This window comes from Nelumbo nucifera, chromosome 8 (assembly GCF_055504915.1).
Source record: "Nelumbo nucifera cultivar China Antique chromosome 8, China Antique-T2T, whole genome shotgun sequence".
Lineage (NCBI taxonomy): Eukaryota > Viridiplantae > Streptophyta > Magnoliopsida > Proteales > Nelumbonaceae > Nelumbo > Nelumbo nucifera.
In genome coordinates this window covers 15,116,507-15,175,623 of record NC_142656.1, presented here as the reverse complement: position 1 = coordinate 15,175,623, position 59,117 = coordinate 15,116,507, and the positions used below count along the sequence as shown (strand labels likewise).

Sequence of the window (59,117 nt, the reverse complement as noted above, 5' to 3'; positions counted from 1 at the left end):
TCGCCACTAGGCAGTTCGCCACCAGGGAGTTCGCCACCAGGCAATTCGCCACCAGGAAGCTCGCCACCAGGCAGTTCGCCACCAGACAGCTCACCACCAGGCAATTCGCCACCAGGGAGCTCGCCACCAGGCAGTTCACCACCAGGGAGGTCACCACCAAGCAGTTCTCCACCAGGGAGTTCGCTACCAAGTAGCTCATCACCAAGAAACGTCACCATCGGGTCAAATAACGATGTATTTAGCCAAAAAAATTTATACATCACAAAAAAAAATGATACGTGACCAAAAACGATTACATCAAGTAACATTCTATAGTAAGTTAACATTAGATTTAAATAATCAAATCTTTGTATTTTTAATTTTTCTTGGTTCATTGTTCTTAGATATAATTTATGATTTCAATTTTTTATGGGCAAAGTACATTATATACTAATTTCAGTTTGCCATTCATGAGAGATCCCCTCCTCATGGCTCAATCAATATAATTATGAAGCAGGTTTCCTTTCACACCTAGAGAACAAAAGTTGGGTATGCCTTTTCCTGTATATTTTTTATGGGCAAATTACAAATTACCCAGAAAAGTAATTTAGATGACCCCATAGTCTTTCATGTCATAGATTAGATACACTGTTGCCTATAAAACCTAAAAAATATTAAAAAGATAAGAGATAATGGGAGCACAAATGACATTTATTATTTAAAATTTCTATTCTAATGATGATTTGACCAATATCTGTTCCCTGGTGTGAAGTATAATCAGAAGGCTCAGACTGTTGGAGCCTGGAGGAGTTTGGGTTAGGTAGCAAAGGCTTGGGTTATTCAGGTGTAAGATTCTCTGTTTCTGCAGCCTTCAAGGCTCAAGCACATCTATAATTTACCCCAAAATGAAAACCGAGAAGAATGGTGAATATGCAAGCTTTTCCTTCCCCCACTTGGACGGACGCCTTTTTAATGTTATAACTGCTGCAACACTGTGTAATCTCAAGTGGGTCCCACATTTCAATGTCGGACTTGGAGATGCATGGTGCAAGCCCACCAAGACTGCAATTAAGATAATTTGTGAGGCATTTAAGTAAAAAAATAAAAAAAAACAAGGGAATTTTGCATGCTTAAGCAAATTTTAGAAGAAAAGATAAGAGAAAGGACAATGAAACACTAGTCTGGAGAGGTTGTCTTGTGTCTTGGGCTACAGGACGTGACGTAAAGTTTCAGCTTTGGGGTTCCACAACTTTGTCAGGTGTCATTTTCTAGGACCCACCAACACCATTGAATCTGTCCCACTTTAGGCTTTCCAGTGCTTGTGAAAATATCAATTCATCACAATCAACCATGAACTGGAGCTTTTATTTCAGCCATTCTTTCTCCCCCCCAACAGCTCCAAAGCTTTTGCATTATGGTTCAAACATGTGCACAGTAAAAACAGATTCTTTTGTTCACAGTTAAAAACCAAGTTTCAATAAGGTGGAATTTGGTCAAATTAATCCATTGGGTTCCCAGCATTTGGCTGGTGTAGAACCCAACAAATGAGACACTTGGCAAACCATGAGATGGAAGACATTTGTGTGACCTAAGCTTTTGGCAACAGAAAAAAAAAATGCTTGACCAACTCTCAAACCAGTTTGTGCCATTGAATATGAAGCTGTTGGATTCAAGGGAGAATGTTGCAAAAAAGCTTGACAGCTCTCAAAAACATTTGTGCAATAGGAGTACTGAACTGTTAAAAGATTCCAAGGGAACACTGACGTTGAATATTAAGATGGAAGTAGGATAAAAAGGGTGGCAAAAGAGCTCGACTGTGTGGAGAGGAGAGCGAGCCCATGTGTTGAAATATGGAATGGAATTCCCTGAGCCTGAGACCCTTTAAAAGAAAACAAAGGCCACTGGGGTTTGGTAGGGCGTCCATCCCCATGACCCCATTCCATCCATGCTTATCCAGTACTACTGTGAACTGTGGTTTGTTTGAAGGGATTAGAATCCAATGGCTGAGCTCTTGACTGCAAGCCTCTGAGTGCACGGTGACACCTTTTGCAGACTGATGAGAGATTAAAATCATGATATCTCCACAGGAAACAATTGAGGTTGGGGTTGGTTAGGCGCTACCGACAGTGACAATGTGATCAAACCCCGATCAAAAAAGCCCCAACCCCCCCCTTCCCTCTCCAAATTTATTAATGGTTTTGGTCTCTGGAGACCAGATTTTTAGAGAGGGAGAGGGACTGAGGGAGAGAGGGAGAGAGAATGAGAGAAAGGAGGAGGGGGGGGGAGAAGGGAAAGATGTAATACCCGTTGGGGGGCAGGCATGTGGATGTGTGGGGGACACCACCCACCCGCATTGGTAAGCCCGTTAAATTATTGAGCGAAGGACAGGAAAAAAAAAATAAAGGAGAGAAGGGAAAAGCAAAGACTCGGCAGCATAACCCCTCTCACCCCTCCCCACCCAATCCTTCTCTGTCCCTCGCTCTTGCTGTTTCAAGTCTGGTATTCTGGGTTGCTCAGAATAAAGGGTGCTCTCGCAAGTGGGGATTGCAGAGGGGAAACCCGGCAAGAGCAGAAGCAACAAGAACTGAACAAGTCCTCTGTTTGGAATTTGTTTTCCGCCACGCAACGGAATTAGTCTCGTATTACCTCTTTCCTGCAATTGGATTTCAGTTGTTAGCGACGATGCCAAGGCCAGGCCCTAGGCCGTATGAATGTGTGAGGAGAGCCTGGCACAGCGATAGGCACCAACCCATGAGAGGATCTCTCATTCAAGAGATTTTCAGGTTTGTTTCCTGTCCCGTCTCCCCCACCGCACCTCAAAAATTGAAAACCCCCTTATCCTTGTTGTTGTTGTTTTCTTATGTTCTGCCATATGTTTGATTAGGGTCGTCAATGAGATCCATAACGCTGCAACTAAGAAGAACAAGGAATGGCAGGAGAAACTCCCTATTGTTGTCTTGAGAGCAGAGGAAATCATGTACTCCAAAGCGAATTCTGAGGTTCTTACATTTACTTCACTTAACCTTGGCTGGGTTTCGCTTACGGTTTTTCGATTCTCTAGTTTTCTTTTTCTCGTCTTATAGGTTTTTCTTTACTTAGGCGGAGTACATGGATCTCAAGACGCTTTGGGAGCGGTTGAACGATGCCATTAACACGATTATTCGCAGGGATGAGAGCACTGAAACAGGAGAAGGAAACCTTCTTCAGCCTTGTATTGAAGGTGCACCTCTTTTTTCCTTTACGCCTTCTTCTTCTTGTCCGATCCAACCCACAATTGCGCAGTTGGGTTGTTGTCATTTTTTGCCAGTTTGAAAAGGAGATACATTGTGTAATTCGTTTCTGTTTTGCTTTCCCCCTATTTTTGTTCAGCCGCGCTTCATCTAGGATGCATTCCAAGAAGAGCATCGCGGAGCCAGCGTCACAGTAACCCGAGGTGTTACCTGAACCCCAGCGCGCAAGAACCCACCTCTGTCCCTCCGAGAGTTCCCGACAGCACAACCCATAGAGGTCCCCCTCATTTACTGCCACTCCGGTCCGGAGATCGAACAACCTCCCCGCGGTTCTTTCCGTATTATTCGACTTCGACCTTCACAAGACCGACAACTATGCACTCCCCTCGTTTAGGCTCGGAATGCAGCACTCCTGTCACCCGAGACAACAATCCCGCCACATCAACATCTCGTGAGTTCCGTTTTCCCGCCGGCAGTTTCCGTCCGTCTGGCGGTAACCAATCCTTCAGAGCAGAAACTTACCCCCAATCGAACTTGGGTTGCGTTTATCCATTGTATTATGGCACAGTCATTCAAACTAAGGAGCCCCAGTTGAGCTTCCAAACCCCCCAAGTTTCAAACCGCAATACGGTTGTCGGTCCACCTTGTGTTCCGTCCACTTCCGCTCGGGAGCCTGCTGAGAGGGGTGTCTTGGAGAATTTCTTCCCCTGTGGTGTGCCTGTTAAAACTCCAACCACAACAGTTCAAGCAGACCCACAGAACGTTCCTGAGAGGCCTCCTGAGCCTGAGTGCGACTTATCCTTGCGTTTGGGTCCGCTATCAACTGATGGCATTGCCGCAGAGAACCGCTGGGTTCATGAGGTTGAAGACGTTGGTTCGAGTAGTTCTCAAGAGGGGAGCAAGTTTAGCGATTCGTCCCCACAAAACGAAAAGGAGTTTTGCTTCTTCCCCAGGGACAATGCTGATGATCCTTTGGAATCCTCTTCTAGTAAATGGAGTTCTGAGGGTGAAGGAGGTCTGTATCTAGATGCACCCTTTAAGAAGCTTAAGACCACGGGTAGTAGCTCTGCTGAGGATGGGCAATTTTGCTGGCAACCAAAGCTTCCATCCGACCAATTTTTTGCGAGAATGAAGAAGCCAGGTCTGTAGCTAGGGAATTTGTTTTGTAGTACATACATTTTGAAATCTTGAGGTTGATCCAGGACCCTATTTCTAAGCAGCCTTTTGTGCAACGATTTTGTATGTTCAATTGTTGTTTTGTCATGCTTGATGATGAATTGGTGACTTGAGCAGCAAGCTGCACTGTCTCCACAATGAAAAAGTGTAAATAGAGATTCTGAGTTTGATTAAAAAACTACCAGGCCTTGAAAAAACTAACTACTGTTTGTGTAAGCAGCTTGCCTCTAAACATGCTTCATTCCAAAGTAACGTTTGGATGTTTGAACATGAAGCTTAGATCCATTTTTTGAAACATATTCCCTTGGGAAAAAGACTGACACTAACGCTCCTTAAGAATTCTAAGTGGATGGGAATGACTGATTATTTGTTTATCCATGGGTATTGGTCTACCCAATTCAGAGTTGGTGTGGTAGAAATCTTTGCACGTCAAAATCTGTCGCTGCAATGCTTAATTATTAAGAGGAGAGACAAAGTGGACCTATAGTGTCAAGGACGATCCATCTTACATCACTGATATTAGATTCCTTTGCTCCTTGGCAAGATAACGCAATGTACTTGATCTTTGTTGTCATTGGTAGGATTTCCCACAACCAAATTTGTGGATAAATCTGCAATTTTGGTCTCCATTGTGGCTTTCTTATTTGTGGACTTGCTGTTTGTTCTTCCATTTTGCTCTCTGTGGCGGCCAGGCTACAGTACATGATTCGAAGATATCTAGAGAAAGAACAGGGGAGGTCCTCTTGATGGTTTATGTTAGGGTGCTGATTTACATCAGATCTCAGTTCTGGGTTTTCTTTACTTAAAACTGTTTTATTGCTCTGGCTTTCCAAACATGGCTAAACATTGAATTGGGGGAGCGGATTTAGCTATGTTATGTCATTCCCTAAGCCAACCATTAACTGTGTCTGTGTGGGGATCAAATAGTGGTTGGTAATAAGGGTCTGAGGGGTTGAGAACGCCATATATTGCAACAGTGTTGTTGAGAAGATGGCATTATAGATGTTTTATTGAGTCCTGTACTGTACTCAACCAGTCTGATGCTTATGCTTAAGCTCCTCCAGTATAAAAAAATGTGGTTGGTTGGTTCTTTGAAGTTAGCCGGATGGCTTGGTTTGATTAATTCCAGGGAGAAGCTACTGAATGGTTACAATTCATGCTGCCCACCTATTATATCTATCATATATAATCGAGTCAACAAAAACAGAGGCTCATCTAAAATACTCTGCCTTTGTTCCTCTGTCGTCGAGAAGGTATCACTGGATTTGGCCCCCACAACTCCACAAGGGGGGAGAGAGAGTTTCGTACAATGGATGGTGTCCTTATTGCTGGTCTAAGTTTAATTTGTCCATTTTGGCATAGAATACGATAATAAAATAATTCAAATCAAATTTATTTATCCCCTCGTGTTCAATTTGTTTGTTGAATAAAGTTAGTATCCTCGTGAGTCGTGATTTGGACGTGGAAAATGAAAATCCCAAAATTGGCGAATTGGTCCAGGATTAAGTTAATGCATATTTTATATTAGGAAAAAAGAAATTAATGAGAACCCAACTATTTCTATTTATTGAAAACATGAAATAACAATTCAACATATATCGAGTAACAAACATAAGGCAGAAAATCTGCTTAGTGTAAGAATGCGATTGCGAGGGAGAACAACACAGCAGAGAAGCCGCCAACGGCAAGAGAGGAGGCAGAGCTTGGCGGTGGAGGCGGAGTGGAGGTGGTGGTGGGGGTGGGGGTGGGGGTGGGGGAGGCGGTCGGGGTGGAAGTATTATTGGTGCTGGTTGAAGAGCCACTAACGGTGATTGCCAGCTTCTGCCCATTTTGACAGTGGCTGCCAATGGTGCAGATGTAGTAGTAGTTGGGTTCATTTCCAAGGGTGATGTTTGCCGGGCCAGTTTGATTTATGGAACCGATGGGTGTCTTGGTGCAGGAATCATAATTAGCCTTTGTTACTCGAGCCACATCGTGTTCGTTGGTGGTGAAGTCGAACTCTGGACAACAGGAAAAATGAATAAATTAGAAAAAAAAAACAGATAAGCTCTGTATATATATTCTGTGTCCAGTGAAGCTCGTTTCTTTGAAAGCCATGACTAAAGAGCTTAATTGAAGAAAAAATGGAAGTGGGGGAGTTGGGATTTTGAAGAAGAATCCTTACCCAGTATGTCACCGGCCTGGAAGGTCTTGTTCGTAGTCCATGTGGTGTAGAAATCAGTGGAGTCGGGAACTTTCCACCCTTTGTCATCACCGACGATGTATGTTGCTGCGGTTGCACCCTGAAGCAGGGCTGCTACAACCACCATGCACATGCAGCCGATGAAACCCATGCGACAAGCCATCGATCTCAGACTCTTGTGTTCACCAGGTCGTCCCTGACTCTTTTCTCTCTGTGAAGTGTGAACTACACAAGGAATTCAACTTTGTTTGAGGTGGTGAAACAGGCTTCAGGCTTGAGTTCTTATAGAGGAGTCTGAAGCTTCCAAGACGTTGGTGAATATCAATGGCTGGTTTGATGCCGCGTGTATTTGGGTCTTAGAGATATTTAGAACGCGGATTCAGTCAAAATCGTTGACTAGAGGTTGTGATTTGTGAAGTCGTCGTCCACTCATCCCCCATGAAATGGTGTACCTAACCTAGCTACCTCCGCCCTCGCCTTCACCGACGGGGAAGGGGAAGAGTGGAGTCGTCGGCCGCCATGCCCAGCCAGCAGATAATGCAAAGACTTTTGAAGATTCAAACAGGCGCGTGGGCGTGGGGTTGGAGAAAGCTACAAACTCTCATCTTTTGAGTTTCGATTTACTGCCCACATCTACCCACACAGTTATATACTTCTTACATAATATTATGCACGGGAGATGTTACTAATTCAAAAAGATAATGTGCTCTTGAAATATTTCATCTTTTCCCCATTTAGTGGTCCACCACGTGCTTGTCGCCATAGGCCAAATATGTCAACGTATAAATAATTAAATATCCTTTCTCTCTCTCTCTCAATCTTCTGATACAAAGACTCTAAAATAATCAAAGATGAGAATGAGATCCGCAAAATGTGCATGGAATAGAGTTAATACCCTTTGTTACGTTGAAAGGATAATTCTATTCTATTCTTAATTTGTTAATGTTAATTGGCTGCCCATGTTTATTTGGAACCATGGTTTTTTAAAACCAGACCGGACCAGATGGTCAGCCGGAAAAACCGGGAATCGGTCATCTCCATTTTCCTCTGTTTTTTTCTCCAAAATCATTGATTTTGGTTAGCAAATCACTGAATTGGCCGGTTAATCATTCAAACTGTTTGAACGATTTTGATCGTTTTTTAAAATTTTAATTTTTTTATTTTTCTTGTCAGAACGGGCCGATCGTTCAGGTCGAACGATCAGACCGTTAGAACTGGTAACCGGACCTTTGACCGATTCAGTTTTAAAAACCATGTTTGGAACTCTTAATTTTCTTGAATTTGATGTCTTATTTTTATTTTTATTTTTTAAATAAAGATCTTCCTAATTCACGGAGAGGATGCTATTTATGGAGGGAGCTTGGAATAAATATCCACATTTGGGGAATTAATAATTTTTGAATTCTGAATGGAGTGGACTGTAAAAAGGCTTTAATTTTATCAATCAAAACGACATCATGAATTTGGATGAATTCTAATGGGTTGGTCAGTGTAATAATTTTAGTAATGGAAACCCATCATCATCTGAACTTTGATCAATCCTCATTGGTTAGAACAAAATCCTTTTGATTGTTAGAGATCCGGACTGGTCTAACAAGAGTTTATTAAGTACACTATTTCCATGAACACCTAAAACGTAGTTCAAAATTATTGGGTCCATCCAAGGTTTAAAATATTGATATGCCCAATATAGTAGTTTTTTTTTTTAATTCGGTTTAGGGGATTCGGTTTAAGGTCCGTCCACCCCCTGAACCGGTGAAAACTCCGATATACCCTCTATAGGGGTATATTGGAAAGCTCCCAATATGATATGTATTGGCCAATATGAGCCGATACATATCGATATTTTGAAACTTGGGTCCATCGTTACACAGTTTTATCATCTCCACCCACTTATAAAAAATGGGCAGTTCAAAAGATGTAAGGCTGGACCTAGGCTATAATCCTTATCATAGGTGCAAAGTGTGGCCCAGCCCATGTTCATCACTGAGAGAGAGAAACCCCAAGGTATAATATAATTATCTCGGCCCTGTTTGAAAGCTATAGGGGGGGGGGGATTTTAGAATTCTAAAGAATTATTTGATCTATATTTTGGTTTAAACTTATTCATAAATAATCCAAACATGTAGATAGTATATATCAAATGGTTTTTACTTTAATGGGGGATTTACTGGAGTTGTAAGCAACCATTCGGTGCAAGCAACAATTCTTAAGTTTATAAAAACGATCTACCCACTTGATAATGTTTTACTCTAATTGGATCTTTCCAAATTGTAAGGAATCATTTGGTTGTTTTTCTTTTCCAGCTGTAGTCATTGAAATATCGAACAATGTTTACAATAATCGGATCTTCTAGACTTATATATAGTTTCTAAGATATAATTTGGCATTTGAAACAAATATGAACCACAGCATGGTTAGTTTTGTTTTTGAAAACAAAAACAAATGCCATGTCAGAAAAACCAGTTTGGATTAGGTAGGCACAACGTTGTAACATGTTCAATAAACACTTGGAAAAATTTTTGACACCTGTTCCTTAAAATACCACTTATTTACCCTTAAAAAAAGATTAAAAACCACTTTTGACAGTTGTCAAAATATTTATCAAGTGCTCATTTAATTTAACATGTTTATTATATTGTTCCTACTAGAGGAGTAAATAATGTAATTTTTCTGATGCATTAGTCGTTTTTGTCTTCAAAAACAAAACTAACCATGAACACCCCCTACTTTTAAAAATTGTTAGAGATGATATTATCATTTTTTTTTTCTAATAGATGCTTGTAAATCTCTAAAAAATAATCTGTGTTTAATATATTGGATGAAACTGAATGTAAACTAGATATGATTATATAAAAGCCATCATCTAATGTTGGTCCCAGCTAGCTATCTGGGGTTTCCGGAGGGGTAGAGTGGATACGATCCTAACCTTTGAGGGATTTGTTAAATTTTGGACGTTTTTTTATATAGAGATATTTTGGTTCAAATTTTGTTGATGTTCCTCCCATTAACGAAATGCAATTTGTGAATTTGATAAACCTATCATTTATCTTGTAAAAAGCCCTAGGAACAATATTCCCAATAAAATTTAAACCAAATTTAATATCTACATATTCTCTTAGACCATGGTTTTCAAAACCAGATCGGACCAGACACTCGGACCGAAAAAACCAGAAACAGATCAGGTGACCGGTTTCGTTTTCCCCAAAAACCAAATTTTCCTCTAAAACCGTTGATTTTGGTCAGTAAACCATTGAACCGGACAATTAGCCGTTCAAACAGTTTTGACCATCTTTTATTTTTTATTTATTTTTAATTTTTGTCAAAACGGTCCGAACATTTGGTTCAAACGGTCGAACCATTTGACCCGATAACCAAACCCTGACCAATTTGGTCTCTGGGTCGGTTTTAAAAACCATATCTTAGACAGCTGATCTCTAAAAAAGAAGCTTGATAACTAAAAAAAGGCCATTAACCAATCTTGATCCGACCTGGTGAGTCCTATGAGGGATATACTGAGTTGTTGCATTTTTATATATGAAGTGGCCGTCCTCAAAATAGAATATGTGATCCATATGATTGTTGATCTTTTTTTTTACCCAAAAATTTATTGCAAGGTCGATGGTGCTCTCGTTATAAGAGCACACATCCTTACACTCTCAACCCAGATTACAAGTATTAAGAAATTAGAAGGTGCCAACCAGTTAGTTAGTAAGGTTTCCTGCTGGTTATAGCAGAGACTTGGCATTGAGTCCCGTATGCACCTGGGTCAGGGGATGGGCTACCCCCCACTGTATAGCCCTTAAAAAAATCAGAAAAAAAAGAAAATACATATATCAATCAATTCGTAAAACAGTTAATATAATCTTCCCTCGATAGATTCTTAGGTGGCATTCGGTAGTGTGTCTATGCCATGGGATGAACATGCAATTTAGTTGGGCATGGATGGGACCAGCCAACACTATCCACTCCCAAACATATTGGCAATGTGTTTCACATTCACAATCGAAACCCTACATTTTACCGTTAACCTTTCCACCATTGAAGCGCTCTGCCACTGTGCTCCGCTGCAAAGGGAGGTCTCCTCCATCGAAGTGCTCCTCCATGCTTTCTTTGCCGCTGGTATGTCATCTTTCCTCTCCGTCGTTTCTTTTTCTTTTTGTTTCTATTGTTGATATTGATTTTGGTGGTGTCACTCCCACTTTTTCCACTTCCGTTTATGATGAGGGCGGATTTGGCCCTCCAGTGAAATTATGACACCTGACACCTCATGCCAACTAAGTGCAGCCTCTTGATAACTAGACAGCTCGAGCTAGCTATAAGTAGTTCGCCACCTTCAGGCAGCTCGCCACTTAGGGGCAGCTTGGCACTTATAGGCAGCTTGACATAGGTAGCTCGCCACTTAGGGGCAACTCGGCACTTACAGGCAGCTCGGCATAGGTAGCTCCCCACTTAGGGGCAATTCAGCATTTACAGACAGTTCGACATAGGTAGCTCGCCACAGGTAGCTCGACACTTACAAGAAGCTAGCCACTTACAAGCAGCTCGCTTCATATTAGGCCACAAAGGCCTGCCTCGGGTAGAAGCACCTCGGCACATTACCGGCAGCTCAGTGAAAAGTAACTCGGCGCGAGATAGCTCGTTGCAGAGCAGCTCGACATATCATAGGAAGATTTCCTACCTGACAACCGTACTTGCCAGATTTGGAGACTGCTCCCCCGACGGCCAGGCGGCATCGTGCCTGCCAGTCCCTGACAAGCATCCCCTGTCTGGCAGGGTCGTACCCTGCAATGGTTACCTGCGCCCAACAGCTCAGCCCTGGCAAGTAACGGCTGCGGCAGAGAATCAGAAGCAGTTACACCAGATCTGTCAGAACACCGCTATATAAGAGCTCCAACCCCTCAAGAGGGGAGGAGGATAAAAAAATGGAGGTAACCCCTGCTCTCTAGCTCTCTCATTTCTCTAATATCATCTTCAAGCTCTCTACTATCAGAGTGCTAACTTAGCCATCGGAGTGGTCCCCCCGGGTAAACAACCCCGGGTCCTCTAATTCAGTTCTCGTAGGTCCCTCAGTTCCTATCGTTTACAAAGATGAGCAGATCATCTCTCGCAGGGAGGATGGGACCTTCAGTTCCCGTCGTCCGCAAAGAGTAGCAGATGATCTCATGCAGAGGGCAGTTGGGTTGCACTACACTAGGAGACTCGCCACCAAGGCAGCGCACCCAGCAACTCATCAAAGTAGGCCACCACCAGGGAGCTCGTCACCAGGGAGCTCACCACCAGGGAGCTTGTCACCAAGTAGCTCACCACCAGGGAGCTCGTCACCAGGTAGCTGACCACCAGGGAGCTCGTCACCAGGTAGCTCACCACCAGGGAGCTCGTCACCAAGTAGCTGACCACCAGGGAGCTCGTCACCAGGTAGCTGACCACCAGGGAGCTCGTCACCAGGTAGCTGACCACCAGGGAGCTCGTCACCAGGTAGCTCACCACCAGGGAGCTCATCACCAGGTAGCTCACCACCAGGGAGCTTGTCACCAAATAGCTCCCCACCAGGGAGCTCGTCACCAAGTAGCTCACCACCAGGGAGCTCGTCACCAAGTAGCTCACCACTAGGGAGTTTGCCACCAAGTGGCTCACCACCAGGGAGCTCCACCATCCTCTTGAGTCACAGGCCACCTGGGAGCAGGTCAAATGACGGAGTACTTAGCCAAAAATTGATACATCACGAAAAAAAAAATTAGTACGTGACCAGAAACGGTTACATCACCTTTTTTTCAATTTGTTTATCATATAAATTATAAAAATTATATATTTATGATCGACTACGTAAATTACTTCATAAATTGTATATGCGATACTTGGAATTAAAAAGCATAGCATGGATTGGTCCACACCACACCTACAGAATGTCATTATGGGTGTGGAATAATCCAATCTAAACAATCTATCCAGAATTCAGAATAGTTGTAAATTGTATTGTGGTATGGACTGATCCCTGTCACTCTGAGTATGGTGCGGACCAGTCCACACCACCCAATTTAATACCCCCTTAATGTCTCGAGGAACATCATCATAACACCAAAGTAATAACCCCTAGAACCTTCACCACACTAAAGGGAGAAAAACAAATTGACAAACAATCGGTGAAAACAAAAATCCTACAAACACTCTAAAATCATACCGTCTTGCTGCACATTAGGAATAAATATTTTCCCATAAACTTAAAATACAAGTATTGAAGATATACCGAAAGTGTGGCTGGATTCCATGTTCTCAAGGTGTTTATACAATTTTTGCCTTCACGGGAAATTATTGTCATTATTTGCAAAGTAAAGCTATTAATTAAATTCTGATCAAACCTCAATATCTGAATTGGTCGGGCATTGATCAAGAGTGCTCCTTTAAACATCAATATCTAACTTATAGATTAATTATTTAATTATATAATTGTACTCTTCTTTTAACAAGAGGAATCAAAGAGGAATTTTGAAACGCATCCTTCTTTAACTGTGAACTTGCATATTTTATGTGAGATAAAGCTAACCTCAAATAAATTGTGAAATAATTAATTGAGTAAATTATAATTATTTTGAGAAAATTATTTAGGGTCCATTTGGTTTGTAGGTGGAATCGGAATTGAAATCCTCCATAATCGAAATTGGAATTGGAATGGTCTATTCCCATATTTTATTTGATTTAGACAAGAATAAGAATGAGAATTGAAATCAACAGGAATGAGATTTTATTCTCAAGAAAAAGCCAGGAAATGACCATTCCCTCAAATTGGAGAATGCCATTCCAGCAGGAATGGAAATAAAATTCTAATTTCATCTAACAAAACAATTGAAATAGGAATAGCCCAATCAGATTCCGATTCCAAATTCTTATTCCTGTAAATCAAACGAGGCCTTAACCTCCCTGTGTTTTCTGTGAAGTATTTCAAACATCCCTTCACATTTTAAATAAATAACGAAATGTACAACTTGAGCTAATTGTCCTGAATTGTGGTTTAAAGTTTTTAAAATTCTATTTTTGGGGTGATTCACTTCGTGGTTCACTTTATCAATCACACCCTATTAGCATGCATAAACATCATGCTCAGGCATCCTAAAGAGTGAGCAACAAGGGCATAGTGGAAATTTCAATATCTCCTTTATAAAATACTTAACCGAAAAAACGAAGTGGGGGTGTGTCTACATAATTGTTTAAAACATTAAGGGGTGTTTTAGTGAAAACCAGTCAAGGTTTAACGTTTAAGTATTTATTAAAAAATACAAGATTTAAGTAATTTTACATTACTATTTGCATTAGTATTTGGTAAACAGATAATTGAAAGGAAGTGGACAGATATAGATTTCTAATACAAAATAAAATGTCATAAAAATGAAAACATGGCGAAGTCAGTATTCTTTCCATACATAAGTGGTAGGGGTGCAAATGGATCGGATCATGATCTGATTCGATCCAAGATCCGATCCTATTTGGTCGAATTCAGATTATATCTGTTTGGATATTTGGATTAGATCAGATCATTTTTTATCCAATTTGAGAAGATCTGATCCGATATATATTATATATTTATAACTATAAATATATATAATACATATATATATATATGTTATTTATTTTTTCATAAATATATTTTTATATTATATTTTTATAAAATTGTTATATTATTTAATTTAAAAAACATATATATATATATATAATGAAAATAATTAAAAATACTTGTATTTTTTATTTTTACTTTATTTAAATTAATATATTTTATTTTATTTTTAATAATTTATTAATTAAAAAAAACAAGTTGGATCGGATCAGATCCAAAAAACTGACTTACCGATAAGATTTGAATTCAAATAGAGTACTATTAGATCCGATCCGATCTGTTTGCATCCCTAATAAGTGGTGTGAGGTCACTGGTTTTTCAAAAATCAGATAAATTGTTTGTTTGGTATCATAGCTATCATGTAAGATGATTTCTGAAAAATCAGCAATGAATTTGTTTGATAGTGATTATCAACACTTTTTTTTTTATGAGAACTTTGTCTTTTATCCACATCGGATGCCACATCATCCAAAAAAATTCAGTACCGGCCTGAAAGGATGAATCATCAAAAATGGTGATTCCTCTTTTACGCCAGATTTTTGTAATTGTTTTCTGATTGCTTTGTCCATTTCTCAAAAATTGACCAACCAAATAGCTGATTTATCAACAATTTTTGAATTGCCAATTTAGCTCTGATCATGTGGAACCAAATTATGAGAAATTGGCATTGATGCCAGACATAACCTAAATATGCATGGCACCTGGTTCTTTCTTAGATCCATATGGAATTAGGTCGAACAAGTCAAGTGCTCAAGGGAATGAAAGACTTAAATAAAGAAACTCAATTCCTTATTAGAAGCATCTCCATCCACAAACAACGGTTGATCATGAAATCTAGTAGGTGAATAAAAATGCCTCAATACCACCGGGTGGAATAAATTTGAGTGTCTATGTTTAACGAATTGGGATTTGCTCCTCACAAAGCTTTATACTAATCTTACAACTATATCCCACCGTATATTAGGAACATCTTCCCATGAATTATAAATACAAATAAGGGAGATGTTTCTGTTGTTCATGATGACATGCTATGAGAACAGTGTGAGGCATGCTCTGTGTGGACCAGATCCGGCTCTCATGTTTAACAACCTAATGGGACAAGTTGACACCTTAGTCCACACAGCTTCTGGTGACTGTCTATCTTTGTGGCGCCTAAGTCTCTAGCACCCCTCCACTCTAACTCCCAAAATTAAAAAAAAAAAAATGTTATTTCTTTCAAAAAAAAAAAAGAAAAAGCTATAATAGACTCAAACCCTCTCACCTTAGTTCTCCTCAAACCCGACCTCCTCCGCTCGCTATCTTATTTTGTTGCTTTTGCGAAGAGGACATACCAAGGTAAAAGTAATCCCATCAGTGTCCTCTCCCTCCATTGTTCTACTTGTGTTGTTTATGTTGTGAATCTCTATAATGTAGGTCGGTTCTACTACATGAATTGTTTTTCTTGTTTCTGGTTCCAAAAATAAATCAAAACCATTTTGTTTGAAAACAAAATATTTCAATAAAAAACACAAGAAACATGTTCTTGATTGTGTATGTATTTTTTGTTTCCAAAATTATAATAAAAAATATATTTTTGAATCTCGTTTCAAAGATATGTTTTCATCTGATTATTCAATATCATGTTTCATAAATCATATAATTTCTATATTAGAGAATTTGTTTTTATTTTAAAAAACAATATTTTGTTGATTCCAAAAACCTATATTGTTTTGTGAAACAAAACCAACTTATTTTTCCTTTTGAAAAGAAAAACAAAGTTAAAAAACATATTTTTGTTTTATTGCTGATGCATCAATTCCAAAGACTAATCAAAACAAAACATTAATATTGTAGAACACCCCAAAAAGACTTAATATAACTTTTCATTACAGTAAGCCAAAAAAGGTTATATAACATGTCCCCAAATGAAAATTCCTGGCTCCTCCGCCACTGTCACCCACTATATGTGGAGATTGCATTTCTTGCGACGTGGCCGCAGGACAGTCCTAACAAATCAGTGTTTAAAAGAAAAAAGAAAAAAGAAAAAAAAAAAAACAAACAAAACAAAACATACTCTGGCGTGGTCACATTTTTCATTGGGGTCGCATGAAGTCCTATATCGCTATATGTGTTTCGAGCAGGAGAAAATTGTAGGGGAGATCTACAATTGGACAATTTAGCTTGGGCCTTGTAATCTCATTAAATGGGCCGTTATATTTTTAATGTGGTGGCTTGGGTCCGATTGGGTTGGGAACCCAATTTGACATTGAGCAGTCCGAGTATAAAACAGCTAGATTTCCTAATCACTTTCTCTTCCCGTGCCCCCCCCCTACCCACAGTACACTGCAGTCGCACATCTCACAACACAACATTGCGATGTATAGCTGCAAATCAAGAAGGGTAGAGTGTGGGTACGTAGAGAGTAGTGGGCAGAAAATCCGATTTGGAATATAAAAGCGTGAGAGGTAATTTAAGGCTATCATTTGATGTGCTCCTAATACGGACCTTACAATCAATCACATGAGAACATCTCCCATGAATACAAGTATGGAAATGTTTCCAATATCCAGCTGAAAGATAGAAAATGTTTCCGATATGCAGCTGAAAGCAGATACATACTGTGGTCCGTGTTTTGTGAGGGCAGATCCGTATTCCATTTTTTTGGGCTACTTTGAGCAATATGAAGTTGCTCTTTGTCTTTGTTGATTCGTCAAAACTCTATCTCCGTTGATGTTGAGACACATCGAGTCAATTTATAAGTTAAATAAATAATTATATGGGAGATCCATGTCGCAGGCTTGACACCACGATATCACTAACCAACTAAATCGTAGATGATTATTAAATTATTATGCTTCTACAAAAATTTAATTATTACAGAAAGAAAGTGAAATCAACTAATAAAAATAGTTATTTGTGTATATAAAAACCCTGCAGATAGAGGCAAGCTAACGGACGGGACGATGTTTTTTTTTCTATAGAATCTAAACTAAGAAACCAATGGCCATGGCGAAGAAGACAGTAGGGAAGTTGGTGAGTACGACAAACGAGGATGATGGACTAGGAGGGGTTGACGATGAGGGAGTGGTGCGTATAGTTGGTCCATTACCGGGTGCTGGAGCTGACGACGGGGAGGGAGTGCAATCATCAGGTGTCTCTGGTGCGGGCGCAGGCGACTTGGGAGTGGCGGGAGTAGAGGGAGGTGGAGAAGAGCTACCGGATGGAGGGGGTGTTGGGGCTGGTGACGGGGAGGGAGTGCAATCATCGGGTGTCTCTGATGTTGGGGCCGGCGATTTGGGAGTGGCTGCTGGAGTAGTGGGAGATGGAGAAATGCTGCCGGATGGAGGAGTGGCGGTACCGGAAGTGTCCGCGACAGTAATAGCTAACTTTTGTCCATTGGCGCAGTGACGGCCGATGGTGCAGATAAAGTAGTGATCGCCTTGAGAGTCTAGAGTGATATTGGCCGGACCGGTTGTGAGAATGGAACCGATCGGACTCTGTGAGGTGCAGGCATCGTATTCTGTCTTGGTCACTTTGGCCACGTCGTGCTCTCCGGTGGGGAAATTGAAAGCTGGAAATTAAGAAAGCTAAATTAGAAAGAAAGAATATTGAAACAGAGTACAGTTCGCGTATATATTGTAATGGAGGGGAGTACAGAGTTTCTTAATATCTTACTTAAAATGTCTCCAACCATGAATTTTATAGATGAAGCCCAGTTTGCGTATGTGGCTGTATCTGATGGAACGGTCCACCCCGTGCTGTTACCCACCACATATGTCGTCTGCGCAGCAGAATACCGTAGCAGAGATGCTACGAGAACGATCAAGAATCCAACCTTACTCATTGAACCCGCCATCTCTCTCAAAATACAAGCAGAGCAGAGTGATCGATGAGGGAGGGAGGTCTCTGGTGTGGATGAGATGCTCGATAACCACGCAGTGCCCACTTATAAAGGCGATGAGAATGAAGGTCTGCTGCTGCCTGCTTCCATGAAGGAGCAGAAATCAACTCCGTTTGGATCGATGATGCAATGCCATTCTCCACAGACTTGGGACCTTGACGTGGTAATAACAAAGAAGCGTAGAGGCAAAGACTCGGCTGACCCAAGTTACCAGAAGTAGCGGAACGTTTCAAATTTCAACGCCGGACCGCGACCGATAAACCGATGTAACGGTTCAAATTTGAGTTCACTTCAGCCCCCATACGCCCCACAACGTCCCACAGCACATCCCAGCCGTGCATTGGGAATATCTCCCGTTGATGCTTTATCATTCCCAATACACGGCTGGGATGTGCTGTGAGACGTTGTGGGGCGCAAAACGACGATTCTTGCTTCTTACCATCTGTTATACAACTACAACATGCCCCACAACTGGGGGTTCGAATCTGACCATGGATCACAAATCAACGATCTGATCTTAGGATTATGGTGATTGGTCAGTCCGTATGAGAACATACGCATAAGTATGCGTGCAGTTAGAGCTCTGGAAGGATCGACGATCCTAAGTAAATAATCAACAGTTCAGGTGTAGGGGTGCAACCGAGCCGTGTCAAGCCGAACTTTGACATTTCTTGGTTCGGCTTGACAGACGTATTATTAGGTTCAAGTTCGATTCAAACTATATTTGTTCGGTTTGAACAGTAAAATATATTTTTATATTCTAATATATATATTAATCAATTCAAGGTCCAAGCCTTCAATACAAACTTTTATCGATCGTACTCAAATAACTAATCAAACTTAACCCAAGGTTTGAATTCGATTAGAATCAAACTCAAATTGGGTCCCTAATTGAATTCAAGCCTAGAATATTAGATTAGAACTCGACTCAGCTCGATTAACTTGTTGACCGGTTCGATTTATTGGTTTTTTTATAAAAAATATATAAATATATAATAAAATACTAGAAATATATATAAAATATTATATTTTAAATAATAAATAATATATTATATATTATAAATATATATTTATATATAATGCATATTTATTCATTTATAATGTATAGAAAATAATATATATATATATATATATAATATAAAAATACTTCAAATATATATAAATATATGTATATTGGTCAGTTCGGTTAACCGCTGGTTTTCTATTTTGGTTAACTGAAACCAAATTAGTACCTTCAAATTTTTAAAATACCGAACCAAAACCAAATCGACCGACTTGGTTAACTGAATTTTCGATTCGGTTTTGATCGGTTTAGTTTTTCAGTATTTCTTGCTCACCCCTACTCACAACACATATCAGGGAACATCTCTCATCCCAATTCACGGTTTTGATGTGGTGCGTAGGTTGTGCTCTGTGCAGAGCCAACACGAATAAAGAGGGTCATAGAGTCATAGGGGGAGTTGAGGAGGTAGATAAGGATGTCAACGGGTTGGGTTCGACATTGGTTTGCCTCAATGCTAACTTGACTATCTAGTGTCCCAACCTGAACCCAACTCGTCTCGTCTCAAAAATACATAATTTCTGAACACGACCCAATCCTATATAGGGTCTAGCCCTATACCAACCCAACCCGATCCAACCATTAGCATTTCAATTGTATTTTTTGATTCTTTTTGAAGACCTAAAATCTATTAATTTAAGTTGTTTTATAGATTGTAAGGTGTCACTTTTTTCTATTGAAAAAAAAATGAAAAAAAATCAAAATCAATATGTAAATAAATCCTAAACTTTAAGGCTATAAAGAATTAGATGAATAAGTTATGAGAATACTTTGTATATATGCAAGTAGACCTGTTCATGGGCCGGGTGGCCCGACGGGCCGGCTTGGCCCGGCCTGGTCCCCGGATGGGCTTGAACAGGTATATAGGCCCGCGGGCTTAACCTCGGGCTAAAAAGCCCGGCCCACAATAAATTCAAGCCGGGCTCGGGATTTGCCAAAATAGCCCGGCCCGAGCCCGAGCCGGCCCGACCTATAAATAAACCTAAAAACCCTAGTTGAATACCCCTCTTTTTTTCACCTCTTTCCCTTCTTTTTCCAACCAAATTTTTCTTCTCGACACCCTCTTTCCCTTATTTATATATATATTTTTAATATAAATAAAATTTGAATTTATATATTTTTTAATGTAAATAAATTCTGATTTATATTGATTATTGAATAAGGAAAATTTCTAATTTTTTTTATTAGGTCGGGCTTTAGGCTTTTTATTAGAGCCGGGCTCGGGCTTGGGCCTAACATATTTCTGTTAATGAAGAGTAAAAGCCCGGCCCGGCCCATGAACAGGTCTATATGCAAGGTATCATGACCCGGTGGGGTGGGTCAGCCAAAACTTGAACCTGATCCTATAGGGTTGGGTCAAGCCAAGTTTACCATTTAACCCGACCCATTGACATCCCTAAAGGTAGATTACTATCGAAATTCCAAACCAGACATGGTTAGTGGATTTGTTTGTTGGCCCACTAAAAAATGCTTCCGAATTGAATTGAGATCTGCTCCTCACATCGACCTAAAAGCAACATTCCACCATGTATTGGGAACATCTCTCTATGAATAATAAATATAAGTAAGGGAGAAGTTCCCAATGTGCGGCAAGACATGATGTGAGGTTCGTGTAAGGAATGCTCTGAAAGTGGGCTAGTCCAAAAATTAGCTACATAGTTGGTTCAGATTGCCTATGTACGGCATATACCAGCACATCCACGGCAAGTTGGAATTCACATTTGCACTCCACAAAGGCGCCCCACAAAGTGCCCTACGGCAATATTTTCTGTACACAGTTGGGATGTGCTATGGGGCACTCGTGGGGCGCAGATATAAATTCGGCAAATTGGACTGTTTCAATGCCCGTCAAACCGGGCTAGTGGAATAATAAGATGTCTCCGTCTTTCCCTTACCATTTATTCCGGCTAGCGTTTGTTTTTGTTTACCTTTCTTTATAACGAAGGTGACAGTGTTGTCACCTAGAGAACCATGTGTTTTTAAGGTCAGTGCAGATTATCCCGGATCCTACACTGCACCTAATGGATGGCCGGTGGTTAACCACTTCATTGCTCCAAATAGAAGAAAATGATAAGGACCCAAGCTGATGTGTTGTATGAATGTTGTTAGGAATGGCAATGGGGTGCGGCTGTGATGGGGAGCCATTCCCTATTCCTCTCCTTACGAAAATTTTTATTCCCGTTCTCATTGAGGACAAGGCTATTTTCATCCTTGTCCTTATAGGGATTTTCATTCCCCTTGATTTTTTATAATGTTTATAATTTTACTTTTTGTTTAAAAATTAAAAATAAAATAATTAAAATCGAGAATGCTCTCCTCATCCCTGTCAACTGGAGGGGATAAGTTACTTAAACAGGATAATTTAAAGTTGAAACTTTGAGCAGAAGAATATCACTTGGAGAAGCTCTAAGACAAGCTAGGCTGAATATGGAGCCCAAATGGGATGGAATCGCCAACACACCGTCTATAAATAGAGCTGAATTTTGCCAAGAATTGTTAAAGCTCGGATTCAGCTCGTTTAACTCAATTCTTCAGGACATAATGGATTAATTAAATATGATTATTTGGGGTGTTTCCATTTTTTTATAAATCAAGAAAACCACCGCTAACTAATATTGTAATTTGCTGTTTAAGAAGAATGGTAATGGCCTAATGGGGCGGCTTCAAATGCAGGGGTCATACTCCCATCCCCACCCCAACTTTTAAGCAACTTCTCCCAACTCCAATCTCCATCGGGATAAAAGTTGATCTCCATTTCCAATCTTTAAAAAGGAGATTGATCATTTCCCATCAGGATCAGGGACTTGAATCCCTAAAATAAATTGTTCCCCACATCCATACCCTGATCTCCTACTAACAAATTGGGGTTGAGGCAGGGCATGGACTTCACACTCCTGTTCTCCTACTAACAAATTGTTCCTGCATCCATACTCACAGTAAACTATTACTGTGTTTTGGGAACATCTTTCTATAAATGAGAAAGGAGATATGCCTGATGGGTTTATGTGGTGTCCTATGGGCATGATGTGGGAACCTGAGCTCTGTATATTGATTCTTATCTATATCCATAATAAATAAAGAGAATTTTATGTTCAATTTTTCGTCAATAATCAAATTTTTATTTCCAATAATGCCTTTTCAATTCATTATATATCTAAACAGCTTGTCTTGGACTTTTTTCCTCTCTCTCTCTCTCTTTATATATATATATATATATATATATATATATATATATATATATATATATATATATATATATATACTAGTTATAAAAGTGAGATTGGGGTCCAAATTTCTGGAATTTTCATTGTCCCTATATCTTGAGTTCTCCTAAGGCTGTGTTTGGTTGCAATGCAAATTTATTTGCACTGATATAAAACCTTGGTAGTGCAAATAATTTTAATGCAAAATTATGACTTATTTTTATTTCAAATCTACAATTATTTTATTTGATTGCAGTACAAATGAAGTAAAATAAGTCCTAAAGCAGAATAAAGTAAAACCCAAAACAAAACTAAACCAGAATTTGCATTCTTTTCATTTAAACTCCTATTTATTTGTACCAGTGCAAATAAAATTGCACTGCAACCAAACACAGCCTAAGGCTAAGTTTGGAAGGAGTACAAATGCAAATATGCATGGTACAAATACAAACAAAATAATACAAAATATAAGGTTTTACACACTACATATTTACATTTTTCTCTTTCCAAACTGAGCCTAAAGGGCAAATTTGTATTTTGATAAAGAAAATTTAACTGAAATTAATTGTCATTGAAAGGTCACATAAACACACCACCTCATTCTCCCATTAAAGTCCATCCAACAAAAAAGATGAAAATGTCCCTCATACACCAAAACATTAATGACCATAAATGGATAAAAACTATTAGGACTTGAGTAAGAAAATAAAAAAACTTAAAACTGATATAGGAGGCGATTTCATTGTGATTCAATTCTCTCTTTAGAGATTTCATTTGACATCTTTATTCAATGTTTTAGACCCAAATTTTTGTTCTCTTTCTATTATTTATTTAATATTTTTAGGTTTCCAAATATTGGCATACTATCATGACTTTGGCCAATTTATTACATACCTTACTGGATTTTATACCAAATTGCTCAATTTTTTATAATTCTTGGAGCTTTTCTCTATGGAAAGAGGGTGAACTGAAAAAACCTATCAACCTATTTTGGGTTACCCACCTTGGGCATACCATCTATTAATAAGTAGCATGTTTTTTTTCCTAAACATTGCAAAAATAGGATTGCACTTAACTTTTTATTGTTGATGAAAATGAAATTCAAAAATTAAAACTGACCAAAAATGACATTATTTTCTTATTTTGTAGTGGATTAGTAGTACAATTTTTTGGGTCAAATGTGCCAACCTTGATGTCATAATAAAATTATAAAATTAAAAAAAAGATAAAAACACAAATTAGACAAAATACAAAAAAAATTGTAGAAAGTATTTGGCACATCTCTAATATCGTATATTCATCATTTCAAACAAAAAAATGAGTGTAATACATAAGAATTATTTTTATAGAAAAATATATAAATTTTGTAGAAAATTATTATTATTATTAATATCACCATCATTATATATATATATATATATATATATATATATATATATATATATATATATATATATATATATAACTTGCCTAGTGAATCACCTCCATCCACCGATTTAATTTGCCAAGTGCCAACAAGTTCATAGAAGTTCGTTTTGGTTTTCTCTTGGAGACTCCTCTCTCTTATTTCCAATTTCCAATGGTTTCCAAACTCCAATTTAACCCACCTTCTTTTCATTCTCATTTTCTTGATGCCGCATTTCTCCTCCTTATCTTGCTTCTTTTTGTTACTTCCTGATGTGGCGCGATTCAGGCACTCTTAGCTGGCGGCTGACTGGCTCCTTGTTGGCAACGAGCGGCACTTGAGATGATGAAAGGAAGGATTCCCGGGGGTTTGCTCGATGGGAATACTCCGATGCTTAAGTTAGTACTGTGTATGGGGAGTAAAGAGAGAAATGAAAGCTAAGAGTGGAGGTCGCGCTTTATCACTATATTCGAGAGGTTGGAGGTCTCAAGAAGAAGTTTCTCCTCTGCCCTTAGGGCTTTTATAAGAGCGCTCTTGCAAGATCAGGCATAACCGCCACTGGGTCCCTGTCACAGCCATTACTTGCCAGTAGACCTGTTCATGGGCCGGGTAGCCCGACGGCCCGGCCCGGCCCGCACCCCGGCCGGGCTTGGTCATATAATTAGGCCCGCGGGCCTGACCTCGGGCTTAACATAGTAAGCCCGACTGTGTTTCGGGCCGGCCCGGCTCGACTCAGTATTATATATTTTATAAAATATATAATATGTATTTTATATATTATATAAAATATATAAATAATATAATATTTATTAAAATATATATTTATAATTTAATATATATATATATATATTTTATTCTTTTCTTTATAATTTCAATCTATCTCTCTCTGCTTCAACATTAATAATAATAATAATAATATAGGCTAAATTTCGGGCTCGGGCCCAGGCTCGGGCTTCGGGCTTTTTATGAGGGCCGGGCTCGGGCCCAAATTGTAGGCCTGATGGTCGGGCCAGGCTCGGGCTCGGGCCTTAAAAAAATTTGTTAATACACAGTAAAAGCCCGGCCCGAGCCCGGCCCGGCCCGGCCCATGAACAGGTCTACCTGCCAGGGCTGCGTAGGTGGCCGTTGGGACGTACTTCTTACCCGGGCGAGTGACACGTCCCCAAAGTGACAGGCACGCCTCCGCCTACTGAGAGACGTGGGCGCAGACTGTCGAAAGGACAGGGACTGCGTCGTCAGTTAGGGACGTGGCCCAGTCTGACTGGTTCGGCCTATTAAATAGAAGCTTCCTGAGGAATGCTCGTGCGGCCCATTCGCGAGCTACTTTGCAATGAGCTTTGAATACTTCAGAAGTACCCTTAATAGAATTGGTCCTCGGATGACTTGCCTTGTTCGGGAGCTCGGGTGAGCTGGCTTTCTTAGCTCGCAAGTTAAATTTTGCCTCGGAATATCCCTTGAGGTAGCTCGGGGGACCCGGAGCTCGCATTGTGGCGAGTCCCTCCTTTCCCCCGCTACCATGTAGCGAGCTGCTTTATGGGCCTATCACTTAGTCGTACTGGACCACAATGTTGAGCTGTCGCTTACGCTATGTCAGCGTCCACGTGTCGCCATTTTATAGGTCGGGCCAAATCATCCTTCATCAATTGCCCCCCACTCCTCGGGCTAAGAGTGCCGCCCTAGCGCGGGGAGTTTATGAAGTGCGATGGACTGCTCTGACCGAAATTCAAACTTGATTGACTGTCTTCAATAAATGCATTTGCGGGAATCATGAGATCTTCTAACTTCTCTGATTTTTCGGATTCCGAAAACGTGCTGAGGTGGCCTTTAATTCCGAATGTCGTGCGGCTGCGACTACCTTAATCATGGAAGATGTGTTGCCAATCGCCTTCGGTTTTCAGAAGGCGTGCAGTCAGGGCGCCCGCGGACCGTTGGATCTGCTTTGATCCGGGCCGTCGATTTGAGAGGAAGAGGGCTATAAATGGGGAGCCCCCCTCGGCCCTATCTCCGTCCACGCCATCTTGCTTTGGACTCTAAGGTCGCGTACTTCGCCTAGTCTACTCGAGTTCTTTAGTCTGCTCCGTTCCGTCTACTCTAGTGAGTCCCAATCGTTGTCAGCCATGTCTAGGCACCCATTTCATACCTACCACAGGGGCGATAGCCAAGATGATGATGCTCCCTCGAGCTCGGGGGGAGCCTGGGAGCATATCCCGGAGGCTCGGGAGGCCTTTGGCGACATGGCGTCCACTTCTAGGGGGAGGGAGTCTAATACCTTTGGCCCTTCCTTAATGACAGCGAAGAGACTCAGGTCTCTGATCCGCTACTTTCGCCTTCCTGAGGACCTGGTTTACAGCCTCCCAACTGGCAACTTCCCTTGGGAGCGTGGTCCCAATGACATAGTGATCTTTCAGGAACAACTCAAGGCTGGCTTGCGTCTTCCCCTGCACCCCTTGATAGTGGAGGTGCTGAACCATTTCAACATCACTATTGACTAGCTTTACCCCAACGCTGTTCGAAACATGGTTGGGACTATATCCCTATGTCACGAGTACTGCCTCCCTTTGGACCTTGACTTTTTCGCCTCTATCCTTTGTATAAAGAATGCTGCTCTTGGGGTTCCTCCGGAGAGGCGCTTTTACTACCTCTCTCCCCGTCGCGAATACAAGCTCTTGTACGAGCTACTGAATAAGATCCCCACCTGGAAGCGGGACTACTTTGTGGTCCGTAACCCCGAGGGGTGGCCTTTTTCCACCGCTTGGAGGGGCGCCATCCAGGACCCCGGGGCCGAGCTGAACCCTGAGATTCGGAAAACGATGCTGTCTTGGGCATCGGTAGGCTTCCTTTGCTCGGACTACTTGGCTGAGGAGAAGCTCGTGCAGGCAGGCTTGAGCTCGGGTAGGTTGGCCTTTTAGGTCGCGTAGTGTTTTGTGACTTGTTTACACATGCATTTTGCTTCCTGTTGGACTAATATCTTGTGGTCTTTTGGCAGCCATCATGTCTAGTGCCAATTCGCGCCACCTTCTCTCAGGCAGCCAAAGACACCAGGTGAAGAGGACGCGCCCCGACTGGACCCCTCCTTCGAGAAGCACTGAGTTCGGGTCTGCCGAGCCGGTCCTGCCCTCTCCTCCGCCTGAGGTTCCGATGCCCCCTCCTGAGGGGACTAGTGGGGTCAACCCTAGGGGAAGCGAGCCCTCTCTGCCGGGGGAGGCCCCCTTTAACCCCCTTTAGCCCCGTCCTTACCCCCGGTTCCCAGTGGGAAACTAGGAAGGGGTAAACGATTATCTGGTAGCTCACCGGAGGAGTCGAAAGGCAATCAATAATGACGAGATAGCTCAGTGGGGAAACATGGAGCCTGGGGATCTCTCTGCGTTCGCCTCTGCCCACTGCATGGTGGTAAGTGGCCTTTTTCCCTTTTTCCCTCTCGTTTTGCCCTTTTTCGCTGTCTTCTGATCTTCTTTTTCGTCGATAGGTAAATTCCGCCATCCATGCCATGGCTCTCCGGACGCGCATCCATCGCGTCAACGCCCTCGACCAACGTGCTGCCAATCAGAAGCTCCAGGTCGAGCTCGACCAGATCCGAGGCGAGCTCCATCACACTCGCAAGGGGAGCGAGTCTCAGGAGCTGCTCGTTCATGACCAGGGGGCTCAAATCGCTCGGCTTACTGAAGAGAGCGCACGCTATAGGGAGGAATCGTCGAGGATGGCGGGGGAGAGGGAGCTTCTCAGGCAATAGGTGTGGGACCTGGAGTCCACTCTTCTGAATCAGACCCGAAACTTTGACCAGATGGTGGAGGCTGAGCGAGAGGAAAGTAGTATGGGATTTTAAAGACTCCTAGGAATTTCATGACCTCCAGGCGGAGTATGGTTCGGGTTCGTACCGCTCAGGGTTTAAGCTCTACCGGTGCCTGGTTCGGAAGAAGTTCTTCGGGCTTAACGTCGACAGCATTACAATGAAGGGTCTGTCCCCCGAGTCAGCAGACCAAATGGATGAAGAGGAGCCTGACTCTCTGGAGGATGAGGAGGCGGATCCTTGAGGTGGCGTTTCTCTAGGCTTCTGTGGCTTCCGAGTGCCGTAAACCCAGTCTTTCACTAGTTTTTCGGTTGGGAGGTTGTGCCCCATGATGATCAAACCTTTCCCGAGCTGTTTAGCTCGGTTGCTGCACTTGTTATTTTCCTTTACTGCATTTGTTTGTTTTTTGTTGTTGTTGTTGTTTTTTTTTTTTTTTTTGACAATGAAAGCCTCTCCCCTCTTCTGAGTGTGATGAACTCCTTTTATTTTGCTAAAGCGATCTCATCATTTGGGTTATTGAAGTTACCTACCCAAAGTAGGGCTCTTCGGTAGGCGTTCTCCCTATTGGTCACGTTTAGGGCCTCCGTGGCATACCGCGATGTGATTACTACGTACGTCCAAACTAAGCATTGGTTGGTTATCCCTTAGTTCGACCGACGTATCGACACGAGCTATGCTTCGTAGGGTTTGAACCCGAGCTGTTTACGCCTTTAATATTTCATACTTTGCCTTCGCTATTGAGGTAGCTGTCTTTTTTCACGCCGAGGACTTTGTTAGCTCGGTGTTTTGGCCCTTAGGCTTAGGGGGGACCCGTAGTCCGCTCTTGGATTCTCCCAAGCCGAAGTGGCGATTGGGGTCTTCTTGTGCCGAGGTCATGTTAGCTCAGTATTCTGGCCCTTAGGCTTTGGGAGTAGCTCGTGGCCTACTCGCTTCTTACAGATAATATTGCCTCAAATTGACAATATTCCATGCTCGAGGTACTTGTTTCCCTTCGAGGGTCTCGAGCTCGTATGTTCCTTCCCCGAAAACTCGTTTCACTCGGTAAGGACCTTCCCAGTTGGACCCGAGTTTGCCAGTGCCGGGTTCAGGTACCATAACTTTACGAAGGGCCAGGTCGCCAACGCGGAGGTTCTGCTTCTTGACCCTGGCGTTGTAGTACCGAGCTACTCTCTGCTGGTAGGCTGTGGTCCTAATGTACGCGAGATCCCTTACTTCGTCGAGTAGGTCGAGGTTGGTGCATAGCTCATCTACGTTTGTTTGATCACTGTATGCTTCTAGGCGCAACGTAGGTACTTCGATTTCTACGGGAATCACTGCTTCGGTGTCGTAGGTGAGATTGAAGGGTGTTTCTCCCGTGGCGGTTTTCTCCGTGGTCCGGTAGGCCCATAGGACACTGGGTAGTTCATCTGCCCACAATCTGTTATGGTCCCGCGCGTAGGATCTTGTCACGGGCCGGCCCACGGTGCGAAAGCCCTGCTTCCCCTTGCGCCTTCCCTTGCGTGCAGACCCTATTGCGGAAACTGAATGGGTGATTTGACCAAGAGACCACCCGAACTCTCCCTTGGGATGATTTGTCCAAGAGACCACCCGAACTCTCCTCACTATTTTCTTGGCTGGAAAACTGAATGCTTTATTTCAATTCGTAGCTCCTTAAATAGGAGATTACAGAAGGAAATTCCTAATTAAACTCAAACTCCAACTTGAACTCAAACTCCTAATTACCTACTCGTAATGGTAACTCACTCTTACTTAAGATAAAGATAAAGATAAGATTAGATAAAGATAAGGGATAAGGGATAAGATAAGGATAAGGTACGCTGGCGGCGAGTTGGCTTGACGTGTCCAGATAAGGGTGGGCCCACCCCTATGAGCTGTCGTGTGGGCCCCGCTCTGCTGCTGCTGCTGGGTGCGTGCGCGCGGCTCATGGTGCTGCTGCCGCGCAGTGCGTGCGCGCGGCTCATGGTGCCGCTGCCGGGCGTGTGCACGGTGCGTGCTGTCGTGCAGTGCATGCGGTGCGCGCTGCTGCCTAGTGGTGCGTGCTACCGTGCGGTGCCGGGTGGGTGCACGGTGCGTGCCGCCGTGCGATGCGTGCGGTGCGCACTGCTGCCTGGTGGTGCACGTTGCGCGCTATCAGTGCGTGCTGCTGTGCGGCCAGCCGTGCGTGCTGCTACCTATGACTGCTTCGCAGTGCGCTGCCGGATGGTGTGCCCATAACACAATCCTTTAGCTCGATCCAGCCGTGCCTTTAGTCCGTAGAGGATGACTCTGTTTGTGAGTTCTGCCTAACCATTTGCCTGAGGGTGCGCGACTGAAGTAAAGTTCTGTTGGATCTCCATGTCTCGGCACCAGTCTTGAAATTTGATGTCCTCGAACTGTTTGCCGTTGTCGGAGATCAATACTCGAGGTAATCCGAAGCGGCATACGATGTTCTTCCATAAGATGTTTTGGACATTTCGGGCTGTTATTGTTACGAGGGGTTCGACTTCTACCCACTTGGTAAAATAGCCCACTGCTACCACTAAGAACTTCCTTCCACCCGTTGCTGGCGGGAATGGCCCGAGTAGATCAATGCCCCACTGTGCAAAAGGCCACGGACTGGTGAGGTATTTGAGGTCGGTAGCGGGTTGGTGGTGAACATTGGCATGTCTCTGGCATTTATCACATTTTCTAACGAGTTCAATGGCATCTGCCTTCATCGTTGGCCAATAGTATCCTTGTCGAAGCGCTTTCTGGGCGAGGGCCCTGCCCCCCAAGTGTCCGCCACACAGACCCTCATGGGTGTCGCGGAGTACGAGTTCGGCTTCGGTAGGTCGCAAACAACGCAGGTAGGGGAGTGTGTAGGATCTCCTGTATAGTCGCTCATCTATCATGACGTATTTAGCTGCTTGACGTTGCACCCTTCTGGCTGCATTGCGCTCTGCAGGGAGGGTCCCGTGTAACAAGAAGCTCATGAATAGGTCAATCTAGCTCGGCTCTGCTTGAACGATGGGAGCGACCTCCTCTGCCCCCCCGAGAATGCTAGGCCGAGACAGGTCCTCTATGTACATGGTTCTCATGGTGATGTCGCTAGTACTGGCTAACTTGGACAGGGCATCGGCCTTGGCATTCTCCGACCTAGGGATCTGTCTGATGAAGTGTGACTGGAAGTTGAGCAGGGCCTCTCTAACTTTGGCTAAATAGGCGACCATGGTCGGCTCGCGAGCTTCATACTCGCCCGTGACCTGGTTGACCACGAGCTGTGAGTCGCTGCAGATAATGATGTGCTTGGCTTTTACTTCTCTGGCTAAGGCTAGTCCGGCTATCAACGCCTCGTATTTTGCTTCATTGTTAGACGCCTCGAACTCGAAGCGTAGCGCGTATTCCAGTTTCATGTCGCTTGGGCCGTGCAGAACTATTTCAGCATCGCTGCCCTGTTGGTTTGAGAAGCCATCTACGTGAAGGATCCCGGGCCCCTCATCCCAGCTCGCGGTTGGCCGAGCTAGGAGAGGAGCCACACTGGTTACTACTTCATGGGGTTCGGACTCGACCGACCCGGGAGCTTCGGGCTCACCTGAGGTGGGAGCCTCGCGCTCAACCGGCCTGGGAACTTCGGAGCTGAATGTGCATTCGGCTATGAAATCTGCTAAGGCTTGGGCCTTAATGGCAGTTCGCGGCTTGTACTGGAGGTCGTACTCGCTGAGCTCAATGGCCCACTTCGTCAACCGACTGAAGACCTCGGGCTTAAGCAATACTTGCCCCAAAGGTTTGTCGGTAAGAATGATAACTGTATGAGCTTGGAAGTACGGGCGGGGCTTCCGAGCTGCAATTATCAATGCGTATGCTAGCTTTTCCATCTCCGGGTATCTCATTTTTACTCCCTGCAATACTTTACTAACATAATAGATGGGTCGTTGGACCCGATCTACTTCCTTTATTAGTACCGAACTGACCACCTCGTCGCTTGTCGAGAGGTAGAGTTCTAAAACATCGCCCTCATCGGGCCGGGTTAGGGTCGGCACGCTAGTAAGGTATTCCTTGAGCTCATTGAACGCGAGCAGGCAATCCTGGGTCCATTCGAACCCTTTGCTCTTTATTGCCTTAAAGAACGGCAGACAGCGGTCCGCCGACTTAGACATGAAACGGCTTAGGGCGGCTATGCGGCCATTCAACCTCTGAACCTCCTTCGACTTCTGGGGCGGTTTCATGTCAAAGATGGCCTTAACCTTATCCGGGTTGGTTTCAATGCCTCGCCGGTTAACGATGTATCCTAGGAACTTACCCAAGGTTACACCGAATACACACTTGTTTGGATTCAATTTCATATTGAACTTACGCAAGTCTTGTATTAATTCATGTGAGAATTGGGTTTTGACGACCATGTCATCTACATAGCATTCTACTTTTCTACCGATTAACGGCGCAAACAATTTATTTACAAGCTTTTGAAAGGTTGCCCCTGCGTTTTTCAACCCGAAGAGCATAACCTTGTAACAGTACATACCGAATTCAGTGATGAAGGCAGTCTTTTCTTCGTCTGCCGGGTCCATCTTGATCTGGTTATAGCCTGAGTAGGCGTCCAAGAAACTTAGCAACTCATGCCCTGAGGTCGCGTCCACAAAACGGTCGATTCTGGGGAGCGGGAAGCAGTCTTTCGGGCAAGCCCGGTTCAGGTCGGTGTAGTCGACGCACATGCGCCACTTGCCGTTGGCCTTCCTTACCAGGACGGGGTTGGCTACCCAGCTTGGGTAGTGGACTTCTCTTATGAAGTCCGCTGTGAGGAGCTTCTCGACTTCCTCGTCGACCGCTTTCCACCGTTCCGGGGCTAGGTTGCGTTTCTTCTGTCTAACAGGCCTAACTACAAGATCAGTGTTCCGCTTGTGAGTTATGAGTTCGGGGTCTATACCGGGCATTTCTGCCGTGGACCATGAAAAAATATCTAAATTTTGAAGTAAAAAACTTACCAGTTCGGATCGTAGGAGCTCCTGGACGGAAGCGCCGATCTGGAGCGTCCGAGCTGGGTCTGCTATTGAGGTCGGGACCGCGACTATTTCTTCGGTGGGCGCGGCTCGTTCTTCGCCTTGCTCCGTGGGTCGTTCCAGTTCAAGGTAATCGGTCACCTTGGTTTTCCCCTTTAGGGCAGCAACGTAGCACTTGCGGGACTCAAGCTGGTCGCCCCGCGCTACTCCCACACCGAAGTCTATTGGGAACTTCATAGCCAAGTGGTAAGTGGAGACCACCGCCCGTAGGACATGGGTGATCAGTCGACCTACTATGGCATTGTAGGGAGAGTGGGTCGCTACCACTAGGAAGTTGTGTTCGAATTTGACCACACAAGGCCATGTGCCGATCTCGATAGGTACTGTTATTTTCCCAAGGGGCCGGACTTCTTCTCCGCTGAAGCCTACCAAAGGAGTGTATGCGGGCTTTAGGTTGCTTCTCTGCAACTGAAGCTGGTCAAACGCGGCGTTGAAGAGTATGTCAGCCGAGCTGCCCGAGTCGACGAGTATGCACCTAACCTCGAAGTCGTTGATTCTCAGCTTTATTACGAGCGCGTCGTCGTGGGGGTAATGGACCCCTCGCACATAATCTTCTGTGAAGAAAATTGGCTCTTCCATTCTCGACCGCTTTGGAGGGTTCTGCTCCTCCCGGGTGACCTCGCAAACCGACGTCCGAGCTGCCGTTGAGGTGCACCCTGCAACGATCGAACCTCCCACTATCATGTGGATGGTTCCCCGAACTGGCCTCTCCTCTGGAGGCTGTCTCTGTGGTTGTTCGGCCGGCCTGCTACTAGACTCGGGAGCGTCTTTACCGTGCTCCCCTTGCCGATCTGTTCTATTACTATTATTATTGTTATTATTATATTGTACAAAGTTTCTCCAATATCCGCGACGGATGAGCTCCTCTATCTCGTCGCGGAGGTTTTTACAACTCTCAGTACTGTGACCGTGGTCCTTATGAAAACTACAATACAGACTCTTATTTCTTTCATTGGGATTCCCCCTCAGACAGGGCGGCCACTTCATGTACGGGACACCCTTGATTGCCATCAGGATTTCGGCCCGCTTTGCGTTCAGTGGGGTGTAGTCAGCTTGGTCTGGTGCGGGAGCTCGGAACAACTGACCCAGCTTTGCACCCCGAACTATTTCCTTTTTTCTTCGGGTGTCCTCTTGACTGGAAGGTTCCCCTTCTCTCTTTCTTTTTTCTTCAGTGGCTATGAACTTATCCGCAAGCTTTAGAAACTCAGTTATGGTCGCGGGTTGGTTGACGACCATGTGCCACTTGAACTCTTTGTGCTTTACGCCCTTCTTGGCCGCTGCTAGGCGTATGGCGGGGTCCAGGCGCGGTATCTGCATACAAGCGTCGTTGAACCGCTTGATATAACTTCGGATGGACTCTCCCTCTCTTTGGGCTACGTTGAAGATGCTTTCTTCAGTCCGCGGGCACCGTTTGCTGGTGACAAAGTGGGACGTGAAGGCTTGTGCGAACTGCACCCAACTTCTTATCGACCCGGGTGCCAAGTTCCGGTACCATATGCGGGCTGCTCCCCTAAAAGTAGTGGAGAAGGCCATGCACATGCATGACTCACTGGCTCGCGCCAGGTGTATCTGTGACTGAAAGGCGTCTACATGATCATTCAGGTCGAACGACCCGTCATACTTGTCAAGAGGGGGAAGCTTGAAATCCTTGGGCATCGGGACTGCCAAGAGTTCAGAGGACAGGGGGGACGAAGCCGAGAGGAGGGGAGCCTTGGCTTCGGCCGAGCCTACCTCTTCTTTTCCCATGAGCTCGGGCAAATCGTGGGTGACAGATCGGCGAGCTCGGTGGCGGCGTCTCTGCTTCTTGGTGGGCTCGGCGTTCGTGCTACTCACCTCCGCCCTGTCCAGAATGGTTTGTGCCAGGAGTAGCCCAGTCCGCTGGTGGTGGTTGTGGACAGAAGGGGCCTGCTTAGTCTGTTGCCAGGATCTCGAACCGGTTTTCAAGGATTGGGTTTCAAACTTCGACTGTCGAGGCGACGTTGACCTGCCGAGCCGGGGCCCTCCCGATCTGTCCACCCGCGACGAGATCGGGGTAGCCGGTTTCTCTCGTCTGTCGTGGGGGGGGGCTGGTTTTTTCGGAGATTTTGGGGGGCCTCTCCTCGGCCGGAGTTCTCACTCTGGCGGTGAGATTTGGCTTGCTGCGAGGCCAGGTGCTGAGGCTAGAGCTGAGGCTGTTGAAGCTGGGGTTGGGGCAGCTGGGGGAACTGCTGCTGATACTGGTACTGGGAGACCTGGTGTAGCACGTGCTGTTGATAGAGCTGAAGTTGTTGGAACTGTTGCATTTGGGCCTACATGGCCTTCATGCACTACATCAGATCTTCCAACTGGTTCGGGCTGGCCGCTGGGGGCACGACTGAGGGTTCGGTGAACATCGTTCTGACTATAGCGCGGAGTGGGGCGATGACAGGTGCCATTGTGAGAGGCACGTTCAAGCTGGGGATTCCGTCCGCTGAGAGGGGGACGGTGAACTGTCCGATACAGACAGTAGGAGACTAGGGTTGCTCCCTGGAGTTACCCATTTCCGTGCTTCGTCCGACGTTGCTAGAGGAAGCCATGAGCGCTGGGTTGTTTCAAGGAAGAAGAAGTAACTGAAAGAATTTAAAGGGGAAGGCCTTTTGAAGCGATTCCCACATACGGCGCCAAATGATGTGGTGCGATCCGGGCACTCCTAGCTGGCGGATGACTGGCTCCTTGTTGGCAACGAGCGGCACCTGAGAAGATGAAAGGAAGGATTCCCGGGGGTTTGCCCGGTGGGAATACTCTGATGCTTAAGTTAGTACTGTGTATGGGGAGTAAAGAGAGAAATGAAAGCTAAGAGTGGAGGTCGCGCTTTATCACTATATTCGAGAGGTTGGAGGTCTCAAGATGAAGTTTCTCCTCTGCCCTGAGGGCTTTTATAAGAGCGCTCTTGCGAGATCAGGCATAACTGCCACTGGGTCCTTGCCACAGCCGTTACCTGCCAAGGCTGCGTAGGTGGCCATTGGGACATACTCCTTACCAGGGCGAGTGGCACGTCCCCAAAGTGACAGGCACCCCTCCGCCTACTGAGAGACGTGGGCGCAGACTGTCGAAAGGACAGGGACTGCGCCGTCAGTTAGGGACGTGGCCTAGTCTGACTGGTTCGGCCTATTAAATAGAAGCTTCCTGAGGAATGCTTGTGCGGCCCATTCGCGAGCTACTTTGCAACGAGCTTCGAATACTTCAGAAGTACCCTTAATAGAATTGGTCCTCGAATGACTTGCCTTATTCGAGAGCTCGGGCGAGCTGGCTTTCTTAGCTCGCAAAGTTAAATTTTGCCTCGGAATATCCCTTGAGGTAGGTCGGGGGACCCGGAGCTCGCATTATGGCGAGCCCCTCCTTTCCCCCGCTACCATGTAGCAAGCTGCTTTATGGGTCTATCACTTAGCCGTACTGGACCACAATGCTAAACTGTCGCTTACGCTGAGTCAGCGTCCATGTGTCGCCGTTTTATAGGTCGGGCCAAATCAGCGTCCATGCGTCCATGCGTCCATTGATGTAGACCATTTGTCTTGATGGGCTTTTTGTGCTTTTCCCATTAATGAAGTTAAAACCAGATAAAAAATAAATTGGCCCAAAAGCTCAAAATAGGCTTTTTGCATTAAAAAAAAACTGTTTGGTAAAACAGAAAAAGAAAAAAAAAAAACTTCATTTGTCTTTAAAGTCTGCAAGAAGCTATTTTGAAAAAAAAAAAAAAAGCTAGTAAACAGCCAAACACTAAAAGTTCTGTTTTAAAATGCTCATTTAGAAGAGTAACTTTTTTCTGAAGCCCATTTAGGCTAAAAAGCACTCCCAAACGGGTCCATCTCCTTTGTTTGATAGTAAAGTGTGTGGACTGTGGTTATTGGAGACTGGATTTGGTCCTTACAAAATTTGTCCTTACACTTCACAATTCCAGCTTGCATTTGAAATATCTCCCTACTTATATTTTTTCATTCATGGAAAATGTAGCCAATGCATGGCTGCAAGTGTTGTAAGGATGGTGTGAGGACAAATTTTGTAAGGACTAAATCTAAATTCTGGTTATAGAACTCTGGTGCTGTAATCTAAAAACCTGAAGCCAATATCCAACCCTTTCCTTTGTACTACCCTGCGCATTGTGTAGTTACATGAAACACAGTTAGAAACCTTACCAAGTAGCAAGTTGGCACCTTTAAATACTGTTTAATTGATTTAAATGCATTTATAGACTGAAAGTGTTCTGTGTATTTGCTTTTCGGCTATCGTTAGGCTCTATAGTGCTTTTTTTTTTTGGTAGGAGTCTATGTAGTTTATATACTCCTACTCAAATAGATTAATTTCATCACATTGCTGTACTATGCTATGTAGATGCTTAATTATATCAATAGCTTGTGTTCTTGATCTGATCATTTAGTTTCATCCTAGTGTTGTGCAAGCATGAATAGTGGGATGCTTCATTTTATCTTGACCTTAAACTATTCAATACTAATTGCTTTTATCTTTTAACATGATCGATGCTAATACTTTTCAAAAGCCTTCGGCTGCGTTTGTTTACAATGCAAATGCCGGTTCGATGTAAATATTTATTATGGTCCAGTTTTTCCATTGTTTGTTTTTGGTGTAAATATATTATCAAAATTGATGTAAATTCGTGAATATATCTGAATTTCTGTTGATATAAGCATAAAAGTTTACTTCCATTTTTATATTTTTTTTATTAATGTAAATAAGTCATGTCGTTCGTACATGTTTTGACTGCTGTTACAGTAATCCGAACCAGCAAGAGGAAGAAGAAGAAGAGAAGAAGAAGAAAAAAAGAAGGGACAGTCAAATCTGATTGGTAAACCTTATCAGTCGATCCCTTAATAGTAATTAGTCTAATAATTTCTACAAAGACTAAACTGCCCTTACTTAAGTGTGGGGCAGAGTGTCTCTAATAAAACTGCCACATAAACATACAACTTAACAAAGATAAGATGGCTAAACTACCCTTATTCTGCTCACTTTAACAATACACTTTGAAGACCACCTCGAAGAACTCCACCAAAAAAGCAACTACAGTGGTAAAATCCAATCTCAATTGTTTTCCATTGATGACCTCTGAACCTGCAAATTTAACCAATGATCCAAGATACCGATGACTTCTTGCTACACTGGTGGCTTCTACATCTAGAAGGTATGGGATTTCATAGTCGATTCGTCTGATATTTTTTTGGAAGAAATCAAGATCATAAATATTAGAAGCACCAACAAGTGAATGATTGAACTCTCTTCTTCAACAATTGAATTATACTTTTGGAGAGAGAAAAGGCAAGAGAAAGGAGAATGAAATCCAGTGGCTATAGTTGGCAGGACTGAGAGGGTTTCCGAGAATTTCATTCAACAATCAACACCAATCGTAATGATTCATTTAGATTGCAACCGGAGTCCTTGATCAATTTCAATCCGTCACAGAAGACTGCTGAAACTCATGAAGGCTCTTCCGTTGTTGAAGTCGTAACTTGTGAGTTGGTTGGATTTTGGTTTGGGTGTTAATGTTGAAATCACCAAATTTGATGAATGTTATTTACTTGTGAACTCTGCTTCTCGGTAAAAATCAAATGCTAACCGGTTTGAGAACTGAAACTCTCTTTTTGGATCTTTCCGATAAACCCATTTGTCTAAATCTGAACATAGCCAAGACACACTGGCTAGAACTAAAACTGGAACTGCATATTTCCAGCAATGCAGTCACCCTTCCAATTGTTTTCATGTTATAAATCAAACGCTCACAAAACTGCATTATACTCTGTATTGTTAAATGCCAAACAAAAAGAGAACAAAAGAAAATCGAAATCCGGTTCCATTTTGTATTCACTTGAATCAGACAAGACATCATTACAGTGTGCAAAATTGTATTTGCACCGCAATCAAAAACAGCCTTAGGCTCAGTTTGGAAAATATACAAATACAAATATATATAATACAAATGCTTATAAAATAATACAAAATATAAGGTTTTGCATTCTATAAATTTGCATTTATACTCTTTTCAAACTGAGCCTTAGTTTCTCACCAATAATATAATGATCAATAGTGAAACTTATATTTAAAACCTCATCCACAGTAATGTTGTTAAGTATTTTTACAACTTGTTAGGCCTTAAATTCAGGATGAACAAGTAGATTAAGAAAGAAAATGGAATTTAATTTATTATTAAAGGACATGAGCTAACTTTTTAATCCAGATTAGGAAATGAAATTTGATATTTCTACCTGTTGGGTTTGTCCTATCCTCTTGTTTTGAAATGTTGAATTTTCAAGTTATAAATTATAGTTATAAAATGATCCTTCTTGATCCATTAGAGTTGACCTAAGTTTTGGACTTTGAATGATATTCACATTGGGTTTGACTACTGGTTCAGTGGCTAACATTCAATCTGCTTTGAAGATGAGAATCTTTTACATCATTTTCTTTTGATGAATTAAAAAAATATAATTTGTTAATTTTTTATGCATGACAGGTTGGTCAGAAGCAAACATAACAAAAAAATTTAATTTAATTTGTTAACTTTTTAACATTATTTACATGTCGAATCATAAAAATATAAGAAGTCAAATTAAGAAACCCTTACTGGTGTTAAATGCCTCTAATATCCACTATTACTCTTGCTAATAGTAAGATTGTTCTCTCCCCTAGATAGTCAATATTTATAACATCTTCTCTCATCCAATTAAATTTCATATATATATATAATTAAATTTCAAATATATATATATATATATATATATTATTACAAGATTGTCCAAGCATAGTTATTTTTTTTTCTTTTTTTTTACTAAATTTTATAAGCTCCAAGTGTTGACCAAATGATGGTGGCACAATGTCAATTTGTATAATCCTGAGCTTGTTGTAGCCAAAACATAGGTTTCAATTAATCCTATTGCCACCAAGTTTAGGGGCAAGGGGTGTTATGGTTATGGTGTTGCTCTACACAACAGCTCCTATGGGGGACATGGGTATATTATCAACATAAGAAAAAAAAGTTAAATGACAAAATTGGTCTTGAGTGCTTATAAAACAAATTTACAGGCTGATACGTATCGTGCCGATGGCTTTTCAATATGTCCCTATAGGGGTTGTATCAGGTCAGACCATGGTTCAGAGGGTATCCGAGACTCAAACCGATTCTTTTGAATTGGTTTTGAAAAAAAAAATAAAGCATAAAAAAATACCGATACAGGCTGATATGCCCTACCAATACTTTGAACCTTGCTAATATGTGACAATCAAATCAGGAAAAATTTCACCCAAATTATTACTTCATTGACAATTTCTTATTGAAGTCTTCCCGTATAAATTGTGCAAGGTTGGTTAAGATTGAAATAAAAGGAAGTCTTTTGAGTTCTATGTTAGAGTTAGAGAGCACAAATGATCTTGCATATTGATCATTATAAGCAAGATATTTATGATCCTACGCCTCACTATAATATTCTCTCTTGGTGTAAATTCTAATAAAAAAAGGTTTTTAATGTTAGGCAGGGAAGACAGAACCGATGGTCTGCCATAAATTGAATGATTAATTTATTGTATAGTACATAGGACGATATAATAATTATTAATTATGATAATAAATAGTAATTATTAAAAATAATAATTTCTATTTTATTTTTTTCAATGATTCTACTTTCCATTACGATATTATGATTCCATGCCAAACATCATAAAATGATTTTACCTTTGACACAAAATCGATTTGAGCACACCATAGGTGATTTAATTTAATATGGCCACACCACATTTTGTATCCACGTTATATGCATGGGACTTTGATGCAAACATGAAAGAAACCTCCATTATTTGGGGTGGGGCAGCAAGGGATGATTACATTGCAACAAAGCCGTCAAACCAGTGGTGTTATCTTTCAAACTTATTCCAAATGATGCTGGATCCATGCATGCAATGGGTTATTGTTTACAAATAAAATTTGATTAAATCTCTTAAATTAAATAACATGTTTATATATTAAAGATATCAAATAGAAAACTAACCTAAATATAGTTATCGACGTCAGACTCTCATATTGCTTCCAAATCCCTTTTAGAAATTTGTAGTTTTTTTTGGAAGCCTAATAAGAGGTGAACTTCATTAAAAACTCATGGATAAGTCACAAGCAATGCATGCCTCCAAAAAGGTAAGAGTCGAGTCCCAAGTAAAAAACAGAAGATACAGAGAGGGCTTGATGTGCTAAAAAAATAAACAATGGGCCGCTTTGTTTGCTGATCTAGGAGAGAATATGAAAAAGCATGGAGAGAGGAAGGAACTAAGAATCTTGTAGTTTTTTGGGTTCGACTATGATATGGAAAAGATATGATATCTGAAAAATGTCTGACAATCAATTAGAATCCTAAAGTGTGGTAGTCAATCAAGTGTTATTTATCAAAATTTATGGATGGGTTTTGATTGATCAAAACTTTTTCGATAGCATATCTTTCCCGCATCATAGATTTTCCATTTTTTTAATATTTAAAATAAAAAGATACTGAATATGGGACTATTTAGATTCATCCACAACTAGTTCAGTTAAAAAAAACTGAATTTAACATAAGCATCTTTCTAACACCAGATCATGTATCACAGGGCTCTTCTACTTTACAATATAAATAATGGGTATCAAACAAAATTGATCAAAATACTAGCTCCATGATTACTAGAGTATGATCATTCTCTAATATGTTACAATAAACACGCTGAATGGACCCCATACAACTATACAAACACACCTCATGAGGCTTATTTGGGGAGATGACATTAAAATAGGGCAGTGGGGTTCATGTGTGTATTGCTGCACTCACGAGATTAAAAATGAGAGATTAAGGATCGATCTTCATCAAATCTACTTTGGTTTTATAAGAACTGAGAACATGTTATTAGCGAGTAGCGACCAAGTGCTTAAACATTTCTTCTAGAGTTGTAAATTGGGTACCCAACGGTATCTGGTTTTATAAAAACTCTTTCCCGCATCATCAAGGAGGCCCATTTAAATTTTAACAACTCCAAACCCGAGCCCACTCACGTTATATATAAACCCTAATTTCATCCTAATGTCTGTTGGCTAAGTAACCCAACCTATCACTTTGAATTGCAGAGTGTGTTCAGGTTTAATATCTTTCAATTCATTGCCAAAACTTCTCTTTCCATATGACACGTTGATTCATACAGCCATACTTTGATTTTCAGTTTCAGTAATGTTGTTGTGACAAAACAACAAATTTTGTAACGCTTTTCAACTTTGCATCCAATGACTAATAAACGAGACCTGGCAATATAGATGTGTGTAACATCATTTTCATCCATCTCATCATCGCTAAATTTGAATACGCTTCTTGCCAGATTGGCTTAGAGAAAGCATGTAGATGACTAAACAATCTTATACCTGGCAATATAGCATACGTCCTTCTACAAACGATATAGAGCTCCTATGCATCATTAGGTGTAGTGTAGTTCATTTGCCCAATCCAGAGATTCACTCATTCAAATCAAAATCAATTTAGATGAATTAGATGGAGCAATAATGGTCTAAAGTATTTGGTGGATTAACTAGATTGAATTGGACCAGTTCAGATTTAATGGCCTAAAGTGTTTGGTGGATTAACTAGATTGGACCTGATCCATCCATAATGGATTTATATTAGATTGCACCATATTGAATCAATATCGGGTTCATTTATAAAAGATAAGAATTACAGGTGTCAATGAACCAAGTTTAGGTTGGAACCAATCTAAATTAAAAACATTTTGAACAAATTAAACGGCTTAGACATTGAATTGAATTCATTGAAAATGGCACAGAATATTCATTAGATTGAATTGTACCTGATCTATTTGTAATGGACTCGTATTGGATCGGGTCAGATTGGACCAAATCCGGTCAATTGACTTAATCACAGTTATAAAAGAATACAGTGTCTAAGGTAGAGCTAGCTAGCTGATCGATGCGAGTTACAAAGTAAATATACCATCAAATAAAGGATAAGAAAATCCACCCAATTATCAATATGATCAGAGCATTGTATATTATATAATAGTAGTGGCTGAAAATCAAACAACCTTATTATTTCCAATACAAAACGTAATCTGTCAATTGTATACATACAATGCAACAGTCAATCACGTATCACATAAATGAAGTAGTAGTATGTATATATGTATGAAGAGAATACAATCTAACAAATAAAAATAAAAAACAGCCTACAACTACAATAGTTATTAGTGTATATATCTAAAACAAGAAGGCAACAGTGAAGGACAACAAAGTGGCAGAGATGCCGGCAACAGCAACAGCAGGGGCAGAGTTAGGGGCGGATCCTCCTGCCGTGGGAGCTGGGGATGAGGTTGGGCTTCCTGACGATGAAGGTGTGGTGCTGCTGCCGGAAGGTAAGACGTTGATGGCTAGCTTTTGACCAACTGCGCAATGACCGTTGAAGGTGCAGATATAGTAGTGCTGGCCTTGAGAGTTGAGTGTGATCCTTGCCGGGCCGGTCGTTTGCACGGAACCAATGGTGCTGCTCCCATCGCAGTTATCGAAATCTGTCTTGGTCACTTCGGCCACATCGTGCTGTCCGGTGGTGAAGTTGAACACTGAAACATAGAAACATCGTACGTAAAAGAGATGCCAACATTAATTAATTAGAGCATGATTCACTGAAAACCAAAACATCTAATTGACCAACTATTCTCTATTCATCTAGCTAAGCTAATTATTCTGCAGGCAAAGACCCATTAGCAGAGAGCCGGAGAGGGATAAGAATCTTACCGAGAATGTCACCGACCATGAAGGTGTTGCTGGAAGCCCAGGTGGAGTAGGCGATTGGGCCGCCAGGAGGAATCCTCCAACCCAAGCTGTCTCCCACTACATGGGTCGTCGATTGTGCTGCGGAAGGGTGTAGCAACACGGCTACAATGGCAACAAGCAAGCAACCAAGCAAATCCGTGCGAGCAGCCATCTCTCTAGTCTATATGTTCCTTAATTTGTGTTCGATCAGTAGGTCAGGTCACCCCTGCTCTATCTGTCTTTCTCGCTCTGATCTCTGTCTTCACAATTCTATTCCATGATGTGGCCAATAATATATATAGCCTTGCCTAAGATCCTCTGCTCTTCTTTTCTTATATATTTTTTAATAACTCTCAAAGAATCATTCAACCTAAAAACTTATGTTATTAGATGAGGTCATTGAATAATAAGTTGATATTCTCAAACAATAACTAGTATATGGAAACTTACATTCAATTTCAACAAGCAAAAAGTATGAGATGATAAGTTATGATACAAGGCAGATGGGTGGAGAGACAACCACCAAACTAATTAAGCTCTTTCAAACCTTGTTGTAACCGGCATCGTTGAATGAATGACACGCGGATTCAGAATTGGTGTGAGCTCAGCGCATGTTTGATGCCGCGGGAAAACCAACGTGTCCGTGTATTACTTTGTCCACGATGTGAGGCTGACTGCATCACCGTCCCGTCCTTTTAATTATTAATTTGAAATTTGAAGGTTTCTAGTCTGGGCGAGAAAAACGAAATCCTCCGAATAGATGTGAGAGCTGAGATGCACATACTAGGTCAATTTCGGTGGGCTCTCAGCCTCTCGCCTCCACAATGATAACTATAATAATAATAATGTGAGAGCTGAGCTACAATGATAACTATAATAATAATAATAATAATAATACTCCAATGTCAGCTTCGGTGGGCTCTCAGCCTCTCGCCTCTACGCTGTGGCTTTTGGCTTTTGGAAGTAGAGGCAGGATCCACATTGAAGAAATCATGGCCTTGGTCCCTTGGATGTTTGCTAAGGTGGGCCGCAATTGGAAGAAATCATGGCTTCAGTCAGTGCAAGGTCCCGTTCTTTATGGCCTTTCATTGAGAATGGGAATAATAAAGTATATAGAGATAGCGATATAAAGAGATATTCTCAATGCAAGGCTATTGGAACTAGACTTTTTCATGGGTCAGGGTCTAACTTAATTTTTGTCAAAATTCTAATGGGCACGGCACGGTTTGAAGTCCAAGCCCAAGATAGTGTAAAGTTGGGCCCAAAGCTTGGCTTATGAATAAGTCTAGTTGGAACTGAATGGCCTTACCGATCTCAATTTAGTAAGCGTACAAATACAAATATTTATGCAGAGCCAGACAGAGGTGGGTGGCTACGAGCTGCGCTTGAGTTCAATTTACAGACTTGTTTATTAATCAAACCGAGCTCAAGCCTAATAAAACTCAGCTCGTAAGGCTTGCGAGCCGAGCTCGAATAGCTACATACATACATATAATAATAATAATAATAATAATAATAATAATAATAATAATAAATTATTATTATTATTATTATTATTATTATATATATATAATATTTTATTTTTATATATAATAATAACTAATTATTATAATTCTTAATTTTTAAATATTATATATATATATTATTTTTATAAAATATTTTTCTCAAGTTAAACCGAACTCGAATTTACGAACTTTTGACTCAAGCCAAACTCGAGTTCAAGGTTCGAGCTTGAGCTTCGTACTATCTTGGCGAGCCAAGCTCGAATAGCTAACTATTTGACTCAGCTCGGCTCAACTCAACTCAAATCCACCCCTAGAGCCAGGAGGGCGAAAGAACTGGCGATCCTCATGAGCCTAGATGAATCTCCTAAATGCAAAAACTTTGAGAGCACGAGAACGACCAGGAATACCTCTTGTACAGCCGATGTGCCGCTACGTGCCCATACTTGCATCTTGTGTTGTTTAGTGAATAAAGCAAAAATTAACAGCCGATGTGATTGGCTGATTGCAGATTGCAGTTGCAGGCTCAATATCAATGTTGGTATCACGGTATCACCCTTCCGTCCGTTCTCTGTCCAATAATGAATGAATGACGGCGGCCTTAGAGGCCCCTAGATTTTGTAACAGAGGCAGGAAATTTGGCATTCAAGACGAACATCTCATTCAGGTTGAACCCTTAATATATGATAACTCTCTTGTATATAATCTTGCTTGGGGTGGGATTGAAAAAAGTTTGAGCTGCATTAAACATCATCATCCTTCACCAGATGAGAACTTTTCTTTTTCATTATTAGTTTTCAATCATCTTTTTTGCGTAGTTAAGCTTGAGCATACTTCCTTTAAGTAGCAGAGTTAGTGCTCTGCAATTCTCACTGTTCTTTCAACAAATTAGCATCTTCTGTTATCAAAAGATTCAAAATACACAACACAAACCTTCTCATTCCTTGTCTCACATGTAGTTCCACCGGATAACTATATTGGCAACAAGGTCGGGAATAGATACTATTCCAGTGGGAACTGGGAAGTGGTACATCTATAGCGGGGTTCAAAAACCACCGTCGTTGAACTGCGAATCAAATATCCTTTTCATCTTGAGAAAAACATTGTAATATATAAAGTCGATTAGAATATTAGGCTCAGTTTGGAAGGAGTACAAATACTATAGTGCAAATACATACAAAATAATATAAAATACAAAGTTTTGCACTCTATAAATTTGCATTTGTACTCCTTCCAAACTGAGCCTTGGGGAAAATTTTGTTCTAATCTGTGGCGATGGCACTGACAAGGGAATGCATGTCTTCTCAACAGCAGACTGGGGTCTATTCCATCACCCCTGTGTCAATTGAACTAAAAGAGACCTTAAAAGATGTAAATCGTGATGTGATGGAATGTCGACTGCCTTTGTTTGTGAGAAAGCAAAATATATATTGTTAGGATTTAAAAAAAAAAAAAATCAGTAATTACCATTGATTAATGGATGATACGTGAAAACGTTTACAAGTATTGTATTCAATTGGGAACTTTTGACTGCCTCCTCACGCTAGTTTGGCATTGAACAAGAAGAAATGGGAGGAAAGAATGATAGAGCCAAACCTCTGATTTTTATTTAATCATGATGTAAAAACCAGAAGCAGCAGTGAAGCACAACAGGTCATCAAAACCATTGAAAAAGGCCCAAACCAACCTCGAGTTTGAATGTCCTGTAATGTTGAATATCAGAAAAAGATTTATACCAAAGGGCACCAAAAAACACAAATGATCAAAAAAGAGCAATTCATGCAATGCAACTTGCCATAAGTGGGCACTAATTACAAGGCAATGTATGTCATGATATCACCAAACTACCAACCTATGTCATGGTATTGAACAGACATAGCTAACCAATTGAATTAGGCATTCTATAAAGTTCATATTCCAAAATGATGAATGTTGATACCCTGAAACTACTGCAACAGATCATGTTTCAGCATTTAGTAATGAGCAGGGATACAATAGCATCATTTTTGTTTATAACACCACATGATCAAGGTCGCCTCAAATTGATATGTGGGGTAGAAAACCTTATTCTAAAATTCTGTTTATATAGTTGGGCAGTATTAGGCAGGGTGATTGGGACTTGCTGAGTTTGCTGTTTGTTGTCAACTAAAAAGGATTTTATTAATAAACAGTTGAAGGAAACATACACCCAGCATGAAAGGAGACACAATGCAAGGTCTCCGACACTAAGGTCATCAGCTCAAAAGTAGGGAAAGACGTCAATTTGGCCTGGAATTTTAGTAAATTACTTTGATAATTAGAGGTCATCAGCTCAAAAGTAGGGAAAGACGTCAATTTGGCCTGAAATATTAGTAAATTACTTTGATAATTAGGAAAGCTCGACACCCCTAATGTTTATGGTAGATAATTGGTGTACCTCCTTTATGGTTTATTGTGCTTCTTTCCTTCTTATCAAATTAGAAAATATAGTGCATACAAAGCACCCATGTAATCCAGATTAAGTAACCTATATACAGGCTGTTCATCCATCCTCAACCTTCTTTGGTACTATGGTTATAAAATCTGTGTTAAATGAACTATGCTCTTTGATCAGTTTGAGGTTGGGGTTTTTGAAGTGACATAATGGAAAGTCATTTGAATCGTTTGCCAAGAGGAAAACTGATAATAAGTAGGTGACGAAAGATTATATGAACTACAAATCCATCCAAATTTTGCGTAAAGCCAACTTAGTGCAAGTTTTGGATGTTGAGCTAGAATATACAACTTTTATGAATTCAGACCAGTTTATCCTATTCATTAATCATACAAGCAGGTGTTTGAGGAGTACATGTCTCATGCCAAGGAACCATTTCCATGAAATTAGGACAAAGTTGTTGTCAGAAAAAGCAACTTCTAATCCCTGCTTATAGCTAGTATATTTTTTTTTTTATCAATAACAACAATTCATTAATTAATCACAGAAGTAATTACAAAAAGGAAGATAAACTGACTTCTTGGATATCTGTATCTGAGGAATTTAAAAGTCTGAATTTGTCTTCTTTTTATTGTTCTGATTTCTGGTGGAAAGTGTAACTGCTGTGGTCTTCAGACTGCCCTTCTGGGTCTGATCCCAGCTTTACCTTTTCCAAAAAAAAGTAATTACAAAGAGGAAGATAAACTTTCTTATCTTCCAACTGAAGCTTGAGCCACTGAGAACATAAAAAGAAAAAATTACACTCGTGCCCAAAACATTGACTCCCTCTCGACCTCTCGCTTAGCTAACCCATCAGCAAAAGAGTTAGCTGATCTTGACTTCCATCTCTTGAACCAGCCACCTAAATTTCCTCCTCTCATTACTATAAATCCATCACCCACTGTTGTCTTTATTCAACCACCCTAAACCACCATAGCTAGTATTTTCCCTAAGCCACCATATACAATTAAGCAATATTCTGTAAATTTTTCATCCTTAATTCTATTTTTTTATTGAATTTGATTATCTTGGCATTTAAAATATGTTAAGCTATTCCCGAAGATAGTCTGATTGCAAAACTTGGTAAAGGGAATTCACTTACATTCCAATACATCTACGACCAAATCATCCCAATAAATTGTCAACCAAATGCCATTGAGCTGAAAAGATTGACATAAGAATAGAAAAAAAAACCTTGAATTCCAATAAACTTGTTCTAACATCTATTGGTGTTTAACAGTGCCCTAAATACCAATCAAAGATAACCTACTTGCAAAAATAGTTGTCAAGAAAAGGCTCCCTCCTCTCTCTTTCTTTCTCTATTGCACTCCCTCCTCCCCGCACCCCCCTCCCATCTCTCTCTCCCTCCATATTTGAATTTGAAGGAAATAGGGATCAGGTCTTGCATTTTTTTGTAGTATTGCATTTGCAACACAATAACTAGACCCCCTCAACTTCTTCAAAATTTTTCAGCAATTTTTCTCTAATCGCATATACCCTATATATCTAACTGTTTTTCCCTTTTGCCACATAGAAAGGCTAATTGGACTGAAACCTGCCATTTTCCCAGAAAGAATGAGGAAAGAGTAGCCACACATTCTTATTTTTAATCTGGTTGCAATCTTGTGTTTAGTATTGAAATCAGATTAAGTAAAAATGCTATCATCTTGTATATTTATTTTTTATATGTATTTCATTGTAATTTACTGAAGGCTATTGGTAATTTACATTCTAGATCATTGTTGGTTGCTAGCTTTGCATAGTGATTTAACGTAGAAATTATGTTACTTTTTATAGAAAAAAATCATTGCCTAGCAACTGGACACTCCATTGTCACCTAGCTCTACAGTTCACCTTTCTCCCTCAACAACTATGCTTGCAAAACGAATTTGACTTGTGCTTGTTACATCTGTTACATTAGTCCAGAAACTCAATTCAGAAGGTAGGAAATAAGATTTTTATTAATATTCTGCTGATCCAGCTTCTAACCATTCTACCACTACAGGCAGTAGCAATGCCTTCTTTTATTTCTATTTATTTTCAAAGAATTCCTATCACTTCGGGGAAGGAAACATGTTGATGAAAGACTCCATCGGCACACAATTAAATCTAACCCATCAATATCTGCAAAACTTAAATAGAAAGACAAACAAAAGAGGTATTAAAGAATCCCATACCTTAACAAATAGACGAGAAGGAGCTGCAGAAGAAGGTATTAGCCCTGTAAACCCAATATCATATGCAATACTCCCATCTGCTTTGAACAGTCCAAAGTTCCTCTCAGAGGTTGGCCCAGTTTTCAAATTCTCATTAAACAAGGCAAAGATATATGCCTTTACCGCCATCTTTGGTCTGTATGGGGTTCCCTTCTTTTTGGCAAGCCGTTTACGCAGATTATAATTGTAAGTCCTTGCATTCTTAATTGTGGCCCCAGCTTCATCACTGTCCCCATGAGAAGCCCAGCCAGTTTCTGAAACAATGACTTCCATCTTACCATATCCAGCCACCTCCAAAGCCGCATATGCAGCATCAATCTGAGCATCAAACATGTTATCATAGTGAAGATGAGTCTTCTGGTCATAAATCCCAGAATTTGGCTGAAAGAGAGCATAGTTAAGATCAATATGCTCAGGATCATTCTTGTAGGCCAAAAATGGGTAAACATTGATGTAGAAAGGAGAACCAATCTGCGAGAAGAACTCCAAGAGGGGTTTCATGAATGGAAGGATATTCTCCTTAAATGTACATGCTGATGGAGGATAGGAATTAGCAAACACAGCCTGTGAATGTGGAGTCATTATCTGAATCACATTGGTCAAATGAAGCCTGTCAATAGCACTGTAAACATTCTTCACTGCACCCAATAGAGCTTCCCAGAGATCCTGATCACTCCCACCCAATACCTCATTCCCCACTGCAATTCCACGGATTTGTGTCCCAGGAAGAAATGGCTCCACATTTTCTTTCACCCAATCCATGGCACGATCCTCACTTACACTCATGTCTTTCAAGTACTCATTGCCAAGTCCAACCACTATTTCAAGTCCTGAACCTTTGAAGGCCTTGAGGACACTATGATCAGCATCATAAATCTTAACATTTTTAACCTTTGCTGCTTTGAGAATGGTTACAACACTTTCAGGAGGAGGGATATTATCTGCAATCCTTCCGTAATTAATTCCATAGGTTCCGGTAAATGCGTGCACTGTTACAACTTCTGTATAAATGAAAGAGAGAGTAATTCCATTAACCACTGTATCATTTTGAACCACAAGAATTCTTCATGAAATGGAGATAATCCAAATTCTAAATTTCATATCATCTGATAAAACAACAAAACAACAGTCTATGCTTCCAGAAGAGGATGTAGACACAACAGGAAGGTCAGGGGATTCACAATAAGCCACCTAAATTTATAGTAAAGACAGAGAGGGCTATATAATCAAGAAACCCAACCCCAGTAGTCTTATGCAATTAAGCAATATATTTCTTCATCTTATTTTCGGCTTTCCATAAAAGCAAAACGACTGTAGTGTAGACTCATGTGCATGAATATTTACAACAACACATATAATAGATACAAAACTGGTTTCAAGAATGAGATGAGATGTTGAACATGTAGAATTCTTGAGTGTTATTACTAATACGACCGAAACCAGAAGAAAAAGAAAATTTACTTCAACTGAAACAGGAAAGATTTCCCCAAATTAGAAAAAAAAAATAAATAAAAATACACTCTGATCAAATCAGGTTTAACTGTTGTCTAGAAAATAAAAATATTGATCCAGCAACAAGATGCACTTAATCTGCCTAAGCCCAAACTGCATAGTTGAAAACATCAAAGAGCAGTCCAAGGCAAATAAGAGTAAGAAAAGAAGCAAAATTTACAGACGTCTAGGACACAGGAGAAATCCACAAAGTCAAATAAGGTCAAACAAAGTAAGCACATACCGTTGGGAGAGACGAAGACAAGTGAGAAGAGAAGAGACAAGAAGAGGAAGAAAGGCGAAATCCCCATTGCTTTGGAGGAGGAATAAGCGAAGGGGGATTCCACTTGTAGTAATAAGGGTCTCGATTTGCGTAAACTAATACAAATCCAAGAATAGCAACAACGTCGATGGCGACGATGACAACCTCAACTCCAGTTCTTTCGATGCAATGCTTCTTCTGTTGGCATGCCATAGACCAGATTCCCCCCCCAAACCCTCCTACAGAGATGACTTAAGAGGTTCTTGGGGGCTTCGAATCGATTCCCTTTTCACTCATTCACTCACTCTCTCTCCTGCCTTCCATCTCAAAGTATGCCTTTTTCTTTCTTCTTTCCTTCCTCTTTCCTTCCACTTTTGTTTTTGTTTTGTTTCGTTCCGTTTTGTTTAATTCCCTATCCCTTTCTTTGCTTGTCTTTGTAGTTAGTTTTTCTCTTTCCGTGGTGAAGATATATAGTTACTTATGCCTTTCGTGCACCGCCTGAAAAGTTAAGAAGCAGCGGCATCGCCGTACCCCGGCCGTCGTCGCCACCGGTAAACCGGCCTCATTCGCTTTGGCGGTTGTTTTTCTGGTTCTGTTCTGCCCTCGCGGCCTCGCCCTCCTATCATTACTACGGTGTTATTTATTGGGTTTTTTTCTTTTTCATTTTCCCCTCTCTCTCTCTCTCTCCTCTTTTAGGTTTGCTTCTGAGTTCTGTCCTGTCATAAAAACTAAAAAAAATTAAAATAAATAAAGGGTACATTTATTTTTTGTTAGTCTGTTTGGAGACGGTACAAGTTTAAAAGCATTTTTAATTTGGATAAATTACTATTTCCACCCAGCCTTTAACGGAGTTAAGACAGAAATCAGTGTTTTATAGAAAAAAAAAAGTGTGTCATACTTTTATCAAAGTGCCGCCCTTAATAAAGTATTTTTTTGGTATTAAAGTAAGTATTAATTTTACTTCACAAATATAATACAAAATGATTTTCAAAGGAAAATGACTATAAAATTGGTAAAAATATTTCCATTTATAAACATTAAATAAAATTTTACCATGTCAATATCTATTTTCAATTTGTTATTCTCATTCTTGATGCCAAGGCAGAAAAAAAGGTTTGTTTATGAAAAATAAACAAGGATATAATTTTAACCATAAGAAAGAGAAAGGGTAGTCTGCACTAATGAAATCGGTTAGGGACTAGGGAGGGGGTAATGCCGTGATCGAGCCACTTCTGAGAAGTGGTTGATTTGGACTTTGGAGAGGCAGGGCCAAAGAAAAATAAGAAGCCAAGGGGGAAAAGATCTTTGCCAACTAATCCCTGCGAAGGCTACATCAGCGATGGAAGAGCTCGCTAATTCATCCTGCATCAAATACTTGATAGACTAAAGCCAATGACAGAATCTCAATAAACTAAATTCCATCCCTTAATTTAGTTTTCACCTTGTCAATAACAAAATATAAGGTTTTGCGCTCTATATATTTGTATTTGTACTTCTTTCCAATGGAGTTCTGGCAGTCATGGGTGAGAAGAGGTAAAGAAGTTTATAAAGTATTCCTTAGTTATAGAAAGCAATCGCATTCTCATCATCGGTCCATCTACCAGTATTGTCCTTATGCCAGTTTATTGATAAGATAAAATCTATGCTGATGGAAAGATATGATATCAAAAGAAACTTTAACCAATCAAACCCTACTTGTGAATTTTAATAAATATTACAAGACTGGTTATCTTATCACGTTTATGATACCTTATAAGTTTTCAGATATCATGTCTGTTTGGTATTTATTAAATTTATCATTTTAGACATAAAATATAATAAAAATTACAAGAAGCTAGAAAACCTTTATATATATTACTAATTCAATGATTGGTTTGGAACAACAAAAATTGGTCCCAATCCAATTATTTAAGTTGTATTTGGTATCATTGTCATTTCTATTTGCAACATTTTAGATTGATTAATACAATTTTTTGAGAAATTGTCTTGTCACATCACACTAAATAACCACTTCCACTAAAAAAATATAGACATTTGATTGGGTATTGGCACTTACATAGAAACACCAATTTGATGTTTCCCAAAGAAACAACAATGTTACCAAATGTTTATTGATAACTCAAAATTTGTGGTAGAAAAAAAAAAATATATATATATATATATATATATTATATATATGTATTCTCATAAAATTGGGTCAAAATCACAAAATCAAAACTAGTATAATCAATTTGATCGATTTGGTTCTATTAGGTAGGGATGATCATGGGCTAGGATGGGATGTATTTTAGGCATATGTCTCTAAATATATTATATTATATTTAATATAATAATTTATATGTGATACATCATATAATATAAAATTAAGCATACATCTGTATATATAAAACTAATATGTCTATATGTATATATATATATAGATCTATATTTCTATATACTGTATAAAACAAATATTTTCTTGAATTTCATACAAGTCATAAAAGTTAAATCAAAATACCATATACCATATATGGTTAATGTTTACTTGCACAGGTACTCTTGCGCTTGGTAGTCTAGGCTAGAAATGATCACCCATAGTAAAGGGGGGTGGAGTAAATAACTTAACTCCAAGGTATAGGGTGGATAAGTTAATAGGTAAATCCATGAGAAGATTTTAGGAATTGATTAAGAGGTCTTAGTAATTTAACCTTTTACCTTTTTTGAGTCCCAGTCTTCTTAAAATTGTCATTACATAAGGCTCAGTTTTGGAAGAGTGTAAATACAAATATGTTTAATGTAAAACCTTGTAGATGATATTTCCAAACCTTATATGTACACTCTCTTCTACTTGAGCCTAAGGCTGTGAATGCCAAAATGGGTGGATTAATGCATTTCAATTTGACTTTTCATTCAGTTGGTTTAAGCAAAAAAATACGCCAATCATCGATGTAAAAGTGGTAAGGTATCAAATTATACTTTGATTTTTAAGAAGCAAACATTTATTACCATCCTTCATAACTCAACACATTTCCTGCCGTCGATGACCTCTAAAAGTAAGACCAATCTCACAACTTCAACCTAGATCTAAATGATGGGTGTGCTTCTTCTTTTTCCTTAGCAAACCCCCAAGACATATATATCGTATATTATTAGTACACCCAAGCATCCTTATAATCCTCTCTTTCTAATAAACATAAAGAAGGGAGGGAGAGATTGAGATTCATTAAACTATAATTAATTGGTCGGTGTTGATGTTCACAAAATTGAAATGCCATTACATATATATACAAATTACACTACCATTTACAAGCTTCATTGCACTTGTAACCTTAAATGATGTTGTAGCTTTCACGTGCTCCAGTTTGAAACTTGAAAGAACAAACAAAGTAAAGTAAACAATAATCTACATTTCTTGCTGTCCCTTTGCCATTCAAAGGGAAACACTTCACTGCTTGCTTCCATTAATTATTTTATTAATCAAGGTAAAATATTGGTACCTTAATTCTTTTTACGGCCTTACTCACCCTTTGTAATTTCACTTTTTTTTTTTTTTTTCCTTTTTGTATTACACAGTATTACTCACCCACTGTACTTTAGAGTTAAAATTATTCTAGCCCTCCACAAACTTGCAGTCAACTTTAGTGAGTAAAAGTGCTCAGGTTGCATGTAAATTAAAACTTTTCACGACTCCATATTACCCTTTTCAATACTTTTTTTTTTGGTATATTATATGGATAAAAACACCCTTAATTCTACTTCTTGGATCTTGAAGGAACAAACTTTTTCTGCCATGGCATCAAGAATAAGAATGAAAAAGTTGAAAATGGGTTGAAAAGTAAATAAAATAAAATGAATTAGAATATGGCATGTTAAAGTAATAATATTTAGTATTAATTTGTAAATGGAACCACTTTACTTTTATCAGTTTTAAATATATATTAGAGGCAAAATCAATACAAAAGGCACTTTGACAAAACACCTATTTCTGTCTTAATTCATTAAAAAAAAACCCATGCAGTTTTTTACTAGCAAAAGGAGTATTTTTTGGATGAATATGGTCAAAAGGGGCATAAGATGGTAGGTCAACCTAGGGGGTGCTATGAGTATTTGACCAAAACCTTTGGGGAGGGATAAGTAATTTACCCATATTAATTTAAGGATCAATTTATAAAGCATATTACTTTGGATGAATATGGTCAAAAGTGCCTTGAGATCCATGCACATGAACAAGAACACAGCACACCAATGAGTCTACTTTGGATAGATTTGAGAGACAAGTATCAGCAAAGTGATTGTGTTTGTTCAGTGTGCTCACGGAGTACGACTACCAGTTCCCATCTGGTGAAACTGGCGAGTCCGGATCAGGTAGGTATAAATTTGTAAGTACGTTTAATGAGTATTTAGAAAATTTTTTGATACTATCTTTCCTTTAAAATAAGAAAAATTAAAAATCACTTTTGACAATTATCAAAATATTTATTAAGTACTCATTAAACATACTTACTATATTATGCATAGTAGATCCAGCTCCGAAATCGGCATCCTTTATTTGATAATGCTGCTGAGCTCCAGAGAGAGAGGTATCTACGCATATTTACTGCATATTTCTGAAAAATATGGGATTTTTCATAAAAATATATAATGCATAAACAATGTGAATTTTAAAATTTTGAATAAAAATATGAAAATGCTTTATTTCCTAAATACTAATAGATAGAAAAGTATTAATTAAATTACCAATATTCATACATTTAGTTGTGTTTAATTTGGGTTTATTAATTATCTTCATTAATCTTTTCTCTCTATGTGAGATGAGATGGAAGCATTACTCTAAGCCATAGTTTCTGTTAAGTGGTGGGATATATATACTTCCCTTGTTATTAGGATTTCCAACTTGATATTGGATGGTGTTTCTCAATGTTTTTTAGTCAAAGTACATGGGAGAACTTTTGATAATTAATAGACAAAGCTCAGGGGGGGACAAGTGAAATTTAGCATTATTTCTACTATAGATTGATACAAACAAGTTAGAATCCAATTAAAGAAATCTACCATTACATACATCTTTTGCTGGTCAAATTGTTTAAGGTATAACAACTTCTTGCATGGCTAAGTGCCAGTCAGTTCAAGCCAGCTACAAATTTCTTTAGTTTTTACTCTTTTTTTTTTTACTTTGGTTAGAGTTTGCTGGAAGCAGAAAGTATCTGGGATGGGCCAAAGAATCTAATACTAAGTTTGAGTGGAAGTCTGAGAGGCCTCCACTAGTTTGGCCACACCATCACTGTTAAGTCTTAATGTGCAAGTTATAAGCTCACACCTCACACCAGGCTCCCTTAGTGTGTAAGTTTTTTTTTATGTGAATCCTGAATGGCAAGCCCCACTCAGCAAAGAAAGGATATAGGTTCATTTCTAGTCATTCCTTAGCCTAGTGATTGGGCCTTCTTCCTTTTGTCATCATCACCTACAAAGCAAACCTTTGTATATACTTAGTAAAGAACACATAAAGGCGAATTATGTTGTTTTCAATTGAACACTTGTTCACTTTTCCTTTGGTAGGACAACATTTGTTGATTAGATTAAGGTTATGCCTCCTTGTAGAAAGACAATGTCTACCCAAAAATTGATAGAAAACATTTTCCCTGAAAAGGAGGCAATGGAAGCCAAGATAAGAGAAATGCATGGTTTGTAATATTTTCATCAAAAAAAAAAAAAATGAAAAATGTACTAAGGCCTAGTTTGGAAAGAGTACAAACATAAATATGTAGAGTGTAAAACTTTATATTTGGATGTATACTCTTTCCAAACTGAGCCTAAGGGGGTTATTCACCAATAGGTACAATTTTGCTTTTGAAAATAAAAGCAACTGCTGAATTGGATGAATTGAATTGCTTGATCACATCAGTCTGTTTTTTAGTGGACAAAATAGGTGTATAGTGAAATATTTAAGGGTAAAGTAGTTACTCTGAAAGGCAGTTTCACCAATTAAAGAACTAGCATTCTGCTTGCTTATTCATGAAGACAAACTGACAATCAATTATATTCAGTTCAGTCATTTTGAAGGGGCCTCGTAAGCCTTTTTCCTGTTCAGTGTCAACTGTCAACCAATGCTATCCATCCTTTCTGCCTTTTTCCCTCTTCAACCATATATATATGTTGAACTTGAAATTAAAGTTGATAGGGAAAAAATGTGGCCCAAGCTGTTTCAAAGCTTCTTGTATATGACACGTTACCATATGTGTGGGGCAAAAGAGTAATTATCTTTAATATTCTTTTGACTGAAAAACAGAAGAGACTGAGTAGGTTGATGTGTCATGTGGAAGAAGCTCCCAAGCAGCCAAAGTTTTCCCAAGGTGCCATATGCTAAACCCGGTTAAGAAAAGTAGAAAACCTTTGGCTGTCCATCATATGGTAACGGCATGACACGTTACAATGGGTGCGGGGCAAAAGAGTAATCACACTAGTCTATTCTTTTGATAGCCTAAACTGTCAACAGGGTTCCCCCAATCCCCATGTGTAACACATGAGTGATGAGTTCACTCAAAAATGCATCCACGACTAGTTGTCTGTGCCAACCAATGCATCCTTCTGCAAAATTTAGGGGGCATTCGGCAATATAGTTGTTTTTTTTTAAATAAAAACAATTGTTACATCAGTAAAGTTATATTGGATTTTTTTTTTTCTAATGTAGTAATTATTATTATTTTTTTTTTTAAAATAAAACCAACCATATTGTCAAATACCCTTTAGGATGAATTCGGATTTACTCCCCACCACAGAATATAGCTCACACTGACCTTATCGCAACTTGTATCGGTTTCATATTTTTATTTATTATTCACGAAAAGATGTTCTATAGCGTTTCCTATGATAGTTCATAGAGAAGCACAGATTAAGTTGTCTCAGGCAAAATGCTGTATGTATGCTATGAACAAGTATAGGAGATATGACGATATTCCCAATGTGTGGCTGTAGTATGCACAGCAGATTGGGACTCATTGTGGAGAGCTTCCCTTGCTACGGGTTTGATTTGAACATAGCTTCCTGATGAGATGCCAATTGACCCCTAAGGCTACATGGTCATTGACAGAAGCTCCTTATATTAATGGATCGTGGATATGAACTGGGGAGCACAAAGGCTATCTCCTCACTCCCTGGGCAATGAATGCAAAAAGACTTTATGGGCTTATATCCATTCTTTGAGGTCTTTACACAATGTTTTCCCCCAAATACAAAAAACTGATGGATAGAAGAGTAAAAAACAGGAAAAAACCTGTTTTCAGTGTTAAGGAATTGAAATTGATCGACTCTTTTGTCTGCTTCGGTAGACTTCTTGGTTGGAGCACCATCATGCTCTGCCCCTATTTTGACATCAACCTAGCTCTCAGTATCAATGATGCGGGCCAACTCTGAGTCAAACTCTGAATCTCCATGATCAAGTTTTGGTCCCTTCTATTTTGATGTTAAACTCAATTTGGCTAGAAGGAAAAAAAAAAAGATCCATGCTATGGATTAGGAAAGAAAGTGTCCTATTTTGGATATTTCTTACTATGTCACGATTTAGAATTGTGATTGATTGTAATTCCACTTTGAGCCTATTTGTTGCGGGTGGGAAAGGGTGATTGGTTCAACATGCCCAATTACTTGGATTTAAAAAATAAAATATTAAAAATGAAAGTAATTTCTAATGGAGATTTTACAGCAAATTTTGAAAGGGAGCAAAGGTTGACATATGGACTAGTTTTTTAACAAATTTAGAGAGAAAGAGAGAGCATTGGAAGATTCATAGTGTTTAGACAAGGTTAAAAGTATCAATACAATACACCATGTATCGAATATATCATATTATATTTATATATTTTGATCTTCAATATGCTATATATAAGTAATTAGCCAATCA

The 59,117-nt window shown here is 40.4% G+C and overlaps 4 protein-coding genes across 5 annotated transcripts; 1 reads left to right on the top strand and 3 right to left on the bottom strand.

Annotated features, from left to right (window-relative positions):
- Positions 1-2,075: 2,075 nt before the first annotated feature.
- Positions 2,076-4,530, top strand: LOC104592463 (uncharacterized). 2 transcript variants are annotated; one of them, XM_010251847.3, is made up of 4 exons: positions 2,076-2,762; positions 2,864-2,978; positions 3,079-3,199; positions 3,349-4,530. In XM_010251847.3, exons 1-4 carry the CDS (start codon positions 2,662-2,664, stop codon positions 4,356-4,358), a joined length of 1,347 nt encoding a protein of 448 aa, XP_010250149.1. In that variant the 5' UTR covers positions 2,076-2,661; the 3' UTR covers positions 4,359-4,530. The 2 variants fall into 2 exon arrangements, with proteins under 2 accessions (XP_010250149.1, XP_088750065.1); XM_088893939.1 differs by having other exon boundaries at positions 3,063-3,199.
- A 1,394-nt stretch (positions 4,531-5,924) lies between these two features.
- Positions 5,925-6,842, bottom strand: LOC104592462 (umecyanin-like). Its single transcript, XM_010251846.3, has 2 exons — positions 6,550-6,842; positions 5,925-6,385 (listed from the first exon to the last, which is right to left on the bottom strand). Exons 1-2 carry the CDS (start codon positions 6,728-6,730, stop codon positions 6,015-6,017), a joined length of 552 nt encoding a protein of 183 aa, XP_010250148.2. The 5' UTR covers positions 6,731-6,842; the 3' UTR covers positions 5,925-6,014.
- Positions 6,843-42,659: 35,817 nt separating this feature from the next.
- On the bottom strand, positions 42,660-43,829 carry LOC104592460 (umecyanin-like). The gene is made up of 2 exons (XM_010251844.3): positions 43,301-43,829; positions 42,660-43,125 (listed from the first exon to the last, which is right to left on the bottom strand). Exons 1-2 carry the CDS (start codon positions 43,488-43,490, stop codon positions 42,767-42,769), a joined length of 549 nt encoding a protein of 182 aa, XP_010250146.1. The 5' UTR covers positions 43,491-43,829; the 3' UTR covers positions 42,660-42,766.
- Positions 43,830-46,259: 2,430 nt separating this feature from the next.
- On the bottom strand, positions 46,260-51,858 carry LOC104592459 (glucan endo-1,3-beta-glucosidase 14-like). The gene is made up of 3 exons (XM_010251843.3): positions 51,224-51,858; positions 49,450-50,489; positions 46,260-46,523 (listed from the first exon to the last, which is right to left on the bottom strand). Exons 1-3 carry the CDS (start codon positions 51,288-51,290, stop codon positions 46,434-46,436), a joined length of 1,197 nt encoding a protein of 398 aa, XP_010250145.1. The 5' UTR covers positions 51,291-51,858; the 3' UTR covers positions 46,260-46,433.
- Positions 51,859-59,117: the final 7,259 nt, after the last annotated feature.

What these genes read in the sequence shown, in the direction of transcription:
- LOC104592463 (XM_010251847.3), top strand. Translation starts at nt 2,662, where the DNA reads ATGCCAAGGCCAGGCCCTAGGCCGTATGAATGTGTGAGGAGAGCCTGG. An exon ending in CTCATTCAAGAGATTTTCAG is followed by an intron (nt 2,763 to 2,863) that starts GTTTGTTTCCTG and finishes ATGTTTGATTAG; the next exon opens with GGTCGTCAATGAGATCCATA. An exon ending in ACTCCAAAGCGAATTCTGAG is followed by an intron (nt 2,979 to 3,078) that starts GTTCTTACATTT and finishes TTCTTTACTTAG; the next exon opens with GCGGAGTACATGGATCTCAA.
- LOC104592462 (XM_010251846.3), bottom strand. Translation starts at nt 6,730, where the DNA reads ATGGCTTGTCGCATGGGTTTCATCGGCTGCATGTGCATGGTGGTTGTA. An exon ending in CCAGGCCGGTGACATACTGG is followed by an intron (nt 6,386 to 6,549) that starts GTAAGGATTCTT and finishes CCTGTTGTCCAG; the next exon opens with AGTTCGACTTCACCACCAAC.
- LOC104592460 (XM_010251844.3), bottom strand. Translation starts at nt 43,490, where the DNA reads ATGGCTGCTCGCACGGATTTGCTTGGTTGCTTGCTTGTTGCCATTGTA. An exon ending in CATGGTCGGTGACATTCTCG is followed by an intron (nt 43,126 to 43,300) that starts GTAAGATTCTTA and finishes TCTATGTTTCAG; the next exon opens with TGTTCAACTTCACCACCGGA.
- LOC104592459 (XM_010251843.3), bottom strand. Translation starts at nt 51,290, where the DNA reads ATGGGGATTTCGCCTTTCTTCCTCTTCTTGTCTCTTCTCTTCTCACTT. An exon ending in TGTCTTCGTCTCTCCCAACG is followed by an intron (nt 50,490 to 51,223) that starts GTATGTGCTTAC and finishes TCATTTATACAG; the next exon opens with AAGTTGTAACAGTGCACGCA. An exon ending in CTTCTCGTCTATTTGTTAAG is followed by an intron (nt 46,524 to 49,449) that starts GTATGGGATTCT and finishes TCAACATTACAG; the next exon opens with GACATTCAAACTCGAGGTTG.